Below are 57,945 nucleotides of genomic sequence, written 5' to 3'. Positions count from 1 at the left end.
ATTATTAATGAGGGCATTTCTCAGAGGGGACTTCTCTTGAGGCTAAAATAGTTTTCACAGGCAGTAGGTGGGGCAAAAGACACATTAAATTAAACTGCCCTTACCTAGCTGAAGGATTTTTGGTGTAGTGAGCAACTGGGAGACAGGAATCATGCTCAGCACTGTACATCATCCTATCATTAAGTTTCAAATGGGTATATTTTCCATTTACCCGGCAAGCTCATTTTGCTCATTTTTAATTTATTTGGTGCAATTCACCACTGAAACACAAACATTAAAATGAATTTTCATGTTGTTTTTTTAAATTACTACACTGCCGCCTGCTTTGCCAGACCAGAATATAGCAAACAAATCAAACTGGCTAATGGCTGTTAGATTTTTTTTGTTTGTTTTCTGTGTGTTTGTGTTTTCGCTTGTTAGCAAGGAAAAGAAAAGGGGTAGATTTGTGGGAAATATATTGGAGAAAGACTGTTGATATATATTGGAATCCTTAGAATTTGTTACTTTCTGCTGTACTTTGTTAGTTGCCATGCTAACTGCAGCATGCTAAAATTAGCACAGTAATGCTACCATGACTAAGCTTCTAAGTGCAGTACAAATTTACTTAATGGCTCTGACAAAGAAGTGTAAACAAGATAGTCTAAATGTAAGGTCAACTCAAATGGCCTCTGTACTCCAAATATAGATTGTTTTTTTTAATATGTGCACTTCATGTCAGCAAACCCCAGCACTGCTTTTTATCTCCAAAACAAAACACACAGAGTGATGATATATGACTTTGTGTGCTGACAGTTCCACGGTGCCCAGCAGCTCACTGGCTGGTGTCTTCACCACATCTGTACCAACTACAACAGCATCTGCCGCAAGTTTCCCCGAGATATGAAGGCCAAGTCTGCAGGTAACAAACATCTGATTAATCTTTAATGCTCTCCTCTCATTAGTAGCGAACACCAGTGTGAGACAGAGAGTAACTAAAGAAAAGATTGTCTTGAAAATATTTATTGTGATTCAGAGAACCAAGAATACTTTGAGAAACATCGCTGGCCGCCGGTGTGGTACCTGAAAGAAGACGACCACTACCAAAGGGCACGCAAAGAGCGCGACAAGGAGGACTACCTGTACCAGAGGAGGCAGTGTAAACGCAAGTGGCTCTTCTGGAACCTTCCTTCTTCCCCTAACTCGAACTCTCCATCTTCTGGCTCATCTGCAGTCATCTGACGGAGTGGTAAGGAGAGGCCCACTCTGCAGCGCGTCAGTGTGGATGCAAGCTGTAAAAGCTCCAGTCAAACATAAGTGCTGCTGGCTAGATATGCCCCAATTATTCAGGCACACAGTTACATTTACTGTTTGCTTACCTCTGCAGTCAAACAGCACTCCAGGTTTCCAAGCTCAGCTCAGTCTAGCGGTCAAAGTAATGAGTTTTGTTTCTTAGATTTTTAGCTTGTTATACACGAGACTCAAATCTCAGTGATATGAACCTTACTGACAAACGGTACAGTATATCTGGCGCAAATATCACCTCACGTGGATTGTTGTGCGTTCTGCCACCTGAGTTTTAAGTTTAAAAAACAGGACTCTGCTGGCACAGAACCTTTCACCCGTGGTGTCATCAGTTACATTGAACTGATAACCAAGTGCTGCTAATCAGCTGCAACAACCAGCAATTCAACACAGAATTTAAGTCTCAGAGATATAACACACAGGATGTAACAATAGCATGGCCTACCTGGAAACAGTTACTCCGATCATGCCTATTATTATCGTGGATGCATAAGTTATAAAATACTGGCAACTTCTACTCATGTATATTTTTGTACAGTCGTTCTATTTTTGAATGTGTACAGCTTGCATCACTGAAGGCGATGCAAGCCTGGACACAATCAACTTGTGATTTGTGTCCTCTTGTCACAAAAGGGCTGTCGTTACATGAATTGATTCAGTGTCCGGAGACACAAGAGATCCCCAAATCAGAGAAAGAATCAGTCTTTTCAGTAAAATGCCAGCAAAACAAACCAGATCAATAATATTTACTACGTGTCATTCAATGAGGATTTTTATCAGTTCTTCACTGAAGGTTTCCGCTAGTTTCCCACAAAGCTGCATTTCTGGAGTTGAAGAGACCACGTGGACTCTGTGACAGCGATGTGTATCTTCTCTCTCTCTCTGGTGATGATTTAGGCTTTAGCGATTGATCTTAGTTGATTAGAGGTTGCATTTGGATATGTAAGACTCGCGCATGCATGAGGCCTCCTCACGGCCCTTCATGTGAATTCATCAGTACATCTTCTACACACCCAGCACTTTCTGGACTCTTCTCTGCAGAGACAAACACACACACGAACTTCCAGTATTGGCATCCTTTTGAACAGCGTTAAGGACAGTTTGGCATCATGACACACTCAAACAGATCTTTATTATTTCTTTTAAAGGAACTGGGAACTGGCTGCATTGCTAAGATGTTCAAAATGTTTCCAAAACAGTTGTGAAAAGGTTTCAATCAAATCATTTTTCTTGATTTGTTTTGCACGCCTCACAGTATACGTTCAGAGCTGTCATCTACGGTTGTACTTGACTGTCAGAAGGGCTGCAGCATTTCGATCAGCAGTCACGGCGCTCAGTGAAGATGGGTGGTATTGTAAATTGTAAAAAAAATATATCAACTGCAAGTAACTTGCATCACTCTAATGTGCTGTTACCTAAAAATGTGCACTGCAGGCAGTGAGCAGAATTATACAGTATTACCGAGTAATACACACACACTGAATACAGACTTGACTCATCTGACTTGCATTTAGTTACTGTGCAGCTACAAACTTGTTTAATACTCATTGTGCTTACCTCCATTATATATCTTATTATACATACAATTTACAGGCAGTTCAAATATACAGTTGACTACTAGTAAAATAGGATAGTAAAGTAGACACATTGCATTATAAAGATCTACATTCATAAAACATGCTAATGCTATGTAAAAGAATCAGTTCCAGCATTTGCTTTTCAGGCTTGCTTTAATCCATTATGATAATTCTTTTCAACTGCATTTTAAGTAGACATAATTAGAGCCAAGAAAAGAGTTTAAAATAATTAAGTGGTATGAATTAATTCAGTGAAAAAGGCTAAATGTATTGCTTGTATCAATTCCTTGAGTAATAACTACACTGCATGAACAGAGCCCCGCCAAAATAGAAGACATTAATTTGCAGTCGTTTAAAAATGTAACGCATATCAGAGTGGTGGTCCTGGTGTTCGAAGCGGTATCTTTAAATTGCTGTCTTTTATATTAAATCATCTGTTGTTAAGCAAAGAAAAAATTGAGAACTTTCATTTTTAGGTATTTTAATCAGCAGCATAGATGACAGCAAACACCAGAAGGCTGATGACCCTCTGATTTTATTCTAATTCTGAATGTTTTTAAGTGCTCAATTATTTGAGTAATAGATAGTGTTTAGATAACTCAAAATACAGTTTGGTGTACTTTAGCAGCAGGAGGGTCTATATTGCTATAGCTTGCCTTGATGGTAGGACTGATGAAGTTCATCGTTCGTTAAGACATGGTTTCCATTCCTCAGTGCATCGCATTTCTCAGCGAATCTTCTGCTGTTTTGCATCAAGAACACCTCATGCCTTAATGTACAGTGTACTGTAGTGTGTGCTATTGAATGTAAAGTAGTGTTACTGTGGTCACTAGTTTGTTTGCTATATCGTAAGCTATAATGGTGCTCTCTAGGCTGTGTGTGTATCTATAAATGTACATAATCCATAATTTGGATATAAAGCAATCAGTCAGTGTGTGATTCGAAGAGTCCAGTGAGTGTGTGTCAGTTTGAACACTGCTAAAGGTTTATGATTTTGTTTGTTTGTTTAAAGCTGAATGACAAGATTAAAGACTCTGGCTATTAAGGCCACACTAGACTAATGAGAAACCATCAAATTTGTGACATTAACCATGAAATTAATGCAGGGATTTCAAATTTTTGTTTCATTATTTTAAAGTTTCTTTATGTACTCCACTGAGCTCCAATTTCTGAGACTGCATAGTAGCAAAATGCTAAGATAGTGTGGACACTGGAAGCTAGATGGTAACTCTAAATGTAAATACATATATATTTGACTTCTGCAAGTCGAACTCGACATAGCAATCGATACAAGCTATTGCATAGGTTAACATACATACTGTTTTGTACTATGCATAATGAAATGTCTGACTTTGAAAGTATAAACTTGCACTGCTTTGTAGCACCGGGTTCTCTTCAAATTGCATTAAAGGGTACTGCAACATCATTAGATGAAGAAGTAGACAACATCAGGTTAAAATAAAGAAGAAGAAAAATAAGATCATGAATTATAAATTAGTTACTACTGGGGCCCTTTTCCATTTGTTTGGGTGCTAATATCACAGCTGCAGAGAAGCACAAACCAAAGGGAGCTTTAGCAGCACCAGGAATATATATTATATGCTGCACAATCACTACTGCATAGTTTAAGAGGCCTTGATCAGAAATGGTTGAATATTAAATAAAATTAAAAAAAAAAAAAAAACAATAACAGAAAAGAAAAGAAAAAAAACTTGAATGTTTTCTCAGTGTTCAAAACCTGGATGACACTTTGTTTAGTCACCAGGTTTTTATTTTCTTTGTCTTCGTTCTCAAGAGCTGTTTTTATTGTTTGGGAGCTATAAATATGAAATTCTGTAGCATGTGTTCTTGAAAACGTGTAAATAATATTTACTAAATAAACAAAGAGCAACACGTGGAGTCCGGTATGGTGGAGTCTGTTTATTTGGTCGTGTTACGTGAAATTTGTGCAGCCTCATCACACGTCAGAAGGACCGAGCCCTGCGCAGAGGCGGCAGCAGCAGCTGAAGCAGAAGGAGGAACCTGCAGCCAAACAAGCCCCAGCCGACAACTTTTGAGACATGGTAATGTTTATGACACATGCATGCTACTATTCTTAATGCTAGTTTAGATTCCTATTGCCTGTGTGTAGTTTTATTTCAGGTTAGCTGTGGACTTGCGCAGACACTCCGACGCTCAGTAATACACTGCATAAATATAAACAAGCTAAAATAAGTAAAGGCTAAACTTGCTAGTGTTAGTAACACATTAAAAGACATGGGGACTCGCTTTTAGTACAGCCTTGAGTTTACCAGTAGAAAACAAAATATAACGGAAAGCAATGACGTGAAACGGAGATGGGAGCCATTAAAAGTTAAATATAGCATCTAATGCATTAGCAATTCTTGCGGTGTAGCGCGCGACCGGCTCGGTTTAAGGACACACGTGACATAAATTAAAAATTTGTGATTGGACAATGACGTTGCCTACAGCCGTGAGGACCCAATTCCGCCTGTGCTTTTTATGCAAACTACGTTATTTTTCTCTTGGTGTGCAAACATGCGTAGTGATATGCTGCTGATGTGTCATCTAGTCGAACAGGTGTAGGTGAGTTTAGATTAAGCTCTGATTGGCTGAGTGTGGCAGTAGGCGACCTAATTGTAACCAAACCTGATCAAGCACAAAGGACCGGGGAGGGCGGAGGCATACTAGCTTTGCTAATCAGCTGACTTTTAAGTAAGTGAAGGGGAAAAAGTTCAACTGTCCAGGCTAACTGCAGGTGATTGATTTGTGCTTTTGTGTGTCTTTTATGAAGATACTTCTTTATGATTGGAGTTTCTGTTCACACTTAAGCATCAATGTATCAATATGTGTCTACATAACATTAAAAACTACAAAATCACTTACAGCTGTGGCTTTCCAAAGACATTTATCTCCATCAATGTCTGGCAAACATGACGCTCATCATTGATTTTCTTTTGCTTTTGTGGAGCCACACTGCATTGATGAACAAGCAGAGCAAATAGAGACTCTTCTACATCTGCCGGTATGCACAATCGTTTGTTGACCTGGACCTGGACTGCCACTCTGTAATTCAATGTTTCTGAGAGCCTGTTGCTGCAGAATAACACTGTTTGACTCAGAATATTTCCTAAATGATAGATGGCTGGCTAATCGCTGTTGTTCTGCAGGCCATACTGGCTCCTATTTTTGGGCTCATCCTTTTGGGGCTGTTCCACACGGAAGCAAAACAACACACCCTCAGCTCTCAGGATGCTTCTTTCTGTCAGTAAGTCACCAATGAGAGCTGTGATCATAGTGTGTTTGCAATGATACAGTTGTGTTCATATATTTAAAATTTCTTTGAACTGTTCTTTTTCCAGGGTGGAACAGTTGCGCAGCTTAGAGTTATAATATGACAAGAATTAGGTGCACTAGTGTGAGTTTATTTTGGATTTTCTCCAATCCACACAGGGTCAAAAGTATGCATGCACAGTCTTTTCATAAGTGGTGCTGAAGATGCTGCAGTGTCTTTTAACTTGACAAGTCCAAGGCCTATTAAGTTCTTGGTAGTGATCATGGTTGACTACAAGTGGTAGTTTGTCTGTCACTGTGAAAAGGATTTGTTTGACAGCATTGGATCGACCAGTACTCAGAAAAATGGGAAAGTCTGAGGAGCTCTGAGAAGGGGAATTGTAGATTTGCACAAGCTGGGAAGGGCTACTTTGGAGCAATTTCTAAACAACTGCATATTCCAAATTCAAAGAACTGTACTTAAGTACAAGTTATTCAGATGTGTCACCACTTTGCCGTGGTCTGAAACAGGCGCCTTGAGGCGACTATTGCTGTGATATGGCGCCATATAAATAAAATCTAACTTTGAATTGAATTTTAACTGGAAGAAGACCCAACCTGTCACTCTCACATGAGAAGTAATTGAACAACCCAGGAACCGCCAAGGCTCAAGCCTGCCATAAACTGGAAACTGATTGAAGCAAGTTTTACATGAGGGGGTGCCAAACAAGTAAAAGGCCCCTTTTTCAAAGTCACATAAACAAGCCAAATGACTGCTAGAGAAAAGGTTTATGGTCAAACAAGGATTGAGCTGTTTCGCCAGAATGACAGGAGGCGTGTTTGGTGGACTGAAAGTGAGGCTTTCAAGCCTAAGACCCATGTACCAGCTGTCAGACATGGTGGTGGTAGCATCATGCTCTGGGGCTGTTTGGCTACCAGTGGTACATTGCACAAAGTAGATGAAATAATGAAGAAGGTGGATTACCTCTAAAATCTTCCAACAGCGAGACAGTTGAAATCTGGACACAATTGGGTTTTCCAATAGGACAATCATCCCAAATATACATCAAACTGAATATGGAGTGGCTAAAGCAGGCTAACCTTAACCCAAAGACATCACCTCAACCTGATTGAAAATTGGTTAACTATGCTTAAAAGCCCAGCCTATGCCCGAACACCAATCAGTTTAAATGAATTCTACCTATTCTGCTAAGAAAAGTGTTAAAATATCCAGGCAGAGTTATTCCAAAGTGTCTGCTACAGGTGCATCTTGCAAAGTGACATTGAAACGAATATTAGTGGGGTAGCATGTATATTCTTTTGACCCTTTGTGGATTTGAGAAAATCCAAAATAAATTCAAACTTGTGCACCGATTCTTGTTTTTTAAAGTCATTAAAGATGAAAGCTGTGCAATCATTCTTACCTGGAAAAAGAACCGTTTAAAAAAAATCATTAAACCCCCCAAATTACCATGACATCTATGCCCACAATGAGTGGAGGTAAACATGTCACCACAGCTGTATGCAGGCTATATACACTTTGTTAAACTACCTGTGTTTATCTTACGATGTGCATCTGTTCACTTCATCCTTAATACAACATAATACAAACTATATAGAATTAGTTTAATTTTAATATGTCTCTTCAATAAAGTGGTGAACTAGAGGTGATCTACCCAGAGCTGGACATTTATGAATGCCTCATAATCCCAAAGAGCCTCAGAGAGCAAGTCAGCCAAGTTTGGAAAGCCCCACAGGTGTACTTCTCTACTGCGCAGAAGGTAAGACCTCATTTAAGGAATGTCAGAGCAATGAAATACCCCCTTCTAATCCTGTATTTGTGTCCACAGAATAATTATTCCACTGCTGAGGGTTGTTAAATATGAGCATTTTGTCTTATTAGTTAAAGTATTCTGCAGGGAAAATGGTCAGAATTATTCTAGCAGTTATAGTTTGGGGGCAAAGTTAAACATTATATTTTGTCTCTGTGAAGACAGCGTTAAGTGGGGAAATATGCACATGCTTGTTTCCAACACTAGGGGGCAGGAATGAATAAAAAAAGGTTTCATGTGTACCTAAGTGGGACAGCTCTAGCGTTACATTTCTGAGAGGCATAATTTAAATAACAGCTTTCTAAATCATAAGTTAAAATAAAGTGTTTTTTATATATGTATCACAGAACACTTTAACTTTTGAGTATCCCTGTCCTCTTCTGTTACCACAGCTGCACTCGTCATTGTTTCATTGCAGCAGCCTCTGTCACCAGAGGGGGGTGCAATTACCCCACACTTGTAAGTCTCTCAAGGAACAATTGTCTCAAACAAAGGTTATGTTGTATCTGCACTTATAGTTTGTACTATCAAATTGTAAAGTTGGTAATATTGCTTGGTGTCCTCATTTCTGGTCTTTGAATGACTAAATGTAAAAAAGAAAAAAAATACATAACTCATAAGCAACACACAATAAATCACCACCCTCAGTTAGGTGTTAGTGGCAGTTATTAAAATGAGCTGCAACAGACAGCAAACAAAGATGTGAATGCTTCTCAGTAATGAATCTCTGACATGATATCTTTCACGAGTTAATAAAGTTTAAGATGAAAACAGTTTTAACTCAAGTTTAAAACACACTAAACACAAGATGAGAAAGATTTTTATCAGTACAGCTGAGAAGGATCCAGCCTAAATCACAAGTATTTAATTGAAGCTACAGCTTTAAATTTCTTGTTAGCCTTAATATTTTGGATAAGTTTAATTTGAATATGAATCAGATGATGTTTACTGCTTGTAAGAAGAAAATGACATTAACAATCCATGCCTAAATACAATTTATATATAATAGACTGAAGCAAGAATGGAAAATGAGGTGACAGTGCACCTAGCTGAGGATGCTTTATTGTTCTCTCCAAATCCTTACATTCAGATGATCTGTGTAGTGAAATTCTCTATGTGATTACTTATCAGTGGATCATTTTCTGTGTAGTTGTGAGCAGCAGATTGAAAGAGACATGCGCCCATTCCACAGAAAGAGCGCTGAAAAATCCTACATCTGTAAATTGAAAACTTAAATTGAAAGCCACCTCGATTTAGGAGCTAGTTTATGAATTTCAGAGCTAAGCAGTCTAGCTTGAACATGATCTATTGCCCTTCTCTTGCCCAAACTCCATTTGATCTATGGTCGTATTATCTGTAATGCTGTCTTACATGATTCTCTTTTATTGCTTGAATCAGTGTCAGACAGCAAAACAGATTACATGTTAGATTAAATCAATACAAACTTTATTTGCTCAGCTTTGAAATTCTCAATTCTCCATTTCTCCTGACACTTATGTAAACACACGCTATTGAAGGCTGAGATTGTCGCCCGTGGTTCTGCGGTTGGTCTGCTGGTCCACCACGCTTTCTGTCACCGTGCCATGCTGCCAGCGCTGCTGCTATTCTCTGCCACACAGCCCTTGTACCCGGTAGCAAGAATACAGAATAGTGGCCGCTGAAATCCACCCACTGTAACACCCACTTCATTACTGGGACGGGATGCATGCCTGCTGAGTAATTGTAATAGAACACAATGGGCAGTAGTCCCATAAACCTCAATCTAAATATGTGCTCATGACCAAAAACAAAAGCAAAGGATCACAAAAACTGCGGATTTCTGTGTCCAAACTTCAGCGCTACTGTTCGCCACTTTGAACTTATGTGTTATGAAAACCTGGCGTGTGTGCTAATGGAGTGTTTTTAGAAATCCTGCTTACTCTCTGCATCTTCAGAAGCATCTACCGTGTGAAGTGAGTGGGATACGCATTGGTTCATGTGACTGAACTGAAAACACGGCTGAATTACGCACAGTCTCTTGAGTAAAGGTAAAATGCTAATCGGTGTAGGACAAATGGAGACATTTTAGAAAGAGCTCGGAGTACAGATTGCTGAAGGCCCCATGTTTGACATGAACGTAGTTTCATAAATATTTTAACCTCTGAACCTGTTGGTGGTCTAAAACACTCCTCTGTGACTGTAAATTCTTTGGAACACATATTTAGATTGCTTATTGCTACAATGAGTAGTAATAAGCAATTGGTCATTATAGTTTGGCTTTTCTCGACTGTACTCCAGTTGTAATATACAAAATACACAGTGCAGTCACCTTATGATTGGGATCAATTAGGAAAGAAGGTCATTACTTTACACTTATAACCTAATTCATTCCTCAAATTTAGCACATATTCCACATACGTGATTATATTGATATCTTTATTATCTTCACCCTTGAAAGTTGCCTGTATAAAGAGCATTTGAAGAAATAATTGGAACCTGTTACTTTTAGTATCAAGATAAACATGATGAGTTGGAATCAGTCAATTATATTTATGTACTGTGGGTCATGCATCAGAGGTCTGTGAGTCAGATCTCTGTATGCACTGTATAACACGTTTTAAAGTAACATTTTGCTACCGTTGCTAAATATCAATGTGTATGCACTTTACCAGGTGGTCATTATGAAGAATTCAAGTTTATGCTTTAAAAAGTTTCCTAACCAAATTTCAGAAAAAGAAAATTCAAGTCGTCCTATTTCAAATCTAAACTGTTGTTGTTTCAGTCGATATTAATATCTGCTGCAAATGCCAAAATGCTTTTAGGAAGTTTTGATTCGCAGAAAGCAATAGTGAGTTCATCATGTAGATAAATGCTCTTTGGAGAACCAGCAAACTTGCCTGAGGACAGAAAACCTTTGAAATAGAGCTGTGCTTACAGGAAAGAGTAAAGCAAGAGTGAAAATGAAAGCATTTATTATATGAAAAGGATTTAAAACTGTGCATATTTTGCTGTGTTGCAGGTCACCCAGGCGTGCATTTTGGCACAACAAGAGAGCCTTTAAGTGAATTCTGTCCTGGTTTATTTCAGGCTTTATTGACCATTTGTAACAAGGCAGATTGGATTTATTGTAGTCGTTTTGTTTTTAATTATGGAAAGTTTAAAAAAAAAAGGTTTTTACATTTATACATGTCCTTACACGTGTTTTTAAAAAGCAGGTAAGAAGCCTTTCCCATGGGTCTTAATTCAGCCCTCGGATAAACTTCTGGTCTTCTGTTTTTACTTCCAGTGAAGTACCAAAGATTTATACGTGCACATGTCTACACCTATATCACTGACTGCTATTAATTCAACTAACTAATGTAAGATCTAAAGGCACTAAGGAATAAGTGACAAACAAAGCCTGCTCGCACTAATGTTACACAGTTTGACTATTTTGTTTTAATCTGAAGGACATGTTTGTCTTGTGTTTTTTTTTAATGAACCAATTAATTCAATTATTTATTTTAGATGCTCTTTTGTGCATCCGTAAGCCTTGTCATGCTTGTTATTACTGACGCTAATGTGTGGTACGTTTTATTTAAACGATTTTTTTTTTTTACTCTTATTTCGATGGTCATTTTTCATTGATGTAGTTTGTGTAAACAACACAGGCCACAGGACTGCTATCTTTACCACATAGTTACTCCAAAATTGGAGACAGTTTTAGAGTTGTTTTTCTTTTCTTTTTTTTTTTTTTAGTAAGGACCATAGCCACAGGGCACATTCTTAGACATGGGGGATTTCAAAGCCTTGTTTTTGGGTAGACATTTCTTGCATCTGGTGGATGGAATGAGGGTTTAAACCATTACTGCGATTAGAGCTGCCTCACTATGATCTCTTGAGCTTGCTTACTGCTGCTAATAGCTGTTTCCTCTCTATTTCCCTCTATCTTTTTTCTTTTTCGCTTTCTCTCTTTCCGTGAATGATTTTTATGCTTTGCTAAAACATGTGGGGGCGTTGAGAGAGGATTTAAATGCAACGATCCCCCTCCTCTTTTTTTGGTGAATCTCAGTGTTCTTTTCTGCAAGCCTCTGATGACGACAGGGCAGCTTTAAGCCTGGCAGTGCCCACGGCAGGCTGCCGTCTCAGCGCTGCCCACTCTCCTCTGTGTTGGCATGCTGGAGAAAGCGAGGGTGGGGTTCCTCTCTAACAGACCCTGTCATTCCTAGGAAAGCCTACATGTCCACCCATGCAGGATTCCTGATAGGTCTTCATGTTGGGGATGTGATAGCGGCGAGATAAGGGTTTTTATTTTCCGTAGGTGATGGCCTTGATTCAGCAGAGAATCTAGAAGATGCACATCTAGCTGAACCAACATGGCACTTCCTGCACTTTTTATATGAAGTTGAGGGTCAGTTAGTGAAACATGTACCATCTAATTGCATATTCATTGTCATCGGGTGGGTGTTTTTGGCTCTGCTGGATTAAAATCAGCCTGTTTGGCTGGGATTCAGGGAGTTTATTTCCTTAACTAATGTTCCCCTTTGTCATCATAACACCCCGTTAAGCTGACCTGTATCCCGCTCCATTCAGACACAGCCCATTACTACACAACATGTATGATTCACACAAGCTTCTAAAGAGGGGAAGAATTCCAACCTTGTGCTACTAGGAGTACTGGATTGATGATGCATATTTATTGCGATGAAGCGAGGCAATAAACCTCCTCCTCGCACAGAAGAAAAATAATTTGCACCTCACGGAGCATGTGTGTGGCATGTGGACCGCTACAGGTGAAAACAGAGGTAGTTATACAGGAAGCCGCGAGGTTTAAGGTTTGCCCTCATTTGGCAAGTCTGAAGAACAAAGAACAGTTTATTTGAAATTATATGTAGACTGTACCTGACACCTGTATATCTCATTTTTACTTATTTTTATTTTTCATTTCTACCACCTTTTCCTTTGTTTTTCCATCCACTGTAATGATAGTATATTCGTTTTTTTAACTACTCTTTGTACCCTGTTGTTGCAGTAGCGTGGCATTCCTTCACCTTACGTTTGCTCTAAGAGCGTAGGCAGCAGTACTTGTATATAGTGGCTGTGAGTAAAATATGATTTCAATTACCATGAAAATGTATTGTGTTATCAATGGGAGGATAAGAACAGATTAAAGAAGCTCTGGTATGCTCTTACCACTGACAATGGTCAGGCTTATAAGCAGGCAAGCTGAATTTGAGAAAATGATTCACGGTTTGACCAAAGCCCTAAAATCTAAAGCCAGCTCAACCTACCAACATACATTTAAGAGGAACTTTTCTTTTATATTGATTGGACTTTTTTTTATTTGTTTGTTTTTAAAGGTCAATTTTTTTCTTGGCAGGAGAAATAAAGGCTGTCGTTCATTTTTAAAAACGTAACAACTGAAGACAATGGGCGACAGTTGTGAAATTCGTTAATTAGATTCAAACTTGCTTCAGCGCAAAGGTAATAGCGACGACTTAGCGAAGCAGCAGGTCTTTAATAAAAATACCACCTGAACCTGTGCTGCCTCATTATTATTCAATATTCACACAGAAACTCTCTCTCTCGCTCTCTTGTCGGTTCATATACATTGACTGCAAGATCTGTTCAGAGATTCATAATCCGCATGGGAAGTGTGTCTGCTGTGGATACTTAGACAAACATACAAGATTAAATTTCTATTTATATGAGCCACAGAAACCTAACATTTGCCAGAGAATCACTGTAAGATCTGCAGACGACTCGGTTGTGCTTTGACACAGTGAGAAACTTGCACATTTTCCTTAATGTGTTCTGTCCAGCTGGGGGGGGGAGCGGAGGTAGAATAAACTAGAAACTTTCCTTTGGATACTTAGTCGTAGAATATTGCGTCTTAAATATAAAAAGGGTGACTAGAGACTTGAAACTTTCCAGACAGATTTACTGAGGTGCCTATGTGTGAAACTGAGGTAATTGACTCCCCCCCCTTTTCTTGGACAGCTTCTTTTGTTTTACGACTAAGTAATCGCAAAGTTATAAGTGATCAAGTGAAGTTTACTTAAGACCCAGAAGCTTGGCTTAGTGGCATTTTGCCCAAAATGTTTTGTGCTTCTCATTTGTGGTCCGGCACAGGGGTTTAGTTACAGTTGTGTCCCAATCCTCTGATTCACCTTCTTTAAGAACAGCTTCGGGGCTGCTCATAATGCTTAACTCTCCATAATGCCATCCCCTTCATCTCCCCAGTGGTCTTATTGTCTTAAACTCGAGATGGGGAGAAAGAGTGTAAGAAGAAAAAAAAACAGGTTAATACATGTTTGGCTCAGGCAAAGTATCTTTTCAAAGACAGACTCTATTTAAGTTTTTTGGAGAATGTTCTTCTAGTGTTTCTCGTTTCTCCCAACTTGTTTAGTTACACTTTCCTTTTTTTTCACTGCTTTTTGAGGTAAGTTAGGTTGCATTTGACATTAGAAGGCTGCTCGCTGTCGTTGCAGTCAGGTCCATTGGCGCGTCGATTGATCTGAGGGAATGATAAAACTGTCTTCCATGTCAATTTCCTTACCCTGTAGTTTGGAAGCAGAGAAAATGTTATGCAAATGATTTGTTAATCCCTTTACATTATTTGTTCCATTTCTCCCTTTCATTTTCACACTCAGTGTTTCTAACACAGCGAGCTGACAGGCGGACACCCTCAGACTGCTAATTCTTAAGATAGCAAAGAAAGTCAGTCATCCGTCCCACATTTAGTATGCACTCGCTTCAAATTAATCAATGTGACTTTAATGATTTACCTGAAAACCGATCCTGAAAAGGCCTTCAGCTGCCTACATTTTAAAGAACTTGAACTTTAACCTTTGTTTTTTCGGTTTTGTTGTGCATTTCTTTTTTTACATGCTATCAGCAGATTAACAGTCTCAAGGAAAACATTGACCTGCGCAATTAAAGCTATAAAATCAGCATAAGCAAGATAAGACGGCTGAGCCTAAGCCGAGAGAGCACATGAAACTGTGACCAGTGTTTTTTTTTGTTTTTTTTTCCTCTCCCCCCTTTCCTAGTTTTGTTGTCCCAAAGGTTGGTGTTAAAAATAATAAGAAAGAGGTGGGATGGTCTTAGATTCAAGAAGCTTAAAATGCAAAATCTCAAATAAGCCCAATTTTTTCCACCCAATAGCGTTGCGTTTTGGTGGGTTTGTGTTGATCGTCTCAACTGACTCACATGCCGCCCCTCCCCAAATAAAAACACTAGAGATTTACGTGGCTTTTCAAAAAATGTATCTAGACATTTATCCAGCTTAATCTTCTTAACATATTAAAGTGATTTGCTTTACCCTGAAGTGGCTGAAGCTGCAAGCTCACCGCCCCTCATGGCACTAAGACCTCAGAAGCATTGTGGACACCTTCCGCTCCTCATAAAGAGGGAGGTGGGCAGAAGTCGACCTGCTTCTCATCTGTGGAGCTGTGGCTGTCCCCGCTGTGCGTCCATTTTACTTTTATTTTTTTGTTCTGTTATTAGTCCAACTGTTGCACTCAGTCAGTGTTCTTAGGCACATGGCTCTGCCAGCACTGCCCACACTGTGGTGTGGAGGTTTGGAGCTCTCAGCTTTTGAGCTGAACTGAAAGAGCTCTCTCACAGAGTAGGTGTTGGCAGGATGCTTTGTTTCTTTCTGTGAATGTCATAAGAGGTATGGATAATGAGAAAACCGAAGCGTAGTGATGGCATGATATATCTGGGTGCCAAGTTTATGCCTGACTGCAGATTTGGGCATTTTCAGATAGATGATGTGCTTAACCTTTTCTTCAGACGCGACACAAATCTGAGAATCAGTTGTGACAGTTAAAATGTGTTTTTTCCTTAAAACACCACTTAACAAGCCGGCCAACTAAAAGGTCCTGGTCAAACTTGAGTATTGCTAATGTCCTTACTTGGCATAATGCTCTATGGATGTGCCTGAGGGCATTAGTGTTGCCAGATCTCATCAGGAGAGCTAAGAGTTTACACTTGGAGATATTCATTGTAACTGAAGTCTTTGACCATCCATTGTCATCGTGGTATTTAGCTTAATGTGTGTCAAAGTTAAATGTGACATTGTGGTCAACATTTTTTTTAAAGATGTGGTTAAATTCAGACAGGACCGGATGGGTTTGAATAGGTTTTTTCCTTTAATGAATGAAATCATCATTTAAAAATGGCATTTTGTATTCACACGGGTTATCTTTGACCAATATTAAAATTTGTTTGATGATCTGAAACATTAAGTATGACTAATATGCAAAAACCAAGAAATCAGGAAGGGGCTTATATTTTCTCACGGTACTTGTACTATTTTTGAAGTGGGGCATTAGGAATGCAATTCAGTTGAATTTTATTTATATAGCACCAAATCACAACAACAGTCACCTCAAGGTGCTTTATATATAAGGCAAAAACCATACAATAATACAGAAAGAAAACCCAATAATAGGATGAGCCCTTATGAGCAAGCACTTGGTGACAGTGGGAAGGAAAAACTCCCTTTTAACGGGAAGAAACCTCCAGCAGAGGGAGAGCCCTCTGCCGCAACTGGGTGAGGGGAAGGGAAAAAATGAACGAATAAATGCGAAGCTTTGACCACAAAACCTTTAAGTGTTACTGCTGAGGGAATATTAAAGTTCTCCTTTATGGTGCAGTGTAGCTGACCTGATACCACATATCTGCATACGGGGTAAAAAAACAGGTCACTCATGGCCTGTGTGTGTGTGTGTGTGTGTGTGTGTCGTTTTAGAGTGATGACACATAAAAAAAAGGTGTTGTTTGTCACACATACATGGCACGAAATATTTTGTAACAAGAGCACTCAGAGAGCACAACTCCCTCCAAAGGGCGTGACCTTAACCATGACCCGATTGTCACCTAAATTAAATCAGCTCAAGCTGTTATTGGTGTCTACCATCTCACAAAATGTAAACATGGCATCTTGAAAACTGGACTGCTTGACTGCTGACAAACAGACAGACAAACTGTGTTATTTGGGTTATTTGGACATCACATAAATCAATGCGGCAAATACTTTCTCCTGAGAAACAGAATCTTGACTAGTTTGGGTAGATTAGCTTGAAAAATGACTCAAAGAACTAGGGCTGTGCGATATGACCAAAATTTCATATCCCGATATAAGAATTCTATTGTCTGATAACGATATAAATCACAAAAATGTAACATTTTCTGTAAATTCTGTGAATCTCGGGCAGCTTGACTTGTGGGAAGTGTTTCCAGCTGCGCGTCATGTAGCTGGAGTCGAGTGTTTTAACCGATGTATGAAACTATACATTTTTAGACATAAGTTGTAACAGCCGCCGTTTTCTTTGTGAGTATTTATTACACGGTGTGCTGCGGGGAAAAGCCTGTTCTAACGTTTGAGTCTAAGGTTTATTTTTTAGCACCTGGCGGCTCTCTTTTACTTCTCATCCGTAAATAATCTGCTCTTTCACGTGATTCAGTTTATTTTGAAAAGTCTCAACAGGATCTTGAGCTTTATTGTGAAAGGTTTATGTGGAACATAAACAAGCGGACACGCGATGGTTTTACCGTCGTTGTTGCTAACACAACGCATAAAAACAGGCGCTTGTCCGTCCTAAGAGAAAGAGAGAACTTTAAGAAATTAATATAGCCACTACAGTGACCATCAAAACAATGAAAAAATATTGCTGTAAAGAGTTTATTTTGCAACACCACGAAACGATAGCGTAAAATGAAACGATAGACGTTTTTATATCGTCATCCGATATATATCGTTATATCAAACAGCCCTACAAATAACTTATTTATGAGACCAGTTGCCGACTTATTTGCGATAATGACACATCAGTTATGAGTATAGTAACTGTTATAACTCTAATCTCTTAAATTGTATGCATTTATGTAGAGATTTGATTGCAGAGCACAATTCCAGATCATATACAACACGGCATGAAAAGAGCGTAATAGTGTTGTTATGTCGCTGAACAATGGATCATTTACAATGAAACTAATGATCTAGATCAGCGGTCTCCAACCTTTTTTGTGCCACGGACCGGCCTTTAATGTGTCGCGGATAAATACAACAAAATAAAACTAGTACCGGTACCGAAAAAAAGAAGATTTATTCATAACGCACATGAAAAGACCCAGGAAAACAGAGTTAACGATCAAAACGATAACAAAATAACGCTGAAAACTTATAAAAACCCTGAAAACTGTACATTTCACACCTGAGCCTCAACTTTCGCGGCCTGGTACCAAACGACACACGGACCGGTACCGGTCCGAGGCCCGGGGGTTGGGGACCGCTGATCTAGATTGTAATAAAACACTGATGACTCATTATAAATGTTTTCTTTTCCCAAAAGAAGAAGAACTCTGAACTGTGTTGTTACATTTAACATGCAGATATAGGTTTCAGGAAATGCATTTGCTGCTTACGAAACAATATAATTTTTATGTAGGTTCCTGACAGATATTACTGGACAGGAAAGACACAACAGACAGTGATCATTGAGACTCTCACAGAGAACATGCTGTATGTTCCTGTCCTAATGACTTGACTGTGTTCCCGTGAATCTGTGCAGTTATTAGGATTGTGGCTTGTGGAATGGAATGTATTGTTTTGGTTTATCTCTTTTCATATTCAAACAGCTACTTGACCTCTTGTACTTGGACTAAATGTCTGACAGGTGTTAAAATCATGCGCTGAGGGTATCCAGATAAATGTTGTTGAACGTAGCAAAGCTCCACTTCAAACAAACTATGAGTGGTAGCTTCTTTTCATAGCACGCAGAATAGAAGAAATTGATTGGAACTGGGAGGCTTAGGACTGGATTTTCCGCAACCATAATATTTTTTTTTAACAACTGCAGCTTAAATTTAGATATTTTTTTTTCCTGGCTTTGTTTTTTTTTATATTTCTTTGTCCAAATCCTATCGAGTGGTGCTTCAGGTTTTTCCTTGAGTAAAAAGTTGATATTGTTGTGAGGAGGGAGAAAGGACTTTTTTCATGTGTGCAGGAATGTAGATTTCTTCCCCCCGTGAAATCCTAATTGTGCCTTGGAGGGCTGGTAGGGTATCTCTGCTCAGCTCAGCTCAACAGGATTTGTGTCTGTGTATGTTAGAGTATGTCTCTTAGCTTGAATACGGATATAACCCTTTCATTGCACAAGCTGCTGATTTTTCATATTTGCCGATAGGCTGATCCTGTGTATCCGTAGCTTTTTTTGTGGAAGACATTGAAAGTTTTTGTTTGGGAAGCTTCCATATTTAATTTTTCTTTCCACTTTAAATATTTGATATTTGTTAAGAATTAATGCAGATAACGTGCGGACCTCTTTTTCTGGCCCAGCGGTTTCTTTCGAAACTCCCGAGAGCAGGTTCGGTCAATAGTGCATGGTCAGATGGATGACACATCGCAGGTCAAAACCATATCTGTCCCTGCACGAGTTATTGCTGTGCATTTATCTATGCAAATCCAGGATAAGATCCTATCTGCCTGCAGCGACATATCCCCCTGGATTTCGTCTATGTGAGCTAGGCAGGTTATGGTTGACAGTTAAAAAGGAATTGCAGGAACATATATGCGGAGATTATTGCTGCAGTCATTAATTGTTGCTTGAAAGGGGATTAGGATTACCAGTCCTATAGAACACTCTAACACCTGTCCTTCCTCACATCTAACAATGTTACTTCAGTTTTCCTTATTTCACTATCAGTTCAAGTTGGCAAAATAAAAAAGGCTGATTTATTCAAATGAATCATCAACGCTGGAAATGATTCAATATGTGCCACATTCAGATGGGTGATATATTATTCCCTTGGGGAGAGGCAAAGATGGAGCTGTGGAGCTGTTTTATTTGTGCTGTCTTTATCAGTGTGTCAGGCAGAGAGGCTGAGCTTGTTCTCTATGAATGGACGAGCCCTTGAACCATAAACCTGTACCTCCTCTGATAACAGTTTTTGCATTGTGATGTAAGTGCCATTCTCTGTGATGTCCTCTCTGACAGCACTAAATATATCAGCACGCACAAAATGATCTGTCAGACGAATTATTTTATTTCAACCAGTTCTCCAAAACTAAGGATTTTCTGTGCTGGGTACGCAGGATATGTGTGTGTGCGTGTGTGTGTGTGTGTGTGTGTGTTTTTGAAGACTACATTGTGCATTTTCTTAAGGATTCAGAGCAAAGCACAGCATTGTGGTTGCATTTCACCAAGCTTTTGCTGTTCTGTGGTTTTAACGCGTTTGCCTGTAGGTGAACATTTTTACTGTACTTTACTGTCTTCCATACTTCGTGCTGAATATCATTCGGTGCTATTTCTGCCGCTGACTGCTCTGACGTCTGAAATCACCATATCTTCTAAGGTGATATGAGTGCTCCCTGAATTACTCAGAGCCCATGATGACATGGACCTGATTGTCAGACGGGTGGGCTGGTGACACTGGAACACAGACGGTGCTTGTCTGTTTGAAATATTCAGTTTCAAGCTTCCAAGCCCTGGGCAGTCCTCTCTCCCAGTCTCCCAACACCCAGCTTCGCCCACTGAAACAAGACTCTTCCATACTGGAAAATCCGGCCCTGTCAACTGGCAGTCTGGACTAGGTTCAGCCCACACGCCAAGCACCCCACCACCACCACTTCCACCCCTTAATAGGCACAAGAGTTTGCCACCCCATGTAGATGCCTTTTGGTCGCCATCCATGAATGGCGTCAATAGCATCTTCCTACACAACAGTGACTGAACGGAGGGCACAAGAAAATGTGGGAATAATTTACACTTTCTCACTGTACTACCATCAGAAACCATAATTAATCATGATAGAAAAAATGTGGAAGCCATCTTGGCTGGTGAAACATGCAGTGCCTGTGAACAGCCCTGACACCTTTAACAGCTCCGATGGCCAAATAGGAATGGGGTGTCAGAGTGCTTACAACTAGTCTCCCTTCAAGGCAGCATGTTTCCCAACATCTTCAGACTCTTGTCTGCTGCATGATGGTTCATCATGAAGTGTAACCGTTGTAACCTTACAATTTATTTTACCACCACGATGCGCAATTAATCGCCTGTCTTGAGAACTTGAACATGTGGCGTTAGATGACGGGAGACCAAAACAATTGTTCTGTTAAAACAAAAACAGTAATGTTAATTTTTTTTCCCCTCATCTCCTCCCAAACATTAAAATAAATAAAATGTGCCTACCAGGATAAAATTGATTGTTAAAATAAAGATTAAATAAGAGCTTCAATTGTTTATAGAATTGAAATCTCACATCATGTGTGCAAACCTGCTGTTTTTGGGTTGCGTTTACACTATTAGCAAATCCAAAATAGATCTGCATTGTTTTACTTTTCATCCACCAATTACCTTAAAGTGCTTGATTTAGATTTCCAAATCCAGGAGAAATAATTACAGTGATCTCACCTTTAACTTTCTCAGGCAGCACTTGCTGGTAAAATAGATCTGACTCTCAGCGTGCGACATGCTTGACAGATTAATTACGGATATGAGTCCAGTGAGGTAATTTGCCCCGTTTGACTGCGTGTTCTTGGCAGCCAAACTACATGACAGAAATATTTGCCTCATTTAGCACTAGTTGGATCTCATGCTCGCATCCAAGCACCTGGCCCCATGTTTCTTCAGAATACCTGTTAGTGGTTGTTGCTGTGTCTGAGCATGTGCATTTGCAGAAATGCTTTCATGACAGTGAGTAGGTGTATGTGTGTAAAACCACCAGTAGAAAGTGTTGAAAGCCTCAGCTAGCAAGATCGCATCCAGGGTGACTAATAAGCTTAACATGAGCACGGCTGTGTTCGCAAGCATGGTGCGGTGAAAGAAGTCTTCAGTGTTGAGAGAAATGCAGAAATGGTTCCCTAGGCTGCTACTAATTCCTTCACCCCCTCAAGCTTCAATCAGACTGTGAACTATCTTACTGTTAGCTATGGCTTCATAGTAGTTACAAAGTTCACACCAGAAGTGCAAGGCTTTATAAACAAAGTTCAGGCTAGGCTGAATTTAAAAATTTCCAGAGTTTATCCAAGAGCTGCTCATTTGTGGTTTTGGAGGCTGAAATAATGCACATTGTTCAGGACTCTTGAATAACACACACTGTAGTAACATTTATTAGGTGGACTATAGGCTATGAATGTAATTGCATTGTCTCGTATTGCCTTGCGCCATGTGCTAATTAGATTCAAATATACCATATTAGCATATTTTTATGCTCAAGCAGAAAACGTGATTATGCAATTATGTAAACTTGTGTTTCATATTCCACTCAGTCCCCTTGAACTGCAACCTCCTCATAGCTCGCTCACTCATCTGTTTAGCTACTTAGCGGCCATCTAGTAGCTATGTTGTCTTTAGGCCTAGAATCTGCGTTTGTAGCCACATGTGACTTTGCTTTGACCATGTGGCTCCTCGAAGTGTGGATTTATAAGCCACTTCACACTCCATTCCTGTGTGGGAGGAGGCTGAGTTAAAAATAGGAAGGTTTGGAGGTAGTGAGCAGCCCGCACTGTGTGAGGCGTTTAAGAACACACAGAGAACTATTGGTGTTCTCTTTGCATTCTTTATTTGTGCCAATAAACCATGTGAGTTTTAAACTATTACCAGTATCAGAGTTTATAATAGTGTCAGGACTCAGGTTACTTCTAAAAGCATTGACTTTATGTGTTGCTGACTTTGTCTACCTAAGATATCTGGTAGTTAAAGTTACTAACTTAAGACTTATTTAAACCCCACGTTCATGTGTGGGTTCATAATGTGAGCATTTACAGTGAGGCAAAAAAGAAACATTAAATTAAAGTGCAGCATGCTGAGACAATATTTTAGTTCTGTTCATACCCCTGTAAGGTATTTAGTCACAACCTTAAAATTTGCCTAACCTTAAACCAAGAACTTTCTGTGTCTAAACATGCAAAGGTCTTGTTTTTTTTAGGTTATGTTTAGATGTAATCTAAAAAGAACCTTGTGGGTTTTATGACCTCATGTAGAGATATAAAGCTGTATTTTAGGAAGTGGTTTTCTGTCTGTCTAGTTTCATCATGCTCTGGATTCTACGATCGAGACATTAGTGGAGGAGCCAAGGATTTTTTTAAATATCTTAAAGTGTAAATAATATCTTATAGTGCAAATGTTTTATAAAAAAAAACATGACCTGCGTCATGTTTCCATATAGTAAATATGTACTAAAGGTTATTAGAGCAAAATGACCAAATGTTTTTTAAATAGAAACTCTGACTTTAAAGGTCAGTTTCAAGTGTGAGTCAGAGAATTTATACTATTTATAACTGTTTGTAATAGTTTAAGGAGAAGATTCAAAGCACATGCAAAAAGCTAAGTGATGAACTTTGTTTGTGTTATAGTTATGTTTTTGTTTTTTTAACAACACTGTTTCTGTTATAATGTCAACACGTGTGATGTTGGTCACCTTAAAACCAGACCCAGTTCTGATTCTGAAAGTGGCATTTCACAACTTCTTCTCTGCTTTAATAAATCAGAAAAAGAGGTGAAGTGTTGATTTGACATGCTCATTATAGATAGGGCTGGATCAAGTGACCCTAAACCTTCCCTTAGTTACGCTGCAGACTTGCAATAGGGCTGGTGCACTGAGTATTTCTTCTTCACTCACCGTGTGTTTACACAACACTATGTATTTAATCATTAGTTCTTATTAAGCTCTGGCTCTCTTCTAAAGTGTGTCTTTTGTCCTGTCTTCCTCCCTCGGCCACCACCAGTCTGGGCAGATGGCTTCCCCTCATTGAGCCTATTTCTGGTGAAGGTTTCTTCCTGGTAAAAAGGAGTTTTTCTTTCCCGCTGTCGCCAAGTGCTTGCTCATAGGGGGTCATCTGATTATTGGGGTTTTTATTGGAGGTTTGTCCCTTTATAATATAAAGTACCTTAAGGGGACTGTTGTGATTTGGATTTAATTGGATGGATGAATGAAGAATCTTTTAAAGACTCAGACAGCTACAAACAGTTGCTGCAGTGGACACTTTTCATTTTTCTAACTTCGCTCCTCTCCGTGTCTGGCTGAAGTACCAAACCACGTATCACACACTTTGGACACTGCCTGGCAACAGGTACTCTTTGCAGGTAGACGGGCACATAGCTTCCTATGGTCTGGTACGGAGCTGCCATTGGAGAACCATGTTCAGTCCAGAGTTGGCAGACAGATATTTTAGGCCACATAAGGAAATATATTGTCTGTATTTTAAAAAACAAACAAAAAAACACCCATTGGGATACTACATTACCCATAATTCAGCTCAACAACCTCATTCCCTTAAGTGAACTGTAAAAGTGGTCCTAGAGTCTTTGTAGACATGACAAGACCGTTTAATCGCTGCAAAAAAAGATATCGTTTGATGTTCTTTGTCTTTCACCCAATTCCTGTGGTGCAGATTACCAGCGTGCTCTCTATGGCTGACTATGAAGAGGGTTTTAAAACGCTGCTAGCAGTGAGGAAAATGAGGTTCCCAAGCTTCTGCCGATGAACATTGGGGGATGGGCTGCTATTAATGACGATGAGGGGCCTCCTTACCTGTAAGGTCAGCGACCTCTAGGTGAATGCTGCAGCGCTCCTTTTCCATCTAATCTTTGGCTGTATGTCCCACATATTTCTGGTAAGGATCCAATTACTTCTGCCTGGCTGACCTCTGACCTCTTCGTCACCAGTATGAACCTCATCTTCTGACCCCAACAGTCTTACCACTGTTAACCTTCCCCATCATTCACCCGTCTGTCCCTCTCCCTGCTATCATGATTCTATAAGGAGACCTTATCTCAGTGTCCCTAATGTAAAAGTCCACTCAACTTTTCTCTGTGACTTCACTTGATATGGTTTTATACACAGTAAGTAAAATGCCATTAATCTTGTTTGGTTGTACAAAGAACAGAACAGCTGATTAGGTGGAGACTCATTTTCTCTGCCCTCTGATAAATTTACTTCTGCAGTCGTGTTCTACAGTTCCTGTTTTTCTGTATTTACAGAATGATCTTTGAACCTCGTTATAAGCTGCAGTCGATGGTTGTTAAGCCATCGCCGTCTCTTAATCACAACACAGATACCTGTTAATTACCAAATGAGTTCAAGTGTTTTTGCTGCTTAAACAAGGATTTGGGATCGATGCATTGCTTTGCTCGGGGTCGAGCAGTGAGCACTGTTGACCATTTAATGAAACGTTACAGGTTCTGTGCGCAGAGGCTGAAGGAAGTGAAGAGCTGGGAGGATAAAGCGAAGGATGTATTAATAGGCAGCTGCACGGACGACACAGTTTGGGATTGGGTCAGGGATAAAGCATGAACTTGTAAACTCACAGAGGGGCCTCTCCTTCCTCCCTCCCTCTCGCTAACTTACTCTCGCCCTCCGTGGTGTCATCAGTTAGCAGAAGTGGGCTCGATAGCCCAGGCAGGCTCTACGAGAGCAGCGATTACCCATCCTTTCTGATTCTCATCCCCAGCAGAGTTCACTCAAAGGTAATACAGTATGCATCCAGAGAGACACCAGATTTCCTCTGCCTTTGTTCTTTGACGTCTCCTGCTTTGCAAATACTATATCCATTCGATGCTATTGGCATACATGTAATTTAACAAATATCACCTTTACACTCCTATTACATAAAATCACAAAGAGGTATAGAATTTGTATATTATTCAGCCCCCCCCCCCCCCCCCCCCCCTTTTTCCTTTCTGCAACTGACCAGTAGCCATTAACGAGGTGCCCAGTTGACTTCAGGGTCCGTTGCACCCCCCTGGCATCCAAGGTGTGGTCTCAATGGGCCGTTTTGCTGTGATCACAGCAGGCAGTGGGAGGTTAATCCCAAGAGAATGCAAGCTCAATCTTTTCCCGCCTCCAGCTTGCACCCGGGGCCCTCACATCTCCACTTGTATAATGGCCTGACGGAGCTCTGTGGTCTGTGGCCAACACCTCTTCAGATTTCACTTCTGCTTTCTTTAGCTCTGAGAATATTGTGACATTTTTCAAGGCCTGCACCCATTACAAAGAATAACCGAGTGGGTTGCTGACCTCTCACCTTTGTGCAAAGTCTAATTATAAGTATAAGCTAAGTATATGGAAGAAACTGAATACTTAAACACTATGTAAATTTTTGTGTTGTCCAAAATATAGAAAATGAACCGTCACCAGTCATAGATATCATAAGCAGCAGAAGTGAATTTTAAATTATCAGCATGGCTCAGATATTACTAATAATTAATACTAATGAGAAACTCTAGCATGTTTTTAAAAATGTGTGCCTCCCAGTGTACAGCTATGACAATTAGCCCCCCGTTAAAACATGTTTTGATATACGTTTAGTTTGTTCGAGCACCGCTAAATAATTTCAGATGGCAGAATATGCATCTGTTTTTCCCCGGAGTCTTTTGCACATATCTGCGCGTAATTAATGTGGATTTTGACAGATGGAGAAAAAAAAATGTCCTCGTAATAGAGAAGGGTACATGCCACAATGTGTGAAGTGCAAGCATGGAGGGAGCTTCTTGTATTATTTGCTGCCCATGCCAGCTGGACCCGACAGATTCTTACAGGTAGAAATTCGAGCAAGAAATATATGCAGGAATCATTTAAATTCAGTGCCCACCATAAATAGGCGGTGTTTTTGTTGTTACGGTTGGAAATTAATGTGAAATGTTCTCAGTGTTCTAAATTTGGCATTCAGAAGACTAAACCTGTCCCGTTCGGTGTCTTTCCATCCATGGTAACCTTCGTGAAATATCCAATGAAGTGCAATTTCTTTCAATGGTAATTGTGACTGGAGGTCATTTTTAATTTAAATGCTTAAAATCCCCCCCCCCCTTTTAGTCATTGTGTGCACGCGTGTGTGTCTACGTGCACACGTGTGTGTGGTGTGTGCATCTGTTGTTAGAAACCATGTTATTTCTGAATGCATCAGGGTCTGACTTAAATATTAGTGTAACTACATTATCACAGTTTCTTTGCCTGGTAGCAAATATGTACAAATGAGGATTACAACTCTTGAGAAGGCAACAGGTCATGGTTGGTAAGCTGCCCGGGGGGGTCACTGATATAGAGTCACTTTTGACAGGCTGTGGAGGAGGCTCTATTGTTGCTGGTGTGTCTGGATGTTACCTGCAGGCACTATCACTGAGACTACAGTATTATCCTATTATTAGGCTTAGTTGTTTACGCTTATTACTGCTTGTCAGGTAGGCAGAGAATCCTTCTGAAAATGAGCATCTGCGGAAAAAATACACGACTACTTCTTTATCTCATTCAAGTACATCGGCTTAGGATAATTTTCACAGGCCTGCACGAATGTATTGATAGGACACAACAAACAGAAATGTAAGATTTATGTTTACATGGAAAATGTTTTCCTGCACCGACTTTCCCAACAGTGTTATTTGGCAGCCGACGTGAGAATGTAAGAAACGATGCATCTGTTCTCTGTGTATTAAAGCTGATAGCATTATGGTATTGCCTCTGTAGGAAGCACGATATACAGTAAGGGGGACAGCGAGGATTGAAACAGCCTTGATTAATGTCTCTGTTTGTAGAGGAAGTGAACAAAATAAAAAAAGCCCATCATATGGTCTGGCAGATTTTGGGCACTAGACCAGGGATGACAAATGTGCTCTCGCAATAATTCAATCTGCTCTCATAATTCTCTAACTTTTAGGGACAGACAGAATGAAGATTTTCCGGCAATTAAGCCGCCAAGTCAACGTCCAATAACTGTGATCAAGTGTTAGTTAAGATGCTTTTTCTCTCACTTTATCCATTGACAGATTGAGGGGTATAAAGATACTTGGTAAGTGGCAGAAAGTTACTGTGAATATGTTAACGAGAGGATTTGGTATCGGATCCAAAACGTTGTCATTTTGTTGATGTCACATTAATGATATGAAGTTTTAAGAATAACTGTGAAGGAACAGAGCTCACTTGTTGGAAGAATAAGTTTGTGATTAGCACAGCTACTGTATTCCAATGTGTATCATTGCCTTTTTAGGACAGCTTTCTTCATACTTTGAGCACTTTAACCTTGGCAGCTGAATTAAGACTGTTAACACAGAAGAAAACCCACCCTTCTGGCTTTGTTTGCTGTCTGCATACATTTTATAAATAGAATAAGAATTCACACAGCATTAAATAGGGTAACGTAAAGCTTAGAAAGTAAAGTGTGTGTTTTTGAGTATCTAAACCAACTCCAGTTGTCAAGCCTTGGGCGACGTAATGTGCAAACGGCACATGGCTGTTTAGAAAGCAGAAGGGATCAGGTACTGCTGTTGCTCAAAGTGCCTCTGGGCCAATCACAGTGTGCATGGCACTGCGGTAAACACTTTGTCTGTGTTAAATAAATCAATAACATATGAATCTCCTTCTGTTTGCAGAAAAAGACGTACGTCTTGGTGATGGTCGATCCTGATGCTCCAAACCGCAGCAAGCCAACATCTGCTTACTGGAGGCACTGGTTGGTCGTGGACATACAGGTACGCTAAGACTGAAAAACTGCGCCGCTTTAAGGAAAAACAAGACTTGTGTTTTGGTGATGGTGACACAGGCCGTGTTTGTTATTGGATTAGAAACTCATGGGGTACAAATTTATGATGTAGCGCGTGGCTGTTTAAAAAAAAAAATTTCTTGAAAATTGTGCATTTTCATAATCTCGGGGTCTCACTTGGCATGTGTAGTGTTTACATCTGCACTGGGGCCGATCGTAAGGCTGAAAAATTATGAATGGTTTTTAAGCCTAACTTGGTTCAAAAAAAGGATGCCAAGTTTGAAAAATGTTAATTTTTCATATCATGTATCTTGTGCAATAAATGCCTGTGACAAAAGTGTGGGAGTAAGTCTTTCTAAATGGCTGTGAAAGTTTGCAAGGCCCTGTCAGCAGCAATTTCCCTCTGCTGCAGAGAGCCTGGGATGTGTCAATGCAGGCGTGTGAGACCGAGATTGAGGAGAGCAGCATGCGAGGCGCACACTCTTTTCTCCCATAGAGCTCCAGTCCCTCAGCTCCCCCTTCAGTGGAGAGATCTTGGCAGAATGTCCTCCCTTCATCTGTTCCCCCAGGCAGAGCAGCTCCCCCAATGATCCACACTTCTCCATATTTTACACCCCCGAAATGGGCACAGCTCCGATCCCCTTATTTCTCTTCATATTTCACTCCTTTTTATCCGTTCGTTTGTGTGTTTTCACATTCTTGCATTCTAACGCCAAATGCATGTTGAGTTGTTGATTGCCTCAAATATTTAGAGGTTTGCCGACATTTTATAATCCCCCGGTAACCGGGAGATCAACTCGGTAGATTAAGACTAGTGGTTTAAGAAACAAGCACACAAAGACGCTTCAGCGATGTATCACTGCTGCCATTTCGTTTTTATAAGGCGTGGTCATACACGAAGTAAACGGCACATTGATTTAAAGATCCAAATGTGATGTATTTGGGATGTATATTCTGGAAAACCTGCAGTAGATGTAGACTGTGCGTTCTGTGATTGAGCTCATTGGTGAGAGTTGGTTTATTTAACCACACTTTGGCTTACTGTAAGGAATCTATGAATATTTACCTCACATTTCTCACATACATCAATGATATAAAAAAAGGGAGTGATTTGCACTTTGTAAAATTGTATTAGGCATCACCTTTGCTTCTTATTTTTAAGCCAATAAAGTCTGCCTGGCTGCACGACTAGCTGTGAATAAACAAATGTCTTTCAAGTGCTCAGACAGAGCACATTTTCTCTAGCAATTCAATTTCCTGTCACTTGTGTGGGTGTTGACCTGCGTTGCCCATGTAGGGATTGGCCAATGTGATGGGATGTTTTTCTGATTGTGACTGGTGGTTGGTCAGAAGGGTTAATGAGCCTTTTGAGTGATGCCAACTGTAGTGGGAGGTGTTTAATTGACCAGGGTGCCTAGGTGACATCATAAAATCTCAGTTTTGTTTGAAGTGCCGATGTGAATGTATTGGATTTTGATTTGGTTCAGCGGTTTTGACAGCAATGTCGGTCAATTTTTGAATGAATGCATAAGTATATGTAATTCAGAAAGAAAAGACTAGAGTCACAGTCAAATATGATTGAGGATTTTTTTTTTTAATTTATTCTTTGCATTATTGTTTCATGTGAATTTAAAATAAAAAGTTCTGTGTGCTAATATTTGACATTCACTAGTTATTTGTAACAATGTGTTTGATGGTAGATTACTCTGAAAGGAAAGTTTCTTTAGCTGAAGTCAGGGGTCATGCTTTCAAATGTCAAAGGGATCAGTGTTTTGATCCTCACTCGTCAGATGGTGTGAGCTGCAGCAGCCATAGTCTTTTCATATATATTCATTAGCACAAGGTCATGCAATCTTGCCCTAGATGAGGATGTTTCCATAATTAGTGTGGATTTTTTTTTTTTTTTTTTTTTTTTTTTTATCCATATCCGGAGTTATGAAGAAAAACATTTCTTTAATTTAACTGAGAATAAAGTGAGGTCAGGCTGGACTGAGCAGCACGGCGCTACAGATTTACACCGATATCTCCACCAAAGTCTCATTAGAGAATCAATGATAGCACAGCAAAGACCTGCTAGAGTACCTTGTGTTTAGATAGGTTCCTCACCTTACCTTGCTCTTGCTCTGCATGTTCAGCTGTTCACCTATCAAAACATGCTGCTGAGGGTTTTTTTAATTACGTGACTGCTGTGTAAGACGCACTTGAGAAGGATACTTGTGAATCAGAGTGTGAACATTATCAGGCCGACCGGACCAACCAAGTAGCAGATGTCTTTCTTTTGGAATGATTATCAATAGTAATCTTAAGATAATGACATTGTGTTGTTGCGATTAACATATTTGCCTTGTGCATAAAAGGTCTCTGGTTTCAGACACAAAACCAGCTTCAGGGGTCACAAGCTGGTGTCGGTCCAAAGCCCTGCTGTAAAATCTGTGGCACATCCAAGTGTGGTTTACTCAAACCAGAAAATACAGCTCAGTCCTGATGTTGCTAAAGCTCAGTTCAATTCAAATTTATTTATATAGCACCAAATCACAACATCAGTTGCTTCAACAATCAGACAACTTCCTGTGAGCAAGCACTTGGAGACAGTGGGAAGGAAAAACTTCCTTTTAACAGGAAGAAACCTCCAGCAGACCAGACTCAGGGAGGGGCGGCCATCTGCTGCGACCAGTTGGGGGTGAGGGGGAGGGACAAAAGACACACTGTGGAAGAGAGCCAGAGATTAATAACAACTGTGGGCCAAGCTAGTTAAGTTAAATGGGGGGAAAAAATCCTGACAGCAGTTTTGATACGTTGATAAATGAGAGAACACATCCGTATAATTATGAGTCTGCCTGCTATCAAAGAACCAAGTGTGGGATAATAAACCAAATTACTAAAGTGTGGGTTTAGCTAAACTGAGATTTAGGAAAAGACTTGCTTCAACTATTTGGCTTGGATTGTAGCTGTGCTTTAAAGTCTGTGTTAAACAAACAGCATTAAGTCAGATTCTGGTTTTAACTACGCGTTAAGTAGTCCCTCCGTTTTAGCTCCTTTGTCATTTTTCAAAATAAACCCAACTGGGTCGAGCTGTTATTTGTGCCTGACACAGTAGGAAAAAATCCCAAAAATAAATGTAACTATATCCAACAGCATCAGCAAACATTTATAAACATGCCGAACAACTGTACAAATACAATTTGAAGACAATCATATTTTAATGTTTGTCAGGTGTTAAATCTTTTATTTAACTGTGTATCACATATCACATCTTTACTTTTGGCTGCCAAGAACAATTCACTCCAGCAATTAAGTGTAAACTGTGTGGCTGGGTGTCTTGTCTTCTCTCACCAGCTGTCCACTTTTCTGTGAGAGCTCGCATTATTAGATGCTCTATATGCATTTTTCATTGCGACTGCCCATTTTCCCTGACCCCCTGAACAACAGTAACAATCATTTAGAATCTTCTGCAGCACACGCTGTTTTTTTTTTTTTTTGTTTTGTTTTGTTTTTGGGGTTTTTTTCATCAATTGTGGACAATTACCAAAATAACCATCAACAGATTGTTGTCTCGCTCTCGAAGTCGAATTCCAGATTGTGAGCCTCTCCCTCCCTCTCTTTGCTCTCCCAGAGACTAAATCAATACAGATGTTCGGGTACGGACTCGCAGCAATAATTACTATAACAAGCAAATCATTAGTACCTGAATAGAGTTAGCATATATATAAACTGCACTGGGTGTTACTTTAACTTTCTAATACTCTCATTATTTTGGTGCATGTTGAGTCAACATGATGCAATATGAAGTTGCAAAGCAGTGCTATAGTTAATGCACTTTTGCACTCACTGGTTAGAAAGAGATAAAAAAGCCTTAGGTTTTTATAGATAATTATAGCCAGACCAATATCATCAGCTGATATTCAGGGAGCAGATTGTCCGATATGGAATGATATTTAAAAAAATATTCTTATAAAACACGGTGCAGGAAAGATGATTTAAAATGTTCTCATCTAGTTCATTGTGCAGCAGAATGCCTGCAACTTTGTTTACAATGCTCCATACATGAAGACTGATGTCCAGGATGTCCCCTGCCCCTTGCACTTTGAGCTGGGATACACTCAGTATATTAAGTCAGTGTCAGTGACTTTGCAGTATTTTTAGCATGCAAAAGCAATACAGAGATGATTATTGGATTTTTCAGAGCTCCAACTTTTTTCTGCAGTTATTCTACAGTCTGTTTATAGCCACCAGAAGCAGAAACACTAAGGCTACCATGCAGCAGCCATCATCCGAGCTCAGATACATTTCTTTAAACAAGACATGAGATTTACGACCCCTCGTAGCCTGTTTGGACTCCGATCACTCTGTCCTGTTTTGAGGATTGGAAGCCATCACATATCAGCTTCCTCTTCATGACTAATCGAAGGCCAGTTGCATGCACATCCTTCGTGCATTCGCGATTATGGTGCATGAGGGACTTGCATGCTTTAACATCCATCTCTGTTGTAGCGGCTCCCAAAGCAGGACACTGCCTGCGTTCTGCTGCTGCTCAGGCAAATACAAACAGTGAAGTATTGTGACTGTGTCAGACCAGCTGGCTTTGTGTTTGTGAGTTCTGAGGCCTGCAGAGATCATCTGCTCCACACCTCAAGATGTCCTTTATCTGCAAAATATTAGACGTGCAATGCCTCGCAGCATTTCATTCACCATTTAGCTCTTGAAAGCATTAAAATTTTAGCATTTTCTTTCTTTCTTTTCTTTTTTTTAAAACTCTAAACACCTCATCTTAAAGGACCACAAAAACACAGAAAAGAGGACAAGAGTTGCATGTTGGCACAGACTGTTTTGAAACAACAACAGATTCTCGTTGTACTTATTTACCATTATTGTGAATATGTTTAGTGTGTGTCTTTTCAGGAGATATTGTGTGTTTTACATGCACTGAGACATTTCTGCCTGTGCACTCAGTGATGAGCCTTTATCCAAAGTTTATAGTTGATGTGAAGTTTTGCAAAAACTGTCAGTTTTGCAGATCATCACTCTCTAAGAAGCATTCAACAATAGCGTTGCAATTTTAACCTCTGCAATAGCCTCAGAGTTTGTTTTAGCAAAATACCTGTCCAATATTGCAAATAAACATACATAATTGTATTGTTCGTTATCCCGTAATTATCCCTACTGTGGCATGTTATGATTTAAGCGTTTATTTTTGACAGACAGCTGCCCCCATATGGAAGCCAAAAACAGTTTCCCAAAGGCCAGGCGAACCATAGCTAGCTTCATTGTGAGAACAAAGAACCATTGGTATTATTCATAATTAAACTCTTATTGTGTACTCTGCTGAATATTTCCATTCTTCTGCCTCTCTCCTGCTCACTCTCATTTCCCCTCTCGATACTTTGCACCTCGTGCTGGGAACATCTGTCTGGCGTCAGAGCGGAGCCTGGCTGTGCAGATTGGAGCAGGTAGAGGAGCACATTGTAGCCCAGCTAATGATGAGAGTGTCTGCCCTCTCTCTTGGAGGAGACGCAAGCTGCTGCTTCACGCTCGCTCACTCCACTCATACGCCCAGGGAAACAGATTTCCAAACATATGCAGTATGTTTTTAATCCAGTTGAGCACTTCATTTCCCAGCAAACACAAATAACCTTACGGGACATCCATATCTTATGACAAGGGGGTGGGCGCAAAGGAAGTGAACAATTTTCCTTTTTAATGTGATTTTTTTTCTCCCTCCAAAGTTGCTAAACATGCTCATAACCCAGGTTAACAGTTTGCTTGTTTGTGGTTTCGCAAACTTTTACGCAGAAGTGCCTACTGACTCCGAGTCCTGTGAAGCAACTTTATCCAGTCTAAACTCCACTCGGTGCACCTGTTGTCATCCTTTGTTTAAACTTAAACTGACAGGATAAACACATGTTCTTTGTGGTAAGTGTCTTAAAGAATACGAACAGATTGTTGTCAGTAACATAAATATGTGAAGTAAAGCGGAGCACCTGTTTAAGCGATTGATGACGAGAGTTGTGCCAGAATTTAAAGAATATTTTCAAAAGTTTCAAGATATCGACATAAAATTGTGTATTAGATATCATATTTTGTATTTTAGCTCGAATTAGTTTAACCCTGATAAAGTTTTGCACGCAGGTCATTCATCCCCCCCTTTTTTTTTTTCCCGTAACAAGCCAAAAGTCTCCCCTGGTTCAAGTCAACAATAGTCCTTAACAGTGAAGCACAGCTGGAGGTGCTTAAGCATTTAGAACATATGCTCATCCTGTCAACTAGAGCCAGGCTGAATGTCAGAGGTGGTATTACATGGAGTTCATCTTTTGGACTCCCTCCCTGCAAAAAAATATCAACTCCAGCAGCCTTTCCTCTTCGTCTCTGCCGTTTTAGGACGCTAGTCTTTGTTAGTTCTTGCTTTATTTTTCTTGCATTACTTTTTTCTTTCGCGCAGCCGTCATGTATGTCTCTGATGTCTGCATCCAGGGACGTGTGTGTATGTTTGAAAGAAGTTGGAGGAGTGCTAGCAGGACAAAAATCAATGCTTTGTGAAGCGACATGCCAACTTGCCTGGCGCTTTTTTGCATCTCGACAGCCCTTGTCTTGAGTACAAACACCATGTAATAATACATCAATGTTATCTTACTTGCAGTTTATTAACAAACAGGTTCTTCTTCAGTGTGGGCTGCTGCTCTCACTGTTCTCTGCCACCTAAAGGGAGAATTACATAAGAATCCTCCGCTCAGTTGTCAGCTCCATCCCCCGTCCACATACAATAAACACACACTCAAGTGCACGCACGCTTATACGCACACACAATACTGTAGCTGATAACAGACCAAGCCTCTTGCCATCTCTATAACAACTGACCTCCCCGCCACGGTTGCTGTGGTGAGATGATTGAGGAGGTTTCACTGCATGAAGAACGTGAGCTGCGATGGTTTCCTGTGAGCAATTGGAAAGGTTGTTTGGGCGCAGAGGGAATAATCAGCATTTACGCGTGGCCTAATAACAACCCAAATTCCTGTTTGTATTGTCATGTGAATTAAATTTCTCGGGGGGTGGGGGAGAGTTGAAGCATCCAAAATCGCATCTCTTGCACATTTATTTTTATTTAAGCAGATAGGTCTACTGTGTCAGCGTGCTGGATTAATTTCCAGCCTGAGCCCTGTCCTGGATATATCACGAATGCTCTCCAAGAAAACAAGGACAACCTGGAAAGCCCTCTTTGATCCAGTCTGTCACACTAGAGCCTTGTAGGGGGGAAAAAGAGCAGATTGGACCTTGTCCATGAGAATGCAGTTTAAGAAACCAGTAGCTATGCACACATTAAGGCACTTCTTTTAATATGTGCCCCCTTTCTTCACACCCACGACCATTGTGTATAAAATCCTGTTTTTCCTGAAAAGATTTCTCGTCGCAGCCGCAGACAATGTTCCCCCACACAAGCTGTCGTCTTTGTCATCCCCCCACCCTCCACACACCCCCCACCTTCCACTTCAGTCAGTAAAGCAGGATCTTTGGCAGTCGGCCCCGCGTGCGAATTTGTGCGTTTCAGGGTACAGGTGGGGGGGGATTGACGGAGTCTGCCTACCTGTTCCCCCTGTAAAGTGGTCAATTTTTGACAGACGTGGAGAGGGGAGGAAAAAGCGGGCGCGGAAACCACAAAGAGAGGGGCGGGCAAATGAACAAATGTCAGGGTTAGCGGGGGGTTGCTCGGGCCGCAGCCGTGGAAAATGCTTCCTCTTAGGGGTGTCTCCTGGAGAAGGGGAGTGAGGCATGCTGATAAAAACAACTCACTAACAATTATGCTCACCTAAAATAGCCCTTACTTAAGTATATGGCATGCTTGCCAGTTAATTGTACACAAAAACAAAGACTTCACAAAGGACCTCCTGCAGCCAATGTATTTTCTTGTATTTTGGCATGATAATTAAGTGTGACAGCTATGAATGCAAAGTTGACAGATATTATAGGGGCCTGTCTAAATGTACGTACTGATTGTTTGGATTCCAAAAGTTATCCTAACTGTAAAAGTCGGAAAGTGGAGCGTAGTGCAAAGATCTACAGTGTATTGTGTAATGGATAAATAATTACAACTGGTAAGAAAGCGCAGCACACGTGCCCAGAAAGCAGTGTGCACGGTATGTCAGAGTTACCGACGCTTGGTGGTGGAGTTTTGACAGTTATCTGTAGAGACGGATAGAAAAATAGGCTGGCTCGGTTTTACTGATATTAAATAAATATTGTGCCCGTTTCTGTGAATGTAACAATGCTTGACAATTACTAACATTGGATAATAAAGGAGCCCTTTCTCCGCAGATTACAGCCCATATCTGGTCTCAACCAAGCAGCTGACTGCAAGGGATTTTAATGACAGTGCTCCTAATATTCCCAGGAGATAATGCTTTTTGTAATGGCAACTGAAAATCGGCCGTCAATAGAAAGCATTCACTAGAATCCGGTATTTTATGCTTATTACACTTGAGTAATTTCAGTATGAATGCTGCATTTCTTCTGAGTTGCTCTCTGGATTTGTTCAAGTTGTTCTTATTGATATGCTGTAGGACTAACAAACATAAAATCTACTAAGACCTCTGATCTGTACCATTGACCATTATCATAGCCAAGAGGTTTGTTGCAATGTGGTATTTTTATGCTACACTTGGTGAGAAACCTGTTTACATTCCAGGGTGCTGTATAGTTCACTTCTCTCTGCAGCTCAGTCGGATTCCAAAGCACTGTATAGATTTCTTTCAGCTGATGAAATTAAAAAGACAGCAGTGTGTGTGTGGTGTGCCTTCCAGCAACGCGATTTGCCTGCGAGTTCACGATACGGGTTGAGAGGGGAGTTCCTTTGGGGAGGATTAAATAGCTCCCTCTCTTCCTTCCCTCCTCCCCTGCCCTCCATACTTGCAGAACACAAACAGCTTGCAGGGCTGTACAGTACTTGTACAACATGTTTGCCACAGTGCTGCTCACAGGTAACAATAAGCCAAGGTCAGAGGTTAAGAGGGATTGTGGAGCTCGGATTCTTGTGCGTTCCTCTGGCAAACATTGTGCACGCACAGGCACATGAATCAGTGCCCATAGTATAGCTGGGAGAAAGTGAGAGTGAGAGACAGAGAGGGTGAGCTGGCTCAGTAGAGAAGGGGGTATCAAGAAGAACGAGACCAGGGCTGGCTGCATGAAGACATGTGAGGCAGGTCTATAAGGTTAGGACGGTGATAGTTTGCAGTCTTTTAAGCTGCTCTGATGCCAGTTAGGCATCTGCGCAAAAATAAAACCTGATGTTAAAAAGAGAGAGCTTAAAAAGGAGCTGTGCTGATCATAGAAATTGCACCTGCTGAGAATGGGCACTGTCCTCTCCAAAAAACTGACAGCCCTAGATGTTTGTTCAATCCGCTTAAAAGGACCCATGTTTGTGTAATCTTCTTATACGAAGAACAAAAAGGAAGTGTTCGAAAATGCTTGAATTTGTCTGCTCTTAATGTCCTCCTACAAACAGTCAACGTAGATTTCTTTTAACCTTAAAAACACTCTTCAGCTCCACCTGAATGAAAATGATAGGGGGCTTTTTAATCAGTGGCACAGAAAGTACTCAAACATTTTACTTGAGTAAAAGTAGCCATGCCACAGTGTTAGTTGTGCATTTAAACTGAAATAAATTCAGTACAATTTGGAAAATACAGGAAAGGAAAGAGATATGTTGCCATATTTTGATTATTATGTTCACATAAGAAAAACTCTAATGTAGATCGCTGGATTCCACTTGATTTAGAGTACTTGATTTCTTGACGTCTTTAACCGAAGGGGTAGAAGATCAGAGAACATTTATTGACATATTTTGTTATGAGGATTTCATGGTATCAGTGTCACCTGCTGGGGGGAAAACATGAGTTGTTGTATCTTCTTCGAATTAAATTGTTCCAGAAGGCTTTCTGTCCTTTTCTCTATTGATTTAAGCTCACCCCTTTTCTATAGGTTTGTTTTATGGGAGATCATAGAGGTGAGCAGCTGATGAACATGGATTTTGAATCTCTTGGGTTAGATTTAAAAACCAGAATGAAAGTCTGTGAAACCAGCTCTCTGCCTCCATCAATGTCTTTGAATGGGAAGGAGATTATCCATTTAATCTCTTAATCGTGCGTACTGTATACATAGCTGGTCCTGTGCCTAAAACCCCATCCTGATCAGATCACAGCCGCCGTTTGCGATGTTTCCATCTAGCCCACAGACTATTTCAGGTGAACACCAACTCTGTTTCACATGATCCTCTCCAACTGTCAGCATATTACACCCTTGGTGCCCTGTTAAAATGAAACCCAGACCAATGGTGCATAAAATTGAATGTGGAAATATGTAGATTTTAAAGTACAGCTTTTTAAAAATCCCTCATTCCCACAAATGTATTCAGAATAAAGGCAGCTGTTTCATAACATGAATTAGGTTACTGTACATTTTGCGCAGTATATTTTCCCCAAAAGTAGGAATTAATAATGAAGATGCTTTTTGGCCTGAAATTGCTATTCAAACAATTATGTACTTAGTTTCTTCCAACAAATGCATTCCACATTATTGTTTTGCCTCATAGCAAAGCACCTAAAAGACTAAAACCTTTCATTCCAGCAAAGGCCGCTATTGGTCACCGTCAATAAAAGCATAAAAGCATTTATTTCCCACGTTTGTCAAATTAACAGCATACTCCATCTCCCATAGGACTTGTAAGGTTCATTAACCTTTCTGTGAAGTGGGACAGGTTTCCAGCAGTTACCATAACCTCTGTCTCGCTCCTGCCTCAATTATAATAGAAGAATTAAACATCCAGCGATTCAAAACAGTAATGCTGCCTCTTAAATCCCTTTGTACCAGCTCTCAGTTGTTAATGACTAAAGACACTGAATGAACTGTGGAGTTATCAACAGATGTAACTGTGGACAGAAGCAAATCAAATGGCTACTCTGCACAGCGAGATTACTGAATATACATGTACAGTTTCTGTTTTGTGGCCAGAATGTACTTTTTCCAAAAACATTTATTGTGTTTTCTAATAGTATGTCGACTTTATGACTTTGGCTTTTTGTGAATAACGCATATTTGGCTTAATTTAATCGAAAGACTGTGTTACCACTGTGCGGAAACAATACGTGACGATTTAATTGTTGTAAATTGTAAGCTGCTTGCCCAAAGTTTTCCTACGAATCTAGACCTCGGCCAACCGCCCCTCCAAAGTCAAAAGAACAACCTGACCTTGAGCTAATTAAATGGTCAATTACACGCCTGTTGATCTCTTTTAATTTCTTAATAATTCCATTAACTGTGTGGGAAAGAGTTAGTTCTCTTGTCCACCTACTCCTCCTTCATCCTCCTCTCCCTCTGACTCCCTTCCTCCTACTTCATGTGCCAGCCCACAAGGTTTTTGATTCTCATTTATTTTGTGTCACTGTTCACAGCTAAAAAAAAAAAGATGATTTAATTCAGTGCCATGGACTCGTCAGTAAGCTCCAACCTCCTCCTCTGCCCCCCTTACATCTCCCCCGTGCTTTTATGTACTAATCAAATCCAGCACGTGTCTCGACGTATTTGTAGGCCTACCGCTCTATTGTAATTTCTTCATCTACAATCTCCATGGATTTCCAGTCTTGCCGGCAGAAACCAGCGAAGCCATGAAGCGCGGAGGCCTCGTGCTTGTGCGTGCATGTCCTCTGATGCTACTTGTAGGCAAGCTCAGGCTGGGATTTTCCAGTGCCACCCCCGTCAGTGGGAAGCCCTACATGGGGACATGTCAGCGCCTTGTTTGCTTGTTGTGCTGATGAAGCTGGGGGTGGGGCGAGTGGGCAGCCTTGTTCTGGTTCCAGGATTCCCTTCAAATGAGTCAGCCAGCCCCCACTCAAACCGACTGTTACCTTGGGAACTCAAGCTTGGGCTTCCCTCAACAGTACTAAAGTACAGACTCATCAGCACCCATACTTGCTAACACACACGCAGTAGGTGTAAGGGAAGCAGCACCCAGGTTGGATAAAATTAGCTTATTAAAGCTCTCTTTGGCCTGTACTCTGTCCTGTTAGGCCCAATCTGCTCACTGAGTTTGAGATGACCAGCCCAGCACAGCCACTTTGTAATGTGTGCAAATTAGACTGAATAGATGAGTGCGATAATGAGTTTGGGCGGCTAGTTTCTTAAGTCAGTGATTTGAGTAATAGCATCCCACCCTGCTAATGAGCATTACCAAAGGAGTGTAGGTTTAGCATGTCACAGTGTGTCAGGTGATTTCAGCGGTGGCTGGAGTTCACTTAATAACTGGACTGTTTATGTTTCCATCTCAGGTTCATTACCGAAGCCCAATGAGTTTCTTTACTGAAGCTATTAGTCCAGCAGGCTATTGTTAAGTGGCTTAATTTGTTCATGCACTGAAGCAGATCAAGGATGACGCCCCCAGTTCCTTTTACCCTCTCCTCCAAATTATATTTTTCTACTAACCATACACCCCAGATTCCATCCCATTCGGTTCAAAAGACACAGCCACAAATACCACTAAAAATGCTTTGACTTAGTACATGTTTTAAAGACATTGTAGCTGTGTGTGACTACTTGGATAACTCTTGATAATTCCATCACTGTAGTATATTTGAATGTATAAGATGAAGTTTACCACTTGTGCATTTTCCTGCATTTTGATGGTGTACAGCTGCCTCACTAACTGTACAAAAATGAGCATAACCCGTATGTTAAAAGTGTCAGCCTTTCAGTACCAGCTCAGCCAATAAGCAAAAGCTGTGCTTATTGGCTGAACATATTGGCAACTCCCAGGTCATGCAGTACTGTGCTTTGTCAAGGCCTGTTAGTGAGCCATCAGCAATATCAATGTATCCAGTCCTAGTTAATAGTGATGTACACTTGGCTTGTAGTGTGCTGTTAGCTATGAAGCTACTCTTCAGCATTAGTTAATTTTTGTTATAATAGAAATCATGAAGCAAAAAGAAACTCTATATACCTGCTGTCTTGCAGCTAGCTCCACAAAGACACAAGCCACGCCAGAGAATATAGTAACCTTTTTTGTGTGCCCACTTTCCACCAGCAAGCTAAAGTTGTTTACCTGAGCTGCTAATGAAGCAATGTTATCCATGTGACAAACACTCTGCACTCACTAGGGCTTATTAAAATAATAGTATCTTGCTGGTTTGCCAGTGGAAAACCTTCAATGTGCAGAACTAGGAAAAGTTCACTGTGCATTATTAGTAACATAACATGTACATCCAGTGTAGCTAAAAACGAGTAGGTTCTGTTGGTTGGTAGAAAGGTGGCTCCTCGTGACGGCTGCGGGGGGAATTGCATGTAAAACACCAGAACACTACCACATGGTAATTAACAAATAATGCACCACACACAAGTGCAAATGCTGAAAACAGCATTAGTCACTCACGTAGTTTGCGTTGTAGGCTCTACAAAGATTCACCATAGAAGTCTAAATCAGACGTTAGGCGGCTTTCCTCCTAACCCTGAATAATCTTTAATGTGCAGTCGTGTTGAGGGATCCTTAAAGAGCAGTAATGAAATCTTAAGCTGTTATCTTAAGTTGCAGTTACTCTACTGGAAATACTCTGTGTATACAGAGCATGCAGGCAACGGAAAACATGAAGCCCACTCACTAGTGGGGAATGCACTAGACTGTCCTTTAAGTCCAGGAAAATTTTAGGCATGCTTTGCTTATGTGATAACAGCTTAGTGATAGTTGCCTCAGGTGGGCTAAATAGTAGCAGGAGTTCACAGTTGAATCTGTAAATTCTTCTGGCCAATACCTGTTGTCTTTTAGGCCACCAGATTTACAGCAATATGTGAAATTGCTCAATTATATCAGCCTCCGACTTCTTCGGAGGCTCAGCAGTCACTGTTGTGCTGATTAGGAGGATTGGCACAGTCACAACACATGGGTGAGATGACAAACCAGTTACACGTCAGCCCGATTAAATCCTGAGTGGTACCCCAGACTGTAACACATAGTGGCTTTTAGTTTTCTCCGTTGTTAGCCAAAGTTTATGAAGCCAGATCAACCATAATCCCAAATGTGTGGCTGTAGAATACTTGCTTGGTGCCATCGTCCTAAAACTGAAGTAAAGACGAGGAAAAGCAAGAGTGTACCGCAAGTGTTCCTTCTTCTAGTTTAAAGTTTGGCATGGGGCCTGGACAGGTTTGGCAAGGATGAAGTAACCCATCTGAGATGAAGTAACAACCTTTAGAAAACTGGCAACTTTTTCCACAGTGCTCACAAACTGTTGGCTGGCTGTCAGTTTTTGCTAAGCTTTTGGTGCCCAGTATTGATCATATCTGAGCTTTTATGCAGGAGAATGACACTTACATGGCCATAAACATGGCGTCACAGTTGGTGGCCAAAGTTGGCGGCTGAAAGATTGTTTCCACATCCTATCTGAGGATCAGGTCATTAAAAGGTGTCATGCATGCAGCTGTTTATGTGTTGTAATCATCCAGTATCGCTGCTCAGGGCAAAAACTAAAACGGGGATTTCGAGGAAACCTTTTCAGCATGAGTAGAGATACCGGAGAAACCCCTGTGGTGTAAAAGAAGTGGCACACGCCACAAGTTTGAACTCGACTGATGGGAATGTCTGCTATGCTGATAAAGACAACAGCGTGCATAGGAGAGCCTGCCTTTGACTGGGTCACTGCTCCTATAGTTCCTGTGCATTTTGGGACATAAAAGAAAGGGGGTGGGGGCTGAATCCAGACTCACAAAATATTCTAATTTACTGCATAATTTTTTACTGTTTTGTAAGCAAAATGTTGTATACTTTGCCTAAACTCTGAATAATTTTGAACATAAATTTGGTGCTTTTTCCATTTATATCTGGATTATACGTTCTGTAGTTGAGCAATGATGCGATTTTTCTGTGTTTAACCTGTAAACCGTGAGGTTCCTTGTGAGGCAAGGACTTTTAATTCACAATAACCCTGCAAATGAATGGGCTGATTACTGAGGCGAAGATGAGGAGGTAGTCATAAGCACTTGGCTTGAGTGGAATCGGCAAGGGAGGGTGGAGGGGAGGGGTGGCGGTGGCAGTACAAGTCCAGCCTCAGAAATAGAGCTGTGAACACCATCTGTCATGCTCTCTCTCCCCGTCTGTTAGCCTGACTGCAAGTAAAAGGGAGAATGATGCTCTCAGAACTGCATTAGAAGGACGTGGGTGCTGATTGTCGTAGGTGTGGGTTTACAGGGTGTGCAAGGGAGGGGGAAGTGGTGGATATACAAGGAGGTGCATGAGTAACTCTTGCTGACAAAGGGAAGCACTCACCCACATAGAGAAGGAGAAGGGTTGTTGGGCAAGCGGGTATTCCTGCTGAAACCGCACCCCTGCACCCACCCACCGCCTCTTTGTGGACTCCTACCTATCGGCTCGTGTCGGAGGATTCCTAGCGGAAGTTATGTAGACACATTATACAAACACACTGCTCATCTACTGCCCTAAGATCAAGAGAAGTTAGAAATTCATGTATAGCATTAAGCTCACTTTCATAAAGTGACACATCTCACCTTGTTTCACCATTTTCAGACAAAGCGGAGATGCGCCTGGGGTCCCATCTACTATCTTTTTTAAGAATTTCATGATGGTAATAATACCGCTATCAAGTCTGAACTAATTCTGATTCATTTTATGGATTGAGATAAATTTGCTGGTTGGTGGTTAGCGTGTCAGGCTTTTACGTGACCCACAGAAAAAGCTCTGCCGCATGCCTTTTTCTAGATTATCAGAAATTATTCATTGCTCATAATGTGTAGGTTGTTTGGGATCCTTTCTGCCTTTGTTTGAGTCAGAGTGTGAAATAGTCAGTAAAACATGAAGGCAAGCAACGCCACGATGAATGTAACACCACAGCTGGGCGCACATAAGTTAGACGTGACTGGCTCCTACATTTAACGAGCCGAGACGAGTGACAAAACAAATATTTAGTAAATGCTGTTTCTTTAAGATCTGGAAACGAACTCTGGATTATAACTTAATGATATTTCATATGTGTTTAAACTGTGTAATGAATATAGATGTTGATATTTGTATGATTGGCCGTGATTGGCCTTCGCGGGTGGCTCAGAGGTCGGGGTCAGCTTTACAACAGCTTGCAGGGACACTGTCTTTTTAAGGGCAACCTCCAAGGGCGTGCGTTTCCTGCTCTAGTGTCTTGAACTCAGGCCTTCCATTTCAAAGGGGGTTCCCCCTGTTCACTGCGTGGCCTCGCTCTCACAAACATATCAAGAAACAAAAATACTTAGCTTAAATTAAGACAAGTGGTAAATTTCTTTTTTACCAGTGCACGTGCCACCAGCAGAATATTATGTTGTTTGGATTCACCTTTATGATAAGAGTGGCACAAAAGAGATCCACCTTGAACAACACAAAAACCAAATCTGCCCCATTTAGGCGTCAAATCTCCAATCCCACTGCTGCTCCTTGTTCACTGTTTTTAGTGCATACCAGGAGATATTTAGTTAGTCTCCCCTCGATAGACTTAAACACCCTCGTGCATCGGCATAAATCACATTGACACTTTCAGTTTTTATCTCTGTTAGTAGCTGGTGTTCCCACATTGCTCAGTGTGTGATTCACTATCACAGCTTAAATGGGTATTCCCCTCAAATGAGGATACGAGACATATGCATTGCTTATAATATCTCCCAAATAACTCGAGTCTTTTTACTGGTGAGTTAACTCAGTCTGGGTAATCCATGAAATGCTTTGTTTGTTTCATTATAGTTTCTAAAGAGAAGAACTTAAATTGTTTCTTGGTGAAAGAGTTTGGAGCATTAAAATTCAGGAATTCGTAATATTTGACTTTACAGTGATTATTTAAAAAATTCATAGCATAGATTAAACAAGAAACAAGAAATAATTGTTATTCTGCTGAGTACAGTTATCAGAAGTGGACTGTGGTCTTACATGGTCACCAACTATACTCAAGTCGACATTTTAAACACTCAAAGTGTGCCAATAACAATGTCCCTCACACCATTACACCATTACACCATTACACCACCAGCCCAAACCATTGATACATGCAGGATGGATCCATGCTTTCATGTTTACGCCAAATTCAAACCTTACTGAGTATGTCGCAGCAGAATCTAATCTTAGACCAGACAGTGGACAATTTTGGAAACAGAAGATTTAGGCAGTACCGTAGCTGCAGTTTCCTGCTCTTAACTGGCAGGAGATGCATTCATTGTGGTCATCTACCACTGTAGCCCATCTACTTCAAGGTTTGACGTGTTGTGTATTCAAAGATGCTCTTCTGCATACTTTGGTTGTAACCAGCGGGCATTTGAGTTACTATTACCTTCCAATCAGCTCAAAGGAGTCTGGCCATTCTCCTCTGACCTCCTGTACGAGCAACGCATTTTCACTCAGACAACTGCCGGCAGATATTCTCTGTAAACCCTAGAGATGGCTGTGTGGGAAAATCCCAGTATATCAGCAGTTTCTGAAATACTCAAACCATCCGGTCTGCCGCCAACAACTGTGACACATTTAAAGTCACTTAAGTCACCTTTCATCCCTTCTGTGATGCTCACTTTGAACTTCAGCAAGTCGTCTATTTCCTGACTTGATTGACTGATTAGATATTTACTTCAATGAGCATACAGTACTATGAATATATGTGTTGGTATGAAACTTTAATACCCATCACCATGTTTTTTATGCATGGTGAGCAGTGCATTACTGCATTATGAACAGAAAGCTTGGTGGTATCTGTGTTTTAAGTGCAGTGAATGAGCATAGAAGAATCTCACGAACACAGACATTTAAAATGTAAATGAGAAAATACTTACAGGGAAACAGTGGTAATGTTTGTCTTGCATAGAGAATGAAGCTGTTTCTAGTGTCTTTCAACTTTCAGCTGCTGAAATAGCACAACAGTTAAAACACTGACATATTAGCCGTGAGTACTCCATTAGGCTTTTTTTTCTTTATTTTGTAAAGATCCTGATTTTAATGTTCTGCTGGTTTTCTACACAGCGCTTCAATCTGAGCTCATTTCTTACATGAACAGCTAATGATAGAAGATCTATGTTTGAATGTTTTCAATGAATAAGCTGCGTTTTTCACATTGGCTTTATGGTCGAGCATATAGAAAATAGCTGAAAACAACTGTTTTCTCTGACATCTGCATTATGCAATGTGTCTTTTATCTTCAGCTTGAGGTAAAAAAAAAAACAAGCCAAAAATACAACTGCTGGTGAACATAGATTTTGTACAGCAAAAGCGTTGCACTGTTTATTCCCTGGGCATGTTTTTGAGGAAACTGTATTTTTTAAGAGAAAGGAAGAAGTTTATAGTGTTAATATACAATATATGTGTATATGTTAGAGTGGAAAATATATCATCAAGCCCTTTATTACACAGTCATTAAACCATTTCTTCTAATATCTATGTTTTACTTATAGATCTGTGTTATAGATCAAGTCACCTAGAGTCATTTACTCCATTTACCTTTCTAGAAATTACCTGACAAATTTAACCTGCTAGATCCCCGTAGTGCAAAGTCAGTGTGAAGTCCATGTGTTAATAGTGCAGGTAACAGCCTGGGGATCATGTGTCCTTGCAGTTAAATGCAGACAGCTCCCTCTTCTAAAAGAACCGGAGCATTTCAAGTTGTGAGACTGCAGCTGAGGCAGACTATCTCCTGCTGCGTGCTACTGTTAGAAAGGGCAACTTCAAACGATGTCCCGACCTGACTCCTCTGACTTATTTCAGAGTTTAGGTGTGAAAACAGCTTCAGTGTATAAAGTCTTGGATATCGTGCCTCAGAGTATCTTGATGTCTTAGGTTATCTCGGTTAGTAAAGTAATATTATGCTTATTTTCACTACAGAAGGGTTTTTTTTCTATAAATGTTACAGATTTATAAGCAGCATTCAAATTCTCTTGGCATACTAGTGAATCTCAGTCTTGGATTCTTTCTTCATCAACAATCAGATGAATCACTCACAGATTTTTCATGGGTGGGGTTAATACGAAAATCATTTTATGCTTAAAGTTTTTAGTCTGATTAAACTGTTCCACGGTCCAGCCTGATGATTGTCTTTTGAATTTTCAGTATTTTTTTCCACAACTTCAAAAGATCCAAATGTTTTTTTGTTTTTATTATCATAAATACTGCAAGGATAACATGCTACACATACCCATACCTTAAAATGGGCGTTTCTTCATAAAGGTTATTAACACAGATCGTGGCTGTCATTCAGCGATGCCAACTTGTCATGTTTGGCGTCACACCCCACAACCAAGTCCCTGAGGGAGGCCGCCCCCCATGTGAGATTGCCCTGTGGGTCACAGTGAGTAAGTGCGTCACTCCCCAGTGAACATTAGGATCAGCAACCCCAGCACGGCCCTGTTCGGTCACAGCGACTGTGATAGCAGCTCTGCTCCGTACAGATTAATCACTCCAACCCTTAAACTACTTTTGTGATTTTTTTTATTTTTTTTTTGATTTCTTGTGAATAATAATATATGTGATTGTGTGTTAGATCGGCATATTATTGACTCCGCATATTATTGACTTCTTTTATTATTTGGCTAAATTTCAATATTTTATTCATTTGCTGTTGTTTATACACTATGTATTATAATGAAATTAAAAGGGCACAGGGTGCCTGGGAGGATGAGCGAGAACTGAGCATTAAGATGTGGGAAAATGTTGCACGTTCAAATGTTGACTACCTGTTGCTATGGCAATGGGTTTGGATTCTGCAGGCTGCAGGACACTTGCTATTTCTAAATAAAGCTTTTTTTTTTTCTCACCGATCGGTGGATGAAGATACTCACATTTGAAACTAATCTTCTGAATTTGATCAGTCTGTGTAAACACTCCAATGCTTGCTGTTATTTTTAAAGAGAGGTTACAGGATTATAGATAAGAGCATATGCACGATACAGAATGCATGCTTTAAATCTGCTGAAAGAGTGAATTACTATTTGAAACTGATAGTAATATGCTAAGGTCGTTTGTGCATCTCAGTCATTCTGACATAGACCTGCACACTCTGTGTGCTTATAACTGTAGTTTTAGCATTTTAATTGGCATTATGAACCGTTATCATCCTCAAAGTACATTTCATCTGCTGCGAGGTGACAGCTGCAGTCTTCAAGAAGCAAAGAGAGAAGTCAAACTATGGTTGGTCTGCTTTAAATAGTCCCCTGTCCCACGTATGAGTAAATAGCAAAATAAAGCTTTTAATTTACTTGTCAAGAAACCTGGATAGGCATTGAAAGTGTTTATTAGTGTCCTCGAAAAGATGTCGTTCCAACAGTTGGATGCATTTATTCTCTTCAAAACATATATCATAATCATAATCTGGATGCACCATTCCCAAGATGAAAATTAAAACATTATTTCTGTTTTTATCCTTCTGCTTTACCTTCTTCTGCTCTGGGCTGCTGTCCTACTACAGTTTTTATTCTCTGTGGATATGTGTTCTTATTAAACTGGAACTTGAATTTCAAGCTGAGATTGGGGGGGAAAAGCAGCTTGGTCCTGCCTGTCTTTTGTCCTTGGTGCTGCTTGTTAACGCAGTACCCCCGTCAGCCTGTAGGGGGAGCCTGTGCGTGGCAAAAAGAGGACAGAAATAGGTGCTGAGACCACATACTCCAGTCTGTGATGGGGACTTCCACGCTTACCTCAAGTGGGTTTTGGGCCATTTCACAGACAGCATATTTAGTCCTTTTCCACCCACTCAAGGATGCAGCCGTCTTGCAGTAAATAGCCAAGTATATTAAACAAACATGCCTGTGTGCAATTTGCAGTGTGAAGTGCCTGACTGTGTGCTTCCTGGGGCTGAGGGAGTTTAACCTGACAAATATACAGCAGAAAATGCTTATGAAAATATCTGCACTTCACATTGGGTTACATGATATCTGTTTCTAGGCAACAAGAAGTTAATATACAATTAATAATATGGGAAATTGGAAATCTTCTCAGTAGTTTAATTTGCTTGGGAACTGTCTTTTGTCTGAAAATTGTCTCTTGTATTCTGATATTAAAATACCTGGTCTTTTATATATTTAATTTTGACATACTTTAACCTGCAGTGTGGATGCAAGCTTGTACTGGAGCTTTTTTTCCCCCAATAATCGCCAAATATTTCACTGTTTATTGGATCTCGAGCTTGCTGTTACTTCAGCAGGATACAGTCTACTAGCATTGGCTTGAAATAAATTAAATGGCCAGCCTTGTGGTTATAAAGACTGGACTAATTGAATGTAGAACATTTGCCTATGGGAGCATAAATCTGAAAGAAGAGCAGCCTGTGCTTGCTGTCTGTTTTGTCTTTCTTATCAAATCTTTGCTATCGCTGGGTTTGTCACAAAACAAACAGGCTGTGCTTCATAATTTGCCCGGCTAACTTTTGTGTTTTAAATTCCAGGGCAGTGCACTCAAGGAAGGACAAATAGAAGGAACATCCCTCACTGGTAAGTAAGATCTTCTATTGACTATTCGTTGTGTAACCTTGGCTTCATTACTCCCAGGTTTAGTTTAATTCCAGAAAGTTGATCTGACTCATTGATTGTGTGTAGGCTGTGCAATTTGCTCTGGTATATATTATATATAATTAGTTGGAATAATTCCATATTATTGTTTGGACTTGTAGATTTAAGTCTTACTATAATTTATGCTAAAGTATTTCAGTATTTTTGTATCACTTGGAGGAATTTAACATTTTTCCTGTATAACCTTTAAGTCACTCTTTCGTGACCCCTCTCCTCAGAGTAATTTTAATTCCTTCCCACTATTGTGAATTTAAAGGGCTTAAAAAGTGCACCAGTACTCGCACACACACAGAGATGCACACGCCGCCATCATCCTCCCCCGTGGAGCTGGTTATGTTTACTGTCTTGCAGTGTTGGTGATGATTAAAGAGGATTTATCCAAAGAAAATCTGTAGCCAGTTTATTACCCACAACCCAGACTGACTAAAGAATTCTCAGAATTCAGAGTTAACGATATTTATGGCCGTACAGCTCCCTTTGGTTTAAATAATCCACGTGGATTTTGCTGCACAACAAAAAGAATTGGGATGTCAAAGATTTAGCACACACTTACAGTCAATTGTTATAAAATGCCAGTCCCCACTCTCAGCTCTCCTGATTCTGATTCTTTGGTTTTTCGTACAGATTATAAGCCGCCAACCCCGCCATCGAACTCTGGTTTTCACCGCTACCAGTTCATGTTGTTCGAGCAGCCTCCAGACGCGTCTGTGTCACTCACGGAGCAGGAGGAGGCATCCCGGGGTAATAACTCCACTCACCAGCTTCTTCAGTCTGCTACATTGTTTTCCCACTGCAGTATCATCTATCATATACCAACAGTGGCTGGTTGCCAGCATCTATCTGTTGAATCAGCAATGAAAGTTTACAGCAAGGAATTGAAACCTAACAGTTCCTCTCACATTATAGGTTTTTGTGGTTTTTGGGAAAGTATTTTTGGAACAGACAATAAGAAGCCACGTCATTTTACAATATTCATTTCCTTTAGAGGGAGTACTCCTTAATTTAGGGTGTAATATTTCCACATTAGGCTCTGCAACTCCTGAAATATCTGTGTTGATTGAGTACGTTTTACTATAAACTTGATCTTTGTTAGTGTTGCGATTCACTGTGCTGCCTTTGTTTCATAAAGACCCATGTCATTCTGCATAATTCACAATTAAGATGCTTTAATCAAAGCATTCGGAGTTGCTTTAGGAAGATAATTTTCTCCAAATGCTTGAACTTAACAAGGGAAATGTTAATGAGGTTAGTGAGTAAGTCTGCTGCAGCGTTAATGCCTGCGGGATCAAGACAAGTATTATTGGCTCCCACGCACACCTGCACGAGTCTGCCTGACCACGTCTTGTTAACCTCCGCCAAACCTAAAAGGCCCATCAACTACGTCACATGCTTCCACGTGAAAGGTCGTTTTAGTTTGATGATATTATATCCATACATCCTTTGATTCAACCTTGTTTGTCTTGCAGAGGTATTGTTTTGTTTACGCTTTTGGATTTATTTCTTTTTTTTCGTACTTTTCCATCCCCCTGAAGTCTGTGTGGGAAGGTGGGCTGTAGCACTTGGATGCACAGTACAGCACCTCACAGGAGGCGTGTCTATCTGTCTATTCGAGTCAGGTCACAGCCGGTGATTTGAGGGGAGATCAGGGTGGTTTGAGACTTCAAGCGCTGCGGCCGTGAATAAGTGGAGCTGCCAGTCTCGGCTGTTTGAAGTTTTGACAGCTTTGTCAGCAAACAATCCGGGCACATTAGGCTGAGGTCTGTTTGATGTTGAAACCTTTGGAAAAAGAAGTGTCAAAAGAGATATAGTTTGTAGTATGTTACTTATTCGGCGCACTTTGGGGAGGTTGCGATGAACTCTTGCCGCATCGTTGGGGCATTCGCGATGTCACAGCTGGTTAAGCTGAAGTAATACTAGCATGAATAATAGTTTACTATTTAGAATATTTTTAATGTATTCTTGTGCAAAATAAACTGCTCTCACACAGAAGTTGCCCACTCGTTATGAAGCATTTGAACTGAGTGGATCCACCCATCCTTAATCGAGTGGATGAGCGTAACTCCCGCTGTAAGACTTCCTCTCTCCTGCTAGCTGCTCTGTCGATACAAGGGAAATGAAATTAAAAAAATTCTCCCGGATAATCACGCGCTTCATTTGATGGGTCAGTTCTGGACACAATAATATGTCAAGAGAATAGATAATTGACAATAGTGTTTTACACATTAAGAATGAAAGCCTAGTCGTGGTGTATGAGCAGAAACAAAACATGTGGGATATTTCAGGCCCTATTCTCTGGTTTACCTGCTTCCTTATTTTTGCCCAATTGTCCCGGAGCTCGTTAATCCCGCACGGAGAAGAGGAACGGAGGGAATCCCATGCCTCCCCACCTCCTCCGTTAAGTATGTTCACTTATTAGCGTCTGTCCTCCCTCCATGTGGTATGACACAGAGAGAATTTTTCATAGCCCATGACATTAATTGATGTGATTTGCGAAGGGAGAGCATTTAGCCGTGGGTGGAAGACTCCTAATGATCGTTTTCCACTTCCAGTAGTGCAGTCATTGACTCAATTTCATCTCAGATTTTTTCTCTGTTTTCTTTTCATCTCTGGCCATCACTTTACTAATAAAGGGGGTGAACAATTAGAGGTGGAGCAGGGCTGTTGCGAGGAGCCGTGGGAGTCGGCAGTGCCTCCTGCGTTAAGGTTATGAATGTGGGTCATTGAACTGATGGGGACAGCTGGTTTGTTACACAAGGAACTACAGGGGGGCTGCGCTCTTGGCATGGGGCACAGGGGCGTCATCGTAGGGAATCCCCATTGCTCTGGCTGTCCCTGACTGGAGGCTGCCCCCGTGCCAGGGTTGGGGAGGGGGGCAGCCATGGGCACTCAGACCCTTGTGATACTTGTCAGCCACTTGGCAAGCCCTTAATATGTCCTGCTACTGTTTGGTGCCGACGAGTCAGTTTGTCAAGGGAAACAGTGTTACAATGCCGGGAGGGAAACCCCAAGGCCTCGAGAGAAGCCTTGGGGTGATGTTTCAGCCTACACGTTAGTTTGCACATACGCTGTTCGCGCGTCGAGCATTCCACGTCCTGACTTGAAGCTCAGCAGCTGGTATCGACTGATCAGAAGCAAAAACTATGATGAGTAAAAAAGAGAAGATAAGAATGAAAAAAAAAATTGGCCATGTGTTCTGTATTATTATTTTTTTGTCCCTGATAAATTGTTGGGAAGGCGACAGTCACGTCATGCGAATGAATGGCTCACAGTGGCGTTAGCTGCTGGATCGTACACATTGCCTATCTTGCTTCCTAGAGCCCCTACTGCCAGCTCAGCACACTCCACAGTAATTGAAGCCATTTGCAATGTTGCAGTGTGGTAATGGGCAGATCCATGTCTACCACCCACCCACAGCCTCTACCATTAATCAGAGCTGCGTGGAGTCAAGAGAGCCAGGATTTGGTTGCTACAGCAGGCCTGAGTTTCAGCCAGGAGTCGGCTGCCTTAAAGGAACACTTTAACGTGTTGAATTTTGGCTGGTTGTGTTTTTTCTATGTGTCTTTTTTTTTTTTTTTACAGAGTCTTGACAGGCTCGGAGTAAAAGTTAAAGTGTCTTGACTTTTCCTCAACTTCCCTTATCCACAAATATCTTTATAGTATTTCTAAAATGGGTTACTTCCAGCTGACACAATATAAGTATAAGTGAAGTAATTTGTTAATGAGTCACTTAGTTGATAATTAAGAAACTCATAAAAATCAGAAAGATATCTGCTGCTTCCAGCTTCTCATAATTTCCTTTGGGATGAGTGAAGAAAACACAGCAATTGATAATGAAAATGAGAGTTGCACACTTTTTTTTAAAAAGTAATGAGGATTTTGGAGTAATTGAATAAAATCCAATAATGAAATGTAACAATAAAATACAATTTAACAATAAATCTGTGTTGACAGTGTTTCATATATGGACGTTGCCTCAAAGAAGCAGCGGCGTTTAAAGGTGGGAAGCAAAGATTAGTGTCACCAATTCTGCATCTGACCAAATATGAGATATGCTAAGAATCCCTGCTTATCTTCATGAGTTACGGTGTTGATGGACAGCCAGGAAAATGTTGCAGATCAATATGATGTGTCAGCAAAGTTGATCTTTCATTTAGTGGTTTGTATGGGAGTTTTTCAAAATGATCCTATGAATTCTTCAGTTGTGGCCAAAACATGTTTTGGTTGTTTTTTTTGCCAGGTCAAAAAGACCAAATTGTAATTATGAGTCAACATTTGTGCCAAATTTGAAGAAGCACCCTGAAGGTGTTCCAGAGATGATATATTCACGAGAATAGTTGATTATTCCGATAAACTGTTATGAAAAATAATTCTTTGAGTCATTTCTCGAGCAAATGCTAGTCATTATCCGGTCCTGCCTCTCCAGTGTGATGAGCTCTCTCCTCTCCGTTTTATATAATTGGAAACTCAGTATTTCCAGCATAGAGAGAAACAGAGTGGCCAACTATAATTCAACAATTCCCCTCAAGATTGAAGCGCTTTAGCTACTGCTGTGTTTACGGTAAGCTCCGACACACTCACACTGACCCTGTTTAAGCATCCCCGAAGAACTGTTCTGTGTCCGACCCCTGACCTCTGACAGATACAAAGAAATTAAGGTTGCGTTTTGCTTTAGTTATAACTATGAATCCTGCGTGAAGAGCTCTTAGCCTGATATGATTCCTTCGACACTACCACAAAGCAGCATCACTTGGGTTTTTTTAGTATTTCTGAGACACTGTAAGAGGTTTAACAGGGACACCGCCCACACCACTAAATGTAGCAGTTCTGTGTCACCTCACAGCAGTCCTGATCTTTCTGCCATGCCCAGACGTGGAAGCAAGGTGGAAACAAAAGGAGAGGCAGGAAGACTTTAAGATCGCCCTCAGGTCCCACACTATCTGTCCTTTCCATGAACACGCAGATGGGAGAGGCGGAAACGCGTCTCGGCACTACAAACAGGCACCAGCCTATTTTAAGGTCACTTGCGAGTCTAGGCGTTTGCGGGGTACCAGCCAGTGTGATAGCACTAGATATTCTGAATTTGCCTCATTTTGGATTTTGCCCAATGATTGCACAGCTTTAGATGGGATTATGTGGGTAAAGCCTTACAAGCAGCGCCTGGTTTCTACTCTCTGTTTGATCATCATGCTACAATAAAACAATCGCCAGTGTGACATGCTCTATTAGAGGAAATGTTTCCTTGTATTATGGTAGGTTTTTCCCTATGAGTAAGGGTAAGTGAAAGTTTGAATATTAAAGCATGACTGTCATGAGGTTCAACTCTGCCACATGACTCATCAACTATATCCCTATATTGAGGCAAAATAGGGATATAGCTGCCGTCTGTCCCCTCACCCCTTTTTTTTTTTTTTTTTTTTTTTTTTTTAAGTGGTGTCTCTAAGGGTGTGAGGGACCTTATTGTGGACATGCAGGGGATCTGCAGAGGCGGTGCATTATCTGTGACTGAAGCACAGACCAGAAGGGGCACTGGAAGCATGCCCTATCATACAGATAGGTCACTTGACTCCATTGCCCTCACTTGATTATCAGAGACCTTTCTCCAGGCAGCTCTCATTCAAGGAGAGGACCTGGCAAGATTCGGGTACTCATCTGCTCATCTCCCAGTTATTATTCATCATTTTCCCCCCACCCGCCCCAGCTGAGCTCAGAACTTGACCCGAAGTTGCGAACACTCTGAGGTGTCAGTCTTAAAAGCTAAATCAAATTGGTGAGAATCGGGGGAAACGGTTGTGTAATTATTAAAACGTATATCAAATATATATACTCGACTTTAAAATTTGATAGGAGCTAGGTGCAGTAATGTCTGCTGGAAAAAGCGTGAAAATTATAACCATGTACAAGACATTTTGTGCTACATGTAAATGAACCCTTCTGATTTGTTTCTGCATTGATGGGGTAGGGGGTGGGTGAGTGCACTTGATGTCTGTGGCACTGGCAAAGCGTATTTCTTCTCCCATATCTCATTCAAAAATGCCGGAGGATACAAATGTGGCTCTCTGATGGTGAAAACAGCTACAGTGAGGGCCTGTAAAGCAGCTGCAGCGAGAGGTCAAAAGCAGTAATTTTTATATTTTTTTTTCTATCCAGGCATAGTCAGATTTGACCCCAAACTGTGAGGCCACTCTCTCTACAGATTTGGACTATTTCAATAGTTGGCTTTCTATTCAAAAGATGACTTTCCGACGCTATTCTTGAGCAGCTGTTAATGTAATTACTGCGCATACGGAAATACCAGGATGTCAGTGATTCCCTGGATTACAGAGCAAAGCAGCAAAGCATTGTCTTACGCGCACCCAAACATATGAAGACACAGATAGACAGACATTCGTTCTGCTGTTGAAGTTTGCAAGTTGAAAGCATGCAGGGTTTTCTTTCCCTGGAATGATAATTGTGATTTTTTTTTTTCGTCCTTTTTTTGTGTGTTAAGGGAGAGGAAGCTGCAGGGAATCAGCGGTTGTCAAAATCTAAGAAGTGATATTGTCATACCAGCCGGATGGCCGTCTGGTGTTTGTTTAAAAGGGGAGGGAAGAAAAAAAACAGTCCAGGCGATTGAATCATATCTTCTTGCCAATACGTCCTTGCGTTCCCACCTCCATCATTACAGCAACATGTTTTATTTTCAGCAGTGCTGTTCTCAGTGACTCACATCCCAGAGCCATGTGCTGCTCAGTTAGGCCTCAGATGCCCTAAACACAGACCAAGTGGTCATAAGAAATGCTCTTGTAATCCACCGGAGACTCTGCCTAAAATGTACTTTATTTATATACAATATTGCTTATTATCTAACAGATAATAATAATTTATTGAAATCAATCTGAAAACGGTTTCAGATCAGAGTGAAAAGTGAGTACATTTCCCCTCCAAGTGTCTGTAAATACTTATAAATATCTTTGTGTTTGTCTCCCCGCTCCCACAGGTAAATGGGATTTTCAAGCCTTCATCACAAGTTTTGATCTGGGAGAGCCCGTGGCTACTCTTCAGTTTCTCACCCAGAACTACAAAGACTAGAGGATGCTCAGATGCCTGAAATGGAAGAAGAAGAATCTGTCAGTAGACAAATATGAAAGATTTCTCCTCACTTTTACTCTATCAGCAATTACTAAACAGCATACATTCTTCAAGCTTGCACAAGCGAGCCCTCTTTGCCTTTATCTTATCATTACGTTAGAGAGCGAGATTTCCTCTTTGTGTTACACCAGCTGCTTAGGGTTTTGATCTCGGCCCGTATCTCTTGTCACGTGGTACGGAGCAAAGGATTTGGGAGGTAGAATTTAGCTTTACCAGGGGGTTTCTTATTAGTTTCCGAACACTGTCGACAAGAGAAGGAAGACGGCCTGATATCACAACTCTGTGTGGAAAGAGTTGATTCTAATTCAGGGGCGGAAACACGTCAGGGCCAAAAAAAGGAAGTGGGAGGTGAAACCGAGACCGCAACACAGCCGGATGCCGCAGTGGAACTTGAACCAAAATACTCTAGTGACAGGGCAGGGGAGGAGCCACAGGGCCTGTCATGCTCCAAGTGAAAGGAACTTACTGTTTGTGTAATTGTTTATCATATTTCCATTGACCACTGGAAACAATGAGCTGCTTTCATGCGCTTGATTGATTTATCTGAAGTAAAGGCTGCTGTGATCTAAACGTGTCCTTGAGTGTAACTTTGGGACAGCAAACCCAGTTTGAACTTTGCACAGTTGCGTAAGAGCCTCACCTGGCAAGTCTGTAGAGGATGATGCGGATAAACTTTTCAACCCTTTCGCGATGAGATACTTTTCAGACCTCGCAGGTCTTTGTAGAAGGTGGGTCAGAGGACCCCCCACGCCATGAGGAATATCGGTTTCTAACCAGCAACTCTCCTCTGGGAGAGGCTTGTATCAATACCCCAGATGTCTGAAAAAGGCTGGATTTACATCAGTGACTTTGATGTCCTGATGATCAATCTCTAGTTGGT

General features: G+C 40.7%; 1 protein-coding gene across 2 annotated transcripts; it reads left to right on the top strand.

Annotated features, from left to right (window-relative positions):
- The first annotated feature begins 4,824 nt into the window (after window positions 1-4,824).
- On the top strand, window positions 4,825-57,635 carry pebp4 (phosphatidylethanolamine binding protein 4). Of its 2 annotated transcripts, XM_080893879.1 has the most exons (8): window positions 4,865-4,921; window positions 5,830-5,883; window positions 6,029-6,126; window positions 7,786-7,912; window positions 28,294-28,392; window positions 49,814-49,859; window positions 50,562-50,678; window positions 56,914-57,635. In XM_080893879.1, exons 1-8 carry the CDS (start codon window positions 4,919-4,921, stop codon window positions 57,003-57,005), a joined length of 636 nt encoding a protein of 211 aa, XP_080750005.1. In that variant the 5' UTR covers window positions 4,865-4,918; the 3' UTR covers window positions 57,006-57,635. The 2 variants fall into 2 exon arrangements, with proteins under 2 accessions (XP_080750006.1, XP_080750005.1); XM_080893880.1 differs by lacking the exon at window positions 5,830-5,883 and having other exon boundaries at window positions 4,825-4,921.
- Window positions 57,636-57,945: the final 310 nt, after the last annotated feature.

The sequence above is a fragment of the Rhamphochromis sp. 'chilingali' genome, assembly GCF_963969265.1.
Source record: "Rhamphochromis sp. 'chilingali' genome assembly, chromosome: 10".
NCBI lineage: Eukaryota > Metazoa > Chordata > Actinopteri > Cichliformes > Cichlidae > Rhamphochromis > Rhamphochromis sp. 'chilingali'.
Note: the sequence above shows the minus strand (reverse complement) of the source record. Positions and strands in the feature narration are given on the sequence as shown.

Excerpts from the sequence above, each read along its gene's own strand:
- pebp4 (XM_080893879.1), top strand. Across the intron at positions 6,127-7,785 it reads CAGGATGCTTCTTTCTGTCA|TGGTGAACTAGAGGTGATCT; the intron begins GTAAGTCACCAA and ends TCTTCAATAAAG. Across the intron at positions 49,860-50,561 it reads AGAAGGAACATCCCTCACTG|ATTATAAGCCGCCAACCCCG; the intron begins GTAAGTAAGATC and ends TTTTTCGTACAG.